We start from the raw sequence: 65,833 nt of genomic DNA on the forward strand, positions 1-65,833 counted from the left end.
TTTCCCACCGTCCTCCCGTATTAGTATTTTCCCGTAAATTTCCTGTTTTATAATATAATAATTTTAAAAAAGGATCATTGTGCCTCTACAAACTGAATTGTCACTAGCCTCGCGAGAACTGCCCCTTGCTGCAGCCTGGGTGGCAGTTCTCGCGAGGTTAGTGGCAACAACAGGAGCAAACTCGGAACAACAAATCAGAGATGGATGGATGTAATGAGAGAGAAGACATTTCTGCCAGAAAAGCTAAGACTTCATGTAAATATATCTAAAAATGGGAGCCAGAGACCCACATGAGTGAAAATGACAAATTAAAGGAAAAATGTTTCACTTGAAGACAATCAATTTCTATATAAACTGAAAATAATTTAAATAAATAAATGGGCTTTAATTCCGCTTTGTGTTTTCATTTAGGCTCTATCATAGGAACTGCATACATAGGAAGTACACAGCATTTCAGTGTCAATAAAGAGCATATAATTGTAGTTAGGGTTACCAACTCCCTGTAAAATAAATAAGGGACACTTCATCGGCAGGGCCGGCCAACCCGATTGCCTTCAATTGCGTGGTGAATTTTTTTAGCCCCTTTTTTTGTGACTGAAACTATTTGACTCAAACCTGAATTGAATTACAGTAAATGCATATTTTTGAATGCCATGAACACATGGGAAAAAAAATATTATCCAGCAATTCACTTTAATACAAAATGACAAAATGAACTGAATAAAATATCTATCTTTCTTAGACAGAAACCTGTCCTGCTTGACTTAAAATTGTATAAATCAATATAAAACAATAGAAAGAAAGCAGAACATCCATTCTGTAATAGTGTACATGTTTTTACTGCAATAACAAAAGTGCAAACAGAAAGTCTGTAGAAAACTTGTAAACATATCTGTGCCTCAAAGCAGGGGTGCAGATCCGATGTCAGGGTTGGGGGGGACACCAACGTGATTTTAATTTTTAATTTTTTGCCAAAAAAAAAAAAAGCTCAGAGGCACCAGGAGTCAGCGACAGTAAACGTGTTTATGACAGATAAGACTACACAAATACACCCATCCTAACAGGTACAGTATATGATAATCCATTGATTCACCAATTGATTATTGAAAAGGCTTCGTTGAAAACTGACGCATACGACCGGGAGGAGGCAGGAAAACAGCGGAGAAGTGAGCCACATGTTGGCTACGGGCAGGTACGAATGTAAACAGAACGTTGACAAAAAGTCATTGTCGAGCCCGTCAAAAATTTTAAAAATATTAATTCAGACTAAAAAAAAATAAAAAATTATGGAGTAGCAATACTTTCATTCTGTACACCTCAAAACGCACCGTGGATGTATTATTTTTTTAGAAATATATTTTTAATAAATATTCTACATATTTAACCTATAATTCTGAAAATACATTTGTTCAATTTTTAAAAATTTAGGGTATTTTTATTGGGGGGGGACAATTCATGTTTTTCAGAAATTGGGGGGGGACATGTCCCCCCCGTCCCCCCCGTCCCCCCCGGGATCTGCACCCATGCCTCAAAGGCCATGACTGTAGGCTACAGTTGTAGTAAAACAGACAAAAATAACTTGTTAACTCAACAGCTCAATACCATTTTCCATTGGCATTTTACTATTTTTTGACTCCCACAGTAATACGGGACAAAGTGCGTCCCTTTTCAGCTCAATATGAGACGTGTACTTTAGTTTATAAATAGCCTACGGGACGATTGGCAACCCTGATTGTAGTTTGTAAGTGATTGGCAGGTCGAAATTTTAAACATCTTGTAAACCTGTCTTAAAATTTAATACTGAACCTCGGTTGGGCTGGTTGGACAGCGGGTGGGCGGAAAAAGTCCCTTATTTTTAAATCCCAAACTTGACAGGTATGCATGCCTCATGCCCATTCGATTCCAACCGACATTGACTTCAAATCCCACAATTCGCCGGTTTACAAGCCCGCCGCGCTCAATGACGCGCTTGAATTACAACCAATCATTTTCTTTTAAGTTTTTGATTGACGCAAAATCCGAGCGCTGCTATTGGTTTCCATGCGGTTTCCAGGAAGTGAACGCCGCGGCTGTAATCACCTCCCACATGTGATCGCCGGATCTCGCACCACGCGCAGCGTGTGCAGGAGAAGAAACCGGCCGGGAAAGCAACGTCATTCCCCCCAACTGCCGACTCGACGCATCGCAGGAGATAGAGAGCGGAGTGGAGCGGCGTTGTCCGAGGCAGGTAATGTAACGCTTAATTTTCGAGCGTACCGGTATTTATCCCTTTCCCGAAAAGCTCGGGAGTTGGTTTCCATGTGGTTTCCAGAGGGGGGGGAAATGTAGGTCGCGTGGGGTAGGAACAGGGTGGGCGCTAGGGCCTGGTGGCCTCGCGGGGCCCCGCTGTCCTCCGCGGTCTGTCGTGAGGGACGCAGCCGGACTGGAGGCCCCGCTCTCCGGCCGCGCTGCCAACGCTGCTCCGGGCCAGCAGCAGCGGGGAGGTACACAGCTGACTAAGACTAGACATGTCACCTTAACGAGGCTGTGCTGTTTTCTAAGCAGCTCCCGACATGTTTCACTGATAATACTTTTATATTTTTTTGTTGTTTTATTTTTTTTAGGTGCCGAAGCGATTACAGCAGAAAGATGGCGGACGACCCGAGCGCGGCGGACAGGAACGTGGAGATCTGGAAGATCAAGAAGCTGATCAAAAGTTTGGAAGCTGCCCGCGGGTGAGTGGTTGGTACCTGCCTGTGTTCCCCCCGGGCTGGCCGGGCCAGGGTCTGTGGTTGCGGCTCACGGCGTGCATGTGGACCGCAGCTGGAGCCCCGAGACCCGGGCCGACTTTGGGAGTGGTTAGCACGGCTAACGGAGCTCCCCGGGGCCGGCTGCTCAGCGCTCACTGCTGCCGCGTTTGGACGTGTCAGGGCTCGTTTTCTTTATATCAGTGTTTGTTTTTGCTGTTGTTGTCCCAGTTTGATCTAGAAGCACAAAGTGAAGCTTGAATTAGGGTTACGCGTTAAATCGACGCAGAGCCTACGCCGTAGGTTTTACGGCGTAGGGTACGCGGCGACGCGCACCGTACGCCGTAAGTCTCTGCGTCGATTTAACGCGGGACCATAAATCAGCCCTTAGAAGCGATGTTGCTGGTGCAACCTGCTAACAGACGTCACCTCCTGCAAGAGGCCGCCATGGGTGTCTGACAAAAAATATGAAGAAAAGAAGCCCCATTAGTGTACAGTGAGACCCTGTAGGACACTATAAACACTTAAAAACATTGTTTATAGCAGGGTTTAGCGTGTAGCTTCAAAGACAAAGCCAGTGTGACAGAAAAGGGTCCTGCATGTTGGTGCCTCATGGCAACCATTAAGGGTTTTAGGGTTGAGATTGACGTGATCAACATAGGGAGGTGAAAACCATTGCACACCAGACCAGATCTGACTTGGCGGGGTCTGTTTTGGGGGGCTCAGAACTTGTCAGATTGTGATTAGAAATCAGCATTGTAGCTGCACCGGCTTGTTGCTTGCTCTGCGACAGCTTGTCATGTAGTATTGCGCAGAATCTGCTGTCCTGTGCTCCAACGCCTGCTATGTCAAGCAGTTGAGTCTTTGCCCAACATTCATGCAGTCATAGCTACCTGGCTGTGTGCATTTGTATCCAGTGTCAGGCGTTACTTTTTGGCTTTCTTTTTAATAGGTCGTAAATGGAAAGCCACGTGAATCCCAGTCCTTGGCTTCAAGGGCAGATATTATGTGGTTTCACTGAAAGGCTATCCTGAGTTCCCCCCCAACATTTCAGACCTTGTAAAGATTATATTTTTTTCAAGAAAAAAGTTCACTGTTTTACAAAATAATATCAGATATATAATAAGAAGTCGCCATGGAGGAGGAAAGAAAAAATGACAAAAAATATTTTGATTACAACTTCTGGTAGAAGTTGTAATCAACGTACATTGAAGTTCCTCTTGTTGCTGAATCCTGTCAGTCATTCATTCTTTTTGTATTTAGCTGCATATTTTGTAACTGTATCAAATTAACAAACCATTGTCTCTTGTCAGACATGCCATTTCATAATATATTGCCTGTATGTGGGTGGTGGTTCAAACGCTAACATTTTTTCTTTTTTCTTCATAGTAATGGCACCAGTATGATCTCATTGATCATCCCTCCAAAGGACCAGATATCAAGAGTGGCCAAGATGTTGGCTGATGAGTTCGGAACCGCTTCCAACATTAAGAGTCGAGTTAACAGGCTGTCTGTACTTGGTGCTATCACCTCTGTACAGCAAAGACTAAAACTTTACAACAAGGGTATGTATTGAAATTAAAATCATGTAAATGTTCTCTGGGATTGTGCCTCTTAACTTTGCATCAAATAGAAAAATGAAATTGGTGTGGACAGCTTTTTATACCATCTGTCTTTTTTTATTTTTGTTTGACTGTGTATTAAAATGTAGTTTTTATTTTTTCCTCTTTCTTCGCCTTTGCCAGTGCCACCCAATGGTTTAGTTGTGTATTGTGGCACCATTGTGACAGAGGAAGGCAAGGAGAAGAAAGTCAACATTGACTTTGAGCCTTTTAAACCAATCAACACCTCTCTGTACCTCTGTGACAACAAGTTTCATACCGAGGTGAGGGATTTTTTTTTTTTGCTGTCCCGTCGATCCATTTTTCCTTTTAAAGTCCTGGATGTAAACGTGGTTTTTGTTTTCATTTTCTTATTTTCCATCCTTCGTTCACTACTTGCAAACAGGCATTGACAGCTCTACTCTCTGATGACAGCAAGTTTGGCTTTATTGTGATTGATGGTAGTGGGGCACTCTTTGGCACGCTTCAAGGCAACACCAGGGAGGTGCTGCACAAGTTCACTGTGGACCTACCCAAGAAGCATGGTACGGGCCTACAGGGACCAACACTACACTACATTTTTGATATCTTCATCTACATGGCAAGCATGCTCTTGTTTTACAATAGCAGTTGCTTAAATGTTACTCTGTTTTAGTTTGAGGCTTTTTAATATCCCATTACACATATTAGATTGTGTCTGCTGTTTTTTCCTCATTCAGGCAGAGGAGGACAATCTGCACTCCGCTTTGCTCGTTTGAGAATGGAGAAGAGACACAACTATGTGAGAAAAGTAGCTGAGACCGCTGTCCAGCTCTTTGTTTCCAATGACAAAGTTAATGTAGCGGGAATGGTCTTGGCTGGCTCTGCTGATTTCAAGACTGAACTCAGCCAGTCTGACATGTTTGACCCAGTAAGTTTATGCCAGTTCTCATAAAATGTGATACTTACAAACATACTTTTATAATCTATTATGTAATTAACTTAATAAACATTGTGAAAGTAACTTTTACTCTGTGTAACTATTGTCATTGTGCGGAATAAATACAAAAACTGACCTGTTTAAAAACATTTTCAAGCGTAAATATATTTACTCAATCCTTACTAGTTTTACTATTAATGGAATTTTAAAGAGGCAAATGTGCATTGGTTTTATAATGGTAGTTATTTTGCATCCCCAAACACCCCTCTACCCACCCTCCTTCTCCGTCTCCCATCCACACAAAAAAGTTATTTTGACCATAGTTTAATCTCCTTTCTCTGTTTCATAACACCACGTTATAACCAATATCAGAAATCTGCACAGAGATACTGATCATATGCTGATATTTAATGAAAAAGGTTATGGCAGCCTAAAAGCAGTATTGTTAAGTAACTTTTCCATATATTAAGTGGGAACCAAATTACTTTTGTTTTTTTATGGGGGGTCCATTTTTTATTTATTTTTTTATTCTCAAAGTATTAGTTTTGCAATAATGTCTTACAATTCTGAAGGCTCCTGTGAAATCTTATGCATGCATACCGATATCCCTAAGGTTTACTGATGTGCATATGTTTTTGTTTTCACCCTTCTCTCCTCACAGAGATTACAGGCCAAGGTTCTGAAGCTGGTAGACATCTCGTACGGAGGAGAGAATGGTTTCAACCAGGCTATCGAGCTCTCCGCTGAGGTTCTTTCAAATGTCAAATTTATCCAAGAGAAAAAGCTCATAGGTGAGGCAAATTCTTAGTTGTGTTTTAAGGTGTTATGATGAAGAGAGAACAATTTGTTGCAGGACAAACTTTTTTTAATGATTGTTTCTTCATAGGGAGGTACTTTGATGAGATCAGTCAAGATACAGGAAAATATTGTTTTGGAGTGGAGGACACACTCAAAGCTCTGGAAATGGGAGCAGTGGAGATCCTTATAGTCTATGAGAACTTGGACACCATGCGTTACGTTCTACGTGTGCATGGAGCAGAGAGCAATGGCTTAGAGAATGGTACAGCAATGTGATATTTCCATCACTTTTAAACAAGGCAATCCTTTAAATTGATTTTTATTAGTTTTTTTTTTGACTTGGATGTTACCGCCTTCATTTTCAGATGAGAAAACTCTGTACTTGACGCCAGAGCAAGAGAAAGACAAGTCTCACTTCACAGACAAGGAAGTGAGTATCATGAAAAGACGAAATATCCCAAAGTCTGTCCTATTGCCCACAATTCCAGGCCTTTCTGACTCTGTTTGTTCTTCTAGACGGGGCAGGAACATGAGCTTATCGAGAGCATGCCTCTGTTGGAGTGGTTTGCAAACAACTACAAGAAATTTGGAGCGACGCTTGAAATAGTAACAGACAAAAGCCAGGAAGGGTCCCAGTTTGTCAAAGGCTTTGGAGGCATTGGGGGTGAGAACAGTGTTTGCAGTGGGATTGATGACATTAAAATTGTGTATTCGAAATGAAGAGGTATGCCAAGAGTTATTTCACCACAGGTAGATGGGCAGATGTACTGACATTGCTGAAGATTAAGGTTTGACTCTCCCGAGTATTCACATTTAGACAGTATATACCTGGGGACAAAAGAAGAAATGGGAACGGATCTTGTGCTATTAGTTTTATTTATTTTTTTTACATTTTTTTTTATTTTTTTTTATTACTCATGGGAACAGAAAATTAGCATCTTGAAATCCTCCTGTGCAAAAATTGTATTCTGGAGGATAAGTCAGGGGAAACGCTTGAGTTTTGAATGTTGTTTTTGACTTAATTGTCCAAAGTGTATGTCTCTTGTATTGTCTAAGAAGGTAACATTTTAAAGGAGGGATGCTACATTTTATTGAGCATTCTTACTTCTATTGGTAAATATGACTTTAATAGTTTGTTTCTTTTTTAACTCAGGCTTTCTGTGAAAGTCGGGAATCTGAAATGAAATGACTAGGCTTTAACTCTCAAGGGCAACATTCTGAGACGTTCCTTGATCTGAATTGCTCAAGAAGTACAGAAAAGGATGACAGGACTATGCAAGCTGTTCTCACACATAATCGGCAGCCCTGAATTTTTCCAGACATGTGTAGAAGGGGCTACACGCTCAAACACAATGTCCTCAACATTTGATCCTGACTCAGTACAAAAAATAATCAGCCAGCTTTTAAGAAGTCCAGTAAATTGGCAAATGGGCCCATGTCTGAATAGTTAGTCTGTAGAGAACAGCTGCTTCCTCTAATCTTTTCTACTAAAATGTAGGTTATGTTGCAGTTGTTCATCGATATTGAGGACCCATTAACATATGTGGTACTGATATCAACACAATTGGTCTCCAGGGAGCGACATCTGCCATTTTTGACATGTGGTAAACCACACTTGATTCCAGCATCATACTTTTTGCATCATTTAGCTACTGAACACTGTAATTTTCATCTCTGCGTTTGTGTCGGGAATCTTCTAAATGCAAATGTATAAATCTTAAGTCTGGATCCAACTCCACAGATTGTCTGGACATTCTCTGGTGTTCATGTGTAAAAATAGATTTTGATACTAATACTTGTTCTTATGGGGATTGGGTTATCCTAATTCAAATTCTCCCCATGGTGCTGCCAAACATGTCAAAGTTGTCTGGCAATCATTATGTGAGCTAATTACTTTTTGTTTTGTTCCACAGGTATCTTGCGGTACAGGGTGGATTTCCAGGGCATGGAATACCAAGGAGAGGACGATGAGTTCTTTGATTTGGATGACTACTAGGTAGTCTTGGACTGAAATTGGGAGAAAAATGAAAAGAAAGGAGTGAACGAAGAAATAAGGAAAGAAAAATGCCACCTCTCTTGCAGCAAGTGAGAGGGGCAACTGTGTTGACCATATTACGACAGACACATCTTCCAATTTACCTGTTGCATACACAAACTTGCAAATACATCTGTACACACAACAAATACATCATACAGGCTGAAGAGGAGTGAGATTTTCTTTCATCCAGAGAGGGAGAAAGCCCTTCCTGAATAAATCCCTGCCTTAGAGTGCTGGTTCCTTCCCCTAGTTGGATTGGACTCGACTCATTTTGGTTAATTTTTTTTTTCTCCTCCCCTCCATTTTGAATGAACACAATGGCAAGTTTCCAGATTCCTTGCCGCCCCTAACTTGGTCTGAAGATGAACTTTGGACTAGCTCCTCACATATAGAAAAATATATTTTCCTTTCTTGCCTCGTATCCCTACCCTCTCTCTCCCCTCTATGCTCTGTTTTTTTTTTGGTTTTTTTTTTTCCCCATTTCATTTTTTTACTGGTAACTGCTGCTGTTGCATTTTATGAGAGTGGGGGATTTTTTTTACCTGGGTTTCTGTAGAGAAAGGGGGACAAAGTATTAAATTTGAACTGCTGAAAACCATTGCTACCTCCTCATCTGCTGTCGTCTCAGTCCTGTCTCGTGTCTGACCAATTACTGAAGAGGTCCAGTTCATTTCTCTGGTGTCCTGTTATCAAATGAGGTTGTCCTTTTGTGAGTAAAAGTATGTGACGTTTTTTATCAGGTGGATAAAAATTGAGTTCTCAAGTTGCATCCAGCAGAAATAACTAATTGACGTTACTTAAATTGCAGTCCCATAGTCCGTTGATATACAATGATCTGTTCGGATACTATTTTTAAATACCATTACAGCCAAATTCTATGCATAACAAGATGACATGTTTAAAAATTTCTGACATTTTGCATTAAGAAGTTTTTATTGCTTAAATTTTATCCTCGCAATTTTGCAGATAAAATATTTCCAAAGCAAAAAAGAAAGACGTTACTTTTTCTTTGTTTGGGGATTAAAATGTGCAAGGCCGTGATTTATTTTATCTTTTCTTCCTTTTGAATTATTTAAAGATTTGTCAATGATGAACTTTGCAAAAGTACACCAAATCTCAAATTGTTCCAGTTACATGCTCAGTTCAAATGTGATTCCAGTAACGATAGAACTTGTTATGACATTTCATTGATCCTTTTGTACTTGCTTTTCTGAAACGTAAAATTAAAAAAAAAATGCATTTAGGGAAGGAAAAAGAAAAAAAAAAAATATATATATATATATAAAAAAGAATTCTTGAGCGCATTCTTATGTGCTGATAATGGACATAAATCATATTTCATTCAAATACAGTTTATTGCCAACATTACTTTTTCCAGTTTCTAAGTTGAAATAAGGTAAAACAATTTAGTTTATCTTGTTGACGTGGAGATTTATTATAAGTTTGGTTTGTTTAGTTTACCAAGTGAAACATGATACTGGTCAATTAATGCCGCCCTAGCTTTTACTTTGTAAAAATGTTGCAAGTTTCAAATGAGTATTAGGTTTTTTCACTTTTGGTTATTCCTGTGTATATCAATTTTAAATATGATCGCTCATGCTCGATTACGATTTTTTTCCAGATAACAAAGAGACAACCACATTGCACCTTAAAATTCCACACATTCTCTTTTTATTTCAAGACTTTTAATTAAATCAAATTCCAATTACTATTTTCCTATTGGCCAACGTCCTGCAGCATTTCATAACAATCGCTATGCGGGTGATTGATTTCGTCTAGGTGTATTCCTCCTCAGGATAGCAACAGCATCTTCATCCATTTTCCTTTTTGTTTGGGGGAGTCACCGGGGAAAGCCTTGGTAGCACGGTAAGCCAATCAATAAAAAGTCTAGCACTCAGGCCACGCCCCCTTAGATAAAGTCCGTCCAATCAGCGCGCTCCTTATTTGCATGTGACGCTGCCCTGGCAGAGCTGCGTGGTGTGTGTCGGAGTGAATGACGTCTCTGGAGCTGCGGGCCGCCGACGCAGGGCTGGGTTTCCATTTTCATTGCGAGTTTCAGGGGGGAATCGTTAACATGGAGCCGGAGATGGAGGACAAAACGGTGGAACTGATGGTAAGATGTGATTCGGGATGGCAAACTTGAGTGAATCCGAGCGGGGGTCGGTGTTAGCTTATGTATTTTTTTTTTTTTTTTTTTTTTTTTTTTAATTTGGATGAGCGGCGTTTTCGATTCGACGACGGGGGAATGAGCTGAAGCTGGAGCTGGAGCTGGTCGGGGGGGAGTTTTTGTTGAAGAATGGGTCAGCAAACCGGGTTGCTTCATTAGCAGGAGGTATATATGATTACCCTGGGGGTATTGGAACCGATTATTGTTATTAATATTGATAAAACAGTCATTAGTCCAGTCGTCGGGCCGGGGATTGTTTTAGGGGATCGCTCACTGCGGTGACGCTGCGCAACTTTAAACAGGGCCCCGTGCTGATACTAAAGGCTTGATTTATGGTTCCGCGTTACACCGTCAACCCTACGGTGCGCGTCGCCGCGTACACTACGCCGTAGCCTCTGCGTCGATTTAACACACAAGCTTTAGCTGCACATCCTGCTAACTGGCTAAGAGGCGAACAAACCACCAAATATTACCGCTAACATCCTATTATATCACGTATATCTTGAATACATGGCATACACGGGGGGGACGGGCAGTCAAACCCCATCCCTCGGTACAATGAAAGCTCAAAAAGGAGCCGCTTCTGTGTTTATATTTGTGAAGTGCGTAGAAGGAAGTGTTTCCATTCACAGCCTAGCTCTTTAGCCCTAGCTGGTGAACATATCTAGATATTTATATACCCAGAAACACGGGCCAGACTGCCTCACTAAACTTATATAAAGTATAAGGACGCGAACTCTTGTTTTCTGTGTGTGTGGTCATGTTTAATCAATGAGTAATGTTTTATTCTTACATTGAAAACTGTCTCCATAGGAAAGCCAGCGAGGCTAAGCTTAGCTTCCTCGAGCTAACATTAACATTTCTGGTGGTTTTTACCTGTCAGGTAATTTACCATAGGTTTATTTCAAAGGAGCTTGCACATCAAAAGCTTTTTTTTTTCTTTTTTAGAAGGTTTGGCTTTTACAGATCGTAAATAAAACTAATCTCTATTTCTCACAGTTCCAGCTTTAGACTTACACATTGGCCATAGATATTAATATGGTGTTATTTGGTAGAAATCTAACCATACCTGTCAAGTTTTGGATTTAAAAATAAGGGACATTTTCCTCCAACCAGCCCAACCAAGCTCCAGTATCACATTTTAAGACAGGTTTACAAGATATTTAAAATATCTACCTGTCAATCACTTACAAACTTCAATTATGTCCTCTTTATGTACCTTTGTTGACACTGAAATGCTGTGGACATCCCTATGTTTGTATTCCTACAATAGAGCCTTAATGAAAACACAAAGGGGAATTAAAGCACATTTATTTATTTTAAATATTTTCAGTTTATATACAAATTGATTGTCTTCAAGTGAAACATTTTCTTTTAAATTGTCATTTTCACTCATGTGGGTCTCTGGCTCCCATTTTTAGATATATTTACATGAATTCTTCGCTTTTCTGGCAGAAATGTCTTCTCTCTTGTTACATCCATCCAACTGAATTGTTGTTCCAAGTTTGTTCCTGTTGTCACAGTTCTCGCAAGGTTAGTGACAATTAAGTTTGGAGAGGCACAATAATCCTTTTTAAAAATTATTTTATTATAAAACGGGAAATTTAAGGGGAAATACTAATACGGGGAGGACGGCGGGAAAGAGGGGTAAAATACGGTAGTTTCCTGGCCAAAACAGGAGACTTGACACTAGGTATGGATCTAACCAGTGCATTGAAAGAGCTTATCGTTCATGTTATGATTGTTGTCATTCTCAAACAGTATGTCATTGAATAGCCATGGATGGCTGTTCACTGATGATGCTTGAGAAGATGCAAATGCATCATCTCGTGCCTTCACAATATCTACTGTTAGTAGATTCTGCACTTTCTTCTTTGTTTACAGCTGAGTAAAGATTGCTCATCTAATTGAAGAAATTGAATCTGCTTTTACCGGCAGAAAATGAGCTTTCACTACACTTGAACTTGTCTGTTGAGGTTGTGTCCTTGTCCTTAGTTTTTTGTTTATTTATTACTTTTTTTTAAATATTTATTTAATTTTGTCTGTTATTCACTAACCCCTCATTAGAGTAGGGATGGCAGAACAGTAGGTGTTGGTTTCGGTCGAAACAAGTGTATCAATAATTGACCATTAATCCCGTTGCCCCTCCCTCTCCTCTACCTATCCCCACCCAGTTCATGTCTAATAATGCTTTTGTGTGTATGTTTATTAGTTTGTATCTTGTGTGTGAAGGAGTGTGTGTTTCTGCGGTCACTGTGCCAATGTGTGTAGCTCTAATATACTGGTTTTTCCCCTCACTATCCCCCTACTTCCTCCCCTCTTCTACTTCTCCTCACCTTTTGATGGTTACACCCACCCCCCCTCAATTTTAAACCCAACCTTATTATTTATCCATTAATTTTGTGTTCTTGCACCAAATCACTCTTCATGTTTCCCATTTCCCATCAACTCCACACCACTTCTGTCCATCAACTATTCATTCACTCACCTTTCTTCCCCCTTCAACTCCCCTCATCACCATCCCTCTTCTTTCTTTCTTTCTTTTTTTAATTTTACTTCCCGTCTCTCGCTCTTCCTCCCTCACCCTGTCCACTTCCTTCTCCTCTTCCCTTTCTCCCTTCCTCTCTCTCTTTCACACAGTGCTCTGTGCCTCGCTCTCTCTGGCTGGGCTGCTCCTCGGTGGCTGAGAGTTTGTGTGCACTCAGGTGCCTGCAGAGCATCCCCTCCACCCGGGCTCACAACCAGGTTCTGCCTCTCTCCTCTTAATTCTGCTGCTCCTCCTCCTCTCCCTTCCTCCCTTGTCATCTCATCACCCTTCACTTTTCTTTGCCCATTCCATACAACTCCTTATACCACCTTGGTGCAGAAGACGTCCACTCATCCCCACCTCACCCTCCTACCTCCTCACCTTTTGTTGTCTTTTCCTCCCCGTCTTTCAATTCTTTGGGTTCTTCTCTGGTGCATCCTTTGAGTTCTTTCTTCAACGAACTGAATTCGGCTGTATGAACTATAACTTCTTTTAAATTGTGTCAAAGAGATAGCAGTACTTTGAATACCAAAAAATTAAAATGCATCACCGGGCGTAGTTTCGAAGAAGGCCGGACACTTTTGCAGTGGGATACATATGTGAAAAATTCAGACTACCTCTTGTGGATGGAGGAAGGATGCACGGGCTACCAGAGAATAACCACGAATTGAGGAGTAACGTTCTCTCCCCTTCTGCCTGGAGGTGTGAGGGCCGCGGTGGGGAGGGTCTTCCTTCAAGCTCTGAGAGGCTACATGCTTGCTTGCCTGCCTGCCTGGCCAGACCTGGTCTGTCTGTTTTTAGTTCTTCTCTTCCACTGCTCTGCATGACTGTCAAAACCAGCAAAAGCAATCTGGCTCTGTCCTGTCTGCTTTGATCGTGGTATTGGACCATTTGTTTGTGCGGTTGTATTCATAGCAACCATCAAGTTGTTCTGTTGGTTTTACTTTACCTCCATATGTAACAGCACTACAGTTCATTAATAAATGCAGAAACAAGTTTCCAATTCAGTAATCAAAAAGTTCAAGAGATCTTGGGTTTTCCAAAGAAAAAAATAAATATATTTGCAGCTTTTTAAACTGTCAAAGAGTTTCCACCTGCTGGACAACCACTAACAGTTTAACTTTTAGGTCTAAAATAGTTTGTTTTTTCTTTTCTTTTTTCTTATATCAACATAGTTGTTAAAAGGCTAACTATTGCTTGTTCAGCCCTAACACAGGGGCATAATTGCAAATACTTTTTAAACTGTTGTGTTGCATTTCAGTGAATTAAGTTTGTAATTATGTCACAAAACGCATTTAAATATAGTGGTGCACAGCAAAGTATGCATTACACCCTTTCAGATCTACCTTTAATCTGACGGAGCTCTGGTGTTCTGTTTATCTTTCTTTTTTTTTTTTTTAGTTTCCAAGAGTTTCATAGTTCAAAGATATGCAAATTTGATGAAAATGTTCCTCTGACTGAACCACTGTTCATAACGATAAACAAATATAAACAGTTCAAAATGTCCTTAGTCACAGAAACAATGGCAAGGCCATAAAGTATATGTAATTTGTTTTTGGTGTTCCATGAATGTTATGAACATTATAAGTTCATGGGTTGTTGTGTTTCTCTAGCTGTAACAGAATGTGCAAGTGACATGCATTCATTATTTACTCTTAACGTCATATCAGTCTGTCACTCTTTGTGAATGATCTGGGAGTAATCCTGTAAAGAAAAAGCTCTTCCAACATGTCTGCTGTCCACTTGCATGTCATCAAGAGACTAAAGACAAGGTAGAAATGGCAGAGCTCTGGTTAACCTTGCATTTTTCTCCCCTCCTGTGTATGCTCTATGGTTGCAATGTGTTTCATTACAGTCATGCCTGTGCTGGTGCCAGTGACATACCCACAATTTTGCACTTTAATTTCCTGTCCAGACTACTTAGCCCACATCAGAGATAAGCAAGCAAATGGATTCTTTTTGTTGAGGTCCTGTTGAGTTTTTTTAGTCCATATGTGTGTGTATGCACGGCTGTTTGTGCGGGCACTCCTCAGAAATCTTGATGGTTACCTTTCCTTGGCTGTTATTGTAGCACTTTTCGTCAAATGTTCTCCGCGCTGTTGCTCTGGCTCTTAAATTGCCTTTTTTAAGACTTAAGTAAGATTGTATCACTAACCTAGACCTCCTTTTTGTTTTGTTCCTTTTTTTGTAGAATACGTCAGGGATGGAGTCACAGAACCTTGTAGACGACCTGTCACCAAAGAAGACTACAGTTCTCAAGGTGTGTATTTTATACTGCATGAAGAAAGATATATAAGTCACATGAACTTCAATGGAAAGTCTGACCATGTTGTCTTAGAACCATTAAGTGGCTGAAGTGAATTCTTTTTTTATTGTTATAAAATGAAACATGTTGTGTTTTTTGGTGATACCACATTCCCTTAAATAAAAAATCAGTATTCAGTCCATAGAACGTTCTGAAGTTAAATCAGCCATAGATCTATAACTGGAACCTAGGGTGTACAGAGATTTGTTAGGGACCTAAACCATGTGAATCCAAAGAGTTTTGAGTTAGAGCAGGATATATGTTGGCAGCAGAAACGCCATTAATGTTAGCACTAGGAGCAGTCAACTTGCATCAGAATAAATTGCTATTTTAAGTCATTAATATAGTGTGGTTAGAGTCCCTTCATGTACAGTCTTTTAATTAATTTTATTATTAACACTTCCAATCAAAATTACCTCCGACTGTACAGACCCTAGCCGCACCATTGCTTAGTTGGAATTACATTTTTCAGTGTTGTCAGAGGCTTAAGACGGTTATTTATTCTGATGTAGGTTTATTGCTGAGTGCCAACATCATTTGCCATTTTTGCAGCAAACGTATATTCTGTTTGATATGTACCAACTTGATGGATGCCAAATAAATCTGTTACCCCTCAATCGACTGTACCATCAAATGTGATTTCCCTTTTCAGAAATTTCGTTAACATTAAATATTTCAAAATACTGCCAGCCTCGGACAAACAAGCCCTGAGTAAATCTGTGTGATTCTGATCTTTACAGCTTAGTAATGGTCCTGTCGTGGGCTCTCGCAAACGTCCGTCAGAAGGGAACTATGAAAAGGAGAAGGAACACTGCATCGCCCTGTTTGACCAGTGGTCAGAGGCCGACCAGGTGGAGTTCGTCGAACGTCTGATATCCCGTATGTGCCACTACCAGCACGGCCACATCAACTCCTACCTCAAACCCATGCTGCAGAGGGACTTCATCACTGCGTTGCCAGGTACACATATGGAGACATGTGAATGCAGCTTTGGATTCTTATAGTAGTAGTTTAGAGCATGATTGAATGTGGTTTGGCAACAAGACTTTTTTTTCTCTTCAGGTTTTTTTTTCATGAATGAAAGTATCACCTTAATTCTTTGTTTTATGATTTATTCAACTTCAAGATTTCCGCTTTTTCTAATGATAATTTAAGTTGGATTACCGTCTTCATTCAACACAACAGAATAGTTTCTCTTTAAAACATTATAACATAAGAAATACCAGTAAAATCACAGATAATCTTTGATAAATAATAAATAAGATGTATGCCTCAGGCAGACAGAGAAACCAAATGAAGTCCTCTTGATATTGATGCACACAATTAACTCTTTGTCTCCCACCCTTTAGCCCAAGGCTTGGATCACATAGCAGAGAACATATTGTCTTTCCTGGATGCGCGCTCGCTGTGCTCAGCGGAGTTGGTGTGTAAAGAGTGGCAGAGGGTCATCTCTGAGGGTATGCTGTGGAAGAAGCTTATTGAACGTATGGTCCGAACTGACCCACTTTGGAAAGGCTTGTCCGAAAGACACCAGTGGTGAGAATGAATCTACACTGAAGACGGGGCTTTATTATTATTACTGAAAACATTTCTACAGGATACAAAGCAGTTTACCTTTTTTTTATTTCCTTTTTTCTTCTCTCAGGGAGAAATATCTGTTCAAGAATCGCACATCAGAAGTCCCACCTAACTCCTACTATCACTCCCTTTATCCTAAGATTATCCAAGACATAGAGGTGAGATAAAGAGATGAATGTTATTTTTGATCAAAAAATGCTATTCTTTCAAAAGTGTCATTTTGGTTTTTACAACAAACACAGTAGTTAATTATTGTCCATCAGTTGGATAAGGCTGTAAGACCACTTACAAATAACTGTAGCAGCTAGAAAGCTTATTCTCAGGTGGAAAGCATTCAAGAAAGTTCTCATCCTCCCAGTGGTGGATATTTGAACTTGTCAACCTCAAGGTCAGAGGAGGCAATGCTCTGGGAAATGAATAATACAAAACAAAAAGTCCCAGTTAGCATGTTAAGTATTCAAGGTTGTGTCAGTACAATTGGAAGAAGTCAAAACAAGTATGACTTGTTCTCCTGGCAGTTCCCCAGGAGAACGATTCATGGCACCACATCTTAAACCTGAACAAACCACAAGACTTGGAGAACAGCGTTCTTTGGACAAATACGACCAAAAGTTGAGTCTGAGCCGTGATGCATGCTGCCATGGTTTGTATGATACAAATGAATAATATGAGGACTAATGTCTCATACCAACCGTGAAGCCGAGTGCTTGAAGGATTATGATTTGGACTTGTTTTGCAGCCAAAAGAACAATAATAGTCTAAATTGGACAAGCAACAAGACAGTAATTCCAGGGACATCAGAAAATCAACAACATGAGGTTTGAAAAAGAAAAGAAAAAATGTGTTGCAATAGCTCAGTCAAAGTCCAGACCTCAACTTTCACTGAACTGAAGAAATGTAAAATCGGGCCAAAATTCATCCACAATGACATGAGACACTGATGATGTCATGCAGAAAATGAACTATTACGACTAATGGTGCTTCTAAAGCTATTCAATTACAGGGAGGGCTTTGTTTGTCACTCGCTGCTTCTGCATTCTGGTTTTACTTTTTGTTCTGTAAATAAGGGCAGTGGGTAATGGGTCATATGGGGCTCTTCATCTCAACTTTTATTTACCTAGTCCGTGACCTTTTGAATGTCCTGATAAAATCTTGTTCCATCACTGTATGCTTTATATCCTATATTAGGATGTAGTACCTTATGGTCTATATTAGTAATTATCCATCTAAGCTATTGCCTCTCTTTTAGTGTTGGACTATCTGTTTTTAACAATTATCTTTTTTTTTTTTTTGTCCTCCCACAGACTATTGAAGCAAATTGGCGATGTGGCAGACACAACTTGCAGAGGATTCAGTGTCGCTCAGAAAACAGTAAAGGGGTTTACTGTCTCCAGTACGATGACGACAAAATCATTAGTGGCCTTAGGGACAACTCCATCAAGGTATGCTGTCATAAGTTTTACACATAGCGGTCAGTTTGGGTAGTAAAACTTGTGTTTGTTTGTTTATTTATTTTCCAACTTCTCTGGTTCAAAGACAGCTCAAAAGAATGTGTAGCGCACTAAATCAATAGGCATTTTATTGTGAGGTATAATTGCCTTTACTCATTTTAGCCACTAGTGTCTTGGGAGATGCTGCTGTAAGCAAGTCCTTGGAATTACTGTCAGACGTCTTCTGGTTTATGACATAAAAGTCAAGGACTGGTTTTGTTTCATGTTGTATAGTGTTTTTCTCAAATGTAAGTATATCCAAATTGTTTTAGTTGTCTCTAACTGTTTCTTACATTTGCTTTTGGGATGTAGTAGTATATCCTACTTGCCTAAGATTACATGTTGAAATAATTAACATTTATCTACTTTGCATCTTTAACCACCATTAAAAGAGTGCTGAAACTTGTGAAAAGGACAATGGTTGTTGTACTTCAGCCTGTGTTTGTGTATTTATAAATGAAATGTTCTTCTAGCTCACAATAGTGCATCATTTAAATGTATGTGGCACTAGGTCTGAAGAGCAGACATTAAGACGGAGCACAAATGAATTATTGGATAAAAGGGATCAGCTCCAGAGACACAATGTGTTCTTTTTATCTGTCTGGCCTTCAAGCAAACATGATGATAAAAAGAAGGGATGGATGGTAGGAAGAGAAGAACAGATGTGCGTTATTGGCAGTGGGATGGCTTGTGAACACCCAGTAAGATCTGAATGAGTGTGACGTTCGCATAGAGCTCAGCACAGCAGCAGGGAAATGGGGCATGAAAAGTGCATGAACATTACTGTGAGAACAAGGCATTCTTGGTATGACCTAAAGCTGAATCCTTTAAAAAACAAATAATAATTCTACCACGTTCTCCATCATCCTCTAAAACCTGCCTCTGCTGTCCTCATCTTTTCCATTTTCTCTGCTTTGCTTCTTAGATCTGGGATAAGCAGACTCTGGAATGTCTGAAGATACTGACCGGTCACACGGGCTCAGTATTATGTCTCCAGTATGATGAGAGGGTCATTGTCACTGGGTCCTCTGACTCAACTGTCAGGTATGGCACACATCTCACTGCAGAGGGGGAACACGGTGTATTTTGGCATAGGACCGAAAGCTGATTCAGCAGAATTAAGAAAGTAAACGTTCCTCTCTAGTGTCACTTACACAACAGAAATGTCTAGGGAAGGATTTGCATTTGCAGTACAATCACTCAGTCAACAAATATTTATTTATTTGAGCTTTTTATATGAATAAATGCTGAGAAATAAACGTAACACACATCAAAATTTAAAGCTTAAAAAAAATTAAAAATAATTTCACAATGCTTCTAAGAATTAAAAAACAACTAGCAATGTCTGTCGCAGCACAAATGTCAGGAGGAAACATGTTGCAAAGTCTCAGAGCAGCTAATATATAAAGGCATGATCACCTCCCTGTTTGTATCTTGACCTTGACACATCTTAAATATGTTGATTGAATAACTGTAGTGAGCTGTTATATGTAGAGATTTCAAATCCGGGCCACATGAGCCGTGGTCAGGTCATCGTAAGATCAAGGAGCAGCAGCACAGCAGGGTTTCCGGCATCTACAGATGAGGCAATGTCATTCTGAACTTACAGCAGAGCCGACGCGGTGCTATGGCGAGCTCTAAAACCATATTGAAATTTGTTCGTGACAGAGTTCTCGTGTAAAAATGTTTGTAGTTGAAAATAAAGAACATCCTTTTCCAGAATTATAGAAAGGACAGATAAGACAGAGGTTGTAAATGAAACGTTATGGAGGAATCATGGTGGGGCTTTTTAAGGAGGGACGGCAGCATGTTTACAGGCAACTGGGGTGGAACACAAGCTTAAGTGGGATTTAACAAAAGTTAGCAAAATCTGAGATCTCCCTCATAAGCTTATCGGGTAAGAGAGCTAAAACATGTGCCACACTGCCTTTGATCAAGTTTGACGTCTTATTTTTAATATGTTCAGATTTTGAATATGGAAAAACAAGAGAGGAGGCCGCACACTTTTGCTCCTTAGTGCAGATTTATTTAGCACATCAATACGTCGTAACGTTTCGAGCGCATTTTGCTCTTCTTCAGACAGATTTTCAATATGGACTAACTCTATAAAGCGTAGTTAACATTGACACGAGGGACCAAAAGCAAGAGAACAGCGCGATTATTTAATTTCTGGCTATATATTTTTTTGATCGTGGAATGAAAATACAGCTTTTCTATAGTCCAATTAATTATTACAGAGAAGTTGTTTATCAACTTGTAAGTCACTAGAACTGGTTACGTGACATGTACAACTTTTTGAGATGCCATGGATACATTTTCCAACCGAGCAGGACCGGGCAGTCTGTAAAGATGACTTGTTTTTTGTTATCATATGAAACAACACGAGGCGTGAGAATTAGGTGAATTTGCTGCCTGTAAGTGAGAGATAAGAGAACTAAACGAGTGTTGGATCAGTGATGCTCAAAAAGCATTCTGCTGTCTGTGTCGCTGCAATTGGCCCGGTTCATTACCCAGGATCATCCAGTCTATCCTGTGACACGTCAACCACAAAATAAATTTCAACATCATTTAATGTGGACTCAACTAATGTACTCTGTTCTCGAAAAGAAAAACTATTCCTCTCCATATGGACCACTTTAATTTTTTTTATATTCATAAGTAATTTACAGTGTTTCTTGTACCACTTACTGTGGATCATCATTTGCCATTAAACTGGTTTACCGATAAGTACTTTAGTCAAGAAGGAAAAAAAAAACAATACAATGGTGAGGTCAAGTCGATCCCAGCTTTGCTTTTAAATGTATGTCTGCGTGTAAATATTTTTAGTTGGGAGCACCATTGCTAGTTGTGGGACCCCGTTATAATGGTGAACTAAACTGTGAAAGCTGGAGGTCCAGTATTGGCTTTAGGGATGTTCAATTGGCTGCAGTTTATCTCCCAGCTCTCCTTGCAAATGGATTCGGAGGAAAAAAACAAGCGTCCGTGAAAACAGAGTCTATTTTAGAGCCAGAGTTTGGTTTTTGTCCGTTCTGAGCCACTGTAGTAATACAGCTGAGCCGTGTGATAGATGGTGACCTACAGCATCTTTGAATGTACTGCAAATTACTTGTTCTAAAACTAATGTAATAATAAACTACATTTATATAGCACTTTTCTTAAAATGTTACAAAGTGCTTCACAAAGCACAGTTCAGTTAAATTCCACTTTAAATGCTCCCAAAAAATTATAATTAAACTCCAAATTATTCCAATTAATATTAAGTCATTAAAAATAACAAGAGCAATAATTGCCTTGGTAAGAAACCAACAGATTGCATAAAGCTTTCCTTTGATACACTCCCCTGTCCCGAGCCAGCACCAGGTAACTCCCCTCCATGCTGCCCGCTTTAGCGCTGAAAATTGTGTGAAAGAAGCTAATTTAACACAAGGAGTAGAAATTCTACACGAGTCTGGCTGGATTTGAGTTCTGATATTTTCCACTTTGTGTATAATATTTATCAGGAATATAAAGACGGTGTGCCGTATTTAAAAAGATAAATGAATAATATCATTCTGCACTAATTATACAGATTCCGTTTTCACTAATAGACGTGTGCTAATGTTACACATTTGGAACACAAACTTCAGAGAACTGAATGCACTGTCAACAAATTACAAGTAGTATTTCCCATCCAGTGGGTTTGTTGTTGGTTATAGTATTGTGCCTGTATGACAGAAAAAAGACATGCACTAGAAAGGGTTAAATTTCACGTGTCATCAATTGAAGACAATCAAAGAGGTGGTTTTCAAGTGGCTGAGATTTTATTTTTAGTTACTGGAAGTCGGTTATAATGTTATTCCTCCACATATCCTGCACATATCTAATACAACACGTTTGAACAAAATTTTTCTCCAGCAGCTAAATTAAACAAGTGACAAATATAGGCCTGGGACGATAACAAATTTTGCTGGACGATATATTGTCCCACAAATTGACGATAAACGATATTATTGTCGACATTGTCGAGACCAAAATAAGCACTTATGTAATGTTAATATATCATAATAATGCAAGTACACCCTTTCAAATGTAATAATTAAACCTTTATTTGACATTGGAGAACTTTAAAATATGCAAAACAAATAAAACAAGCAAACGGGGGGTTCGAGTCTTCGTGCCCCCAAGTGCAGACCGTCGGGACGCCCGGTCGCGACGTGCGGGACCCGCCCGGGGACCTCCGCACCCCTCGCAGAAACCGCCACCCCCCAAACAGCAGCAGCGGGGGTGAGAGGCAAAAAGAGAGTGCCGTCTCCATCGAGCACCCCGCTTGCGCGCTGGGCGCGGCTGCCGGTGGACTCAGGATCCGCGCTGACCGCGTACCACTGCACCTGCGAAGGCCGGCGGAGGCGGACTCACGCTCCCATCCACTTGGGGGACCTTGGCGGCGGACGCGTGGGGTGACAGAGCTCCGGCTCATCCCCTCGCTGCGCCGGCGCGCCCGGCAATCACCCGAGCACTTAGCCGCGGGCTGGAGGGAGAGAGACGGCCGGCCACCGCCCCTCTCCTCTCCACCCGCGCTCTCCTTTTTTTTTTTTTTCGCCTACGACCCCAGATCAGACGAGACAACCCGCTGAATTTAAGCATATTACTAAGGGGAAGAAAAGAAACTAACAAGGATTCCCTCAGTAGCGAAGAGGGAAGAGCTCAGCGCCGAATCCCCGTCCGAGCGGCGGGCGTGGGAAATGTGGCGTACGGAAGACCGCTTGCCCGGTGTCGGTCGGGGGCCTGAGTCCTTCTGATCGAGGCTCAGCCCGTGGACGGTGTGAGGCCGGTAACGGCCCCCGTCGCGCCGGGGTCCGGTCTTCTCGGAGTCGGGTTGTTTGGGAATGCAGCCCAAAGCGGGTGGTAAACTCCATCTAAGGCTAAATACCGGCACGAGACCGATAGTCGACAAGTACCTTAAGGGAAAGTTGAAAAAAACTTTGAAGAGAGTTCAAGAGGGCGTGAAACCGTTAAGAGGTAAATGGGTGGGGTCCGCGCAGTCTGCCCGGGGGATTCAACTCGGGGGATTCAACCCGAGGCTCCGCCTCCCCCCACAGATACAAAGAGTCTAAATGATTGACAAGATGGTTCACTCCGTTCATTTTTTTCCGCTAAGGAACAAACGCGCCCAGGTGCTAAGATCGATGCACAGAGTGAGCCCTCTTGTCATCCAGTGTGTTTGGAGACGAAGAAAACAAATATGCGTGCATATGGCCATTTATCGAGGCCGGAAAAATTATCGAGTCCATTTTCATTTATCGTGCGATTAATTGATTTATTGATTATCGTCCCAGGCCTAGACAAATACACTGTACACCGGCTGTAAGCTGGTAATGTGATTAATAAATACAACTGCAGCAACATTGTCTATAGCATGACATGTTTGACTACATCTGTAGAGCAAAAGTTCTTAAGAGACAACAGAGTCTTGGTATCAGAAATGCATTGCATGACTTCAATCCAGTTGTATTAAACAAAAACATTTCCTGTTTGTTTCTTAGTGGTATCAAACAGTTGAAGTGCAGTTAATTTAAAAAATGTCATTAAGAGATTTTGGCTTATTTCTATGAAGTGTCTATTTAGCCATTACTATTTAAAACGTGTTCTGACTTTTAAAATGATCCAAAATCTGGCCGTACATTTCACATATTTATTCTAACAATTTGTTTTACATTCATTTATGTCTGCCCTCTTGTTGGCCGGCCCTTTAACATCTACTTCCCACTATAACTGTCTGGCAATAACTACACGATACATGCAAGTTAAAGACAAAAAAGCCCATTGCTTTTATTAATTTCTAGATTTGCTATTAGGTGCTGTAACTGGAGGCAGTGGTATATTTTTTATTGCAGATATTGAAACTGGCTAGAGTGCATATATATATATATATATATATATATATATATATATATATATATATATATATATATATATATATATATAATTTATATATTGACACTTGCTTAGTTGAAGCACACAGAAGCTTAAGATTAATTCTCTTATTACTTGGCACTTCAGGAATACTCCCTGGGAGGTATCCAAGGAAAATATGACTTCAGTTCCTTAGCAACAGCTTGATGGCCACTTTGTTTGTAGCCTTGGTTCTCAGTTTTTCCAGTGTTTTGTCTCTGACTCTCCCCGTAGTGCCGTTCAGCAACAACCACCTCTCTTTACACACGTGTGAAATTTGAATTTCTCTCCATTGTTGAACCAATAAACATGATTCTCTCTCTCACGATTCCAGTTGTTTTCGTTTGCTCCTGTTGCATGCTTTTTCCATCTCCATCTCTCTTTCCACCATTCTTCCTGTTCATCCATCTCATTTTTCTTTCCAACTGACCCCTTCCTTCCATTGTTTTTTCTTTTTTCCCCTCACCTATTTGTCATTTCTTCCCACTTTGTCTCACACACCTTTCCCTCCCGTCTAATGTTCCTGTTTGGTTGTATCTCCTGTCAGGGTGTGGGAGGTGACAACGGGTGAGGTACTCAACACACTGATCCACCACAACGAGGCAGTTCTTCACCTGCGTTTTGCGAATGGTCTGATGGTCACCTGTTCCAAGGACCGTTCAATTGCAGTCTGGGACATGGCCTCGCCTACTGACATCAGCCTACGCCGTGTCCTCGTGGGACACCGGGCTGCTGTCAATGTGGTTGACTTTGACGACAAATATATTGTGTCCGCCTCAGGAGACCGCACTATTAAGGTGAGCTGATGAAGTGTTTTCTTAAGAAACATATTTTTTCTTCCTTTTTTAATCAACAAATTAGTCATACAGTACAGACCCAAAGTGTGGACACATTTCCCCATTTGTTTGAATGAGAAGGTGTGTCCAAACTTTTGGTCTGTACTAGGGCTGTTCGATTCATCGATTTTAAATCGTAATCGCGATTATGTAATTAGAACGATGTTAAAAGGTGAAACTCGTAAAATCGATTTTTCCCTTTTTTTTTTTTTTTAAATTTTTTTTTTTTTTTTTTTTTTTTAATTGGAAATATAACTTACTGTATGTTTGCAAGTGCTGATTTGCTGATTTTTTTTTTTTTTTTTCCCAGAGATAAAACTTTATATTTTATTATATTTTTTAAAACTTTTTTTCAACTTATTTTACAGAGTTTTGCACTTTATTCATTCATTTTGGGGCAAATGTTCAATAAAAAAACAGCATATTTGAAATCATTTCTTTGCCTTTTGTCAATTCACAAAATAATCGTAATCGGATTTTGAGAGAAAAAAATCGAGATTTTATTTTTGGGCAAAATCGAACAGCCCTAGTCTGTACTGTATTTTTCTTTATGTTCTCCATATTTTACATTTTATAACTGCAAAACCTCTTAATGGAATCATAGTTTCTTCACATCTATCCATTTTGCCCTCTATAGGTATGGAGCACCAGCACATGTGAGTTTGTGCGCACTCTAAATGGTCACAAGAGGGGAATTGCCTGTCTACAGTATCGAGATCGTCTGGTAGTCAGCGGGTCTTCTGACAACACAATCCGGTATGTGACAACACCACCATGTCCATAAGCTCTGGCTGTTTTGATATCCCATCCTAAGTTGTTGTTTTTTGGGGGGGAGGGGGTTGTCTTTTTAATATTTTTATGGCTAATGAATTGCACACAAAACAGACGTACAAAAGGTGGCGGAAGTCTGGAACCGTAACGACACTAAAACCACACTAGTGTTGACTTAAAAACGTAACTTGGAATATTGTTGCAAATATTCATCCACCATCCATTAATTTCCGCTCAAGGGGAAGCAGCTTGAGAGAAGATGCCCCGACCCCTAGCCACATCCTCATCTCTTCCAGGGGAACACCATGTAAGCAGAGAGACATAATCTCCTCCCAGGAAGGTGTCCAGGGGCATCTTGACCTGAACAACCTCCACTGGCTCCACTCAAAGTGGAGGAGCAGCAACTCCACTCTGAGTCCCTCCCGAATGATTAAGTGAGAGTCCAGCCACCCGGCAGAGGAAACTTATTTCAGCCACTTGAATCTGTGATCTCATTTTTCAGCCGAAACCCACAGATTGTTACCATAAGTGAGGGTTAGCGTGTAGATGGCCCAGTAAAAAGAGAGCCTTGCCTTCTGGTTCAAGTCTCTCATCACCACTACAGACGGGTGGACTGAGTTCACATTACCGCAGACACTAGACAAATCCACGTGTCCCATTCTTCTTTCACTTGTGAACAAGACCTGAAGATGCTTGAAGTTCTTCACTTGAGGCCGGGCGTCCCACCGTTTTCTGACACGGCCGCCGGTTTGGAGGTGCTGATCTCTTTCCCACGGCTTCACGCTCTGCTGTGAACCGCTCCACTGAGAACTGCAGATCACGGCTCGATGAAGCCAACATGACCACATCATCCACAGAACTGAACTGAACCCCCTTCCCCCCTTGGCTGAGTCTAGAAATTCTGTTGTTGAAAATCTTAATTGGTGGCAAAGGGCAGCCCTGATGAAGTCCAGCTACCACCCAAAAGGAATCAGACTTCATTCACCAACTTCACTGTGGATGTTTGTGGATTTCTCCATGAGCATCAAGAATGGTTTTAGAAGGCGACCTGAAACATCGCCTCCAGTCGTCATGGGTCAAAGTTGCCATGTTAACACAGGGTTTCCGCGGGGTGTTAAAAAGTATTAAAAAGTGATAAATGAAAATTGCCAAATTTAAGGCCATTAAAAGTGTTAAATTCACTGTCAAAGCTATTTTTTTTTTTTAAAATTGGTATTATTTTTTACCTTTTACATTTTAAGCAGTCTATTTTATTGTCATTCACAAAGTGAAATAAATGTGAAACATCTGGTCAACATCAATGAGTCTATAAATCTGTTCTGTATAGTGTTCTATAGTTCAAAATCTGTATTAATGTTAAAATGTCCGTGATTAACACTTAATGTTGTGACAGTTTTTTTTTTTTAAATCTGAAGGTAGTGAAAAAGGTATTAAATTTAACATAAGGATTGCTGTATAAACCCTGTAACAGTAACACTCTAAAACTGACTGCATTTGTAAATATCACAAGGGCCCTTTGTTGCAGGATGTTAATAAAAGCTTCTTTTTGTGCAGGTTATGGGACATCGAATGTGGAGCATGTTTGCGAGTGCTAGAAGGTCATGAGGAGTTGGTGCGCTGCATCCGCTTTGACAACAAAAGGATCGTCAGTGGTGCTTATGACGGGTGAGTCTTGTAAACAAAGAATATTGTAGAGAGACTGGGTTTGTTTTGACGTTCTTTTGTACTGTGTTCTATTGCAGCAAGATAAAGGTGTGGGACCTGCAGGCCGCACTGGACCCACGGGCCCCTGCCAGCACATTATGTCTGCGCACTCTAGTGGTAGGTTGCACTGGTTGAGCGGGCTTTTAGCAGCTGCTGGAGCTTTAACTGCAGTTTCTATGTCATTTACAAGCTTCACAAGTGTTCACTATGTTAAAATCCTGCCATAACTTCTCTCTGCAGCCCCAGAGCCATTTTTGAATGTTATTTATTTCTTTAACGTGACCAGCGAGGTGCTAGTTCATACATTCCACCAAAACTAATGCAGGGTGGAGTTGAGTTTGTGACAGACTTTAATAATTTATTTGGCAGTTTTTCTTGGGTGGGGATGTTGTCTTTTTTTTTTTATACAGCTGTGGACACTGACATTCTGTTTTAGATTCAGAATGAATTCACAGTCATAGTTTTGATCACTCACTGTTTAAGCAGGAATTACTTGCTGGTTGCTCTCGCTCTATCATTTTTCATGTGTAGAACATGTTTTCTAGCTGTATACACAACATATTGCCCGTTAACACCTTTTTCCCCATTTTTATTTTCAGGAGCACTCTGGCCGCGTGTTCCGCCTTCAGTTTGACGAGTTTCAGATCATCAGCAGTTCTCACGATGACACCATTTTGATCTGGGACTTCCTGAACGTCTCACCCAATGGCCAGTCAGAAGGACGGTCTCCTTCCCGCACCTACACTTACATTTCTAGATAGCAGGTACCCAGATACAGTTGAAAGCTGCTATTAAAGGAGACATATTATGACTCAAAGAAATTAAGCTTTGTGTGTTTGAGTGAATATATTTCTGTGACTGAAGTCTCTGCCAAACTGTAACATAATCTCGTCCCTTCATTTGGGGTCCCCTAAATCTGAAAAGCTAGAGAGCGGTACCATCACAGCTCCAGGCCAGATTGAATTAACCAACTAACTCCATCTTTGTCTTCTTCCAACCTTATATTACACAGTATCTCCTATACCCCTCTTGGTGGTAGCGCACAGCTGTAACAGTGTTTCCTTTAAAGCGAGCCACACCCTGCAAAAGAGGGAAGTGAAGTATTTGGGTGACTCCACCCCACAAAAAGTGACTTGGTTGAAAAGGATGCCTTTGTAGTGTCCCCGTGGCGTATTTACTGAAAAATGTCTTACGTTTTAAGGAGGGAATAAAGGGCATAGTATGTCTCCTTTTGAAAACAGTCGAAACCTTACTGCATTGTAATTGAACACACTGCTGTGACCACAGCTGTATGACTGAAACCTGCTTTTATTTTTGTCCCCCCCAGGTGGCACTATGTAACACACCCCTTCTTGGAGGAAACCCAGGGCTGATTGGCTGATGGGTGCATCTGTCATGCAAAAGGAGCCCATCTTTTTTCCTTCCACCTTGTCATCTCTCTGTCCATCTCCCACTCAGCCCACTTCACCCCTCTGCCCGTTCTGACAGACTTTAAGCTTGTGCAACATTGCCTGCTAGTACAGTGACATACATACAGGTCAACACTGATGAAGATCCATTACTACAGAACCCACTCGACTTTCCCAAGAAGATCACCTTCTGCTACTAATTTATGTTTTGTAAAGTACACTAATGACAGTATTAATGTAGACTATATAAGCCACAAGCTCCCTTTTTGTCCCCCTTGATGCAAACTTAGAGCAGCTTCTGCGCCTCAGTTTTAAACCCCCCTGCCAAAAAGGTTTCCACCGATATGGAATCACTTACAGATCTATATTTATATATACATGCATATATATATATAATACATATATTACAGACACGCACATACACAACGGGGCAGTTGGACAGAGGATGACTGGAGCTGTGATGCGGGAGACAAAGACTCTTAACTCAGCTCCAGGAAAGAAGGGAAGGATGGGACATGGAGGGAGTGAATGAGGGAGAAAATTGTTGGGGATCCCTGTTCCCTCTCACTCCTCCTCGCTCCTCCCTGTCTCTCTCTCTTCTCCCCCCACCCCTTTGGTCTTTTCCTTGATACCCAACCCCCCAAATGCACCATTGCTTGGAATATGGGGTCGCGCACACTCAAAAGTTTGTGTATGTGGACTGAAATGGCAGAACAAAGCAGAAGCATCAAACATGCATGTGAGGTTGCCTTGGATACAGCATCCCGGTACATCTCTGCTTTTTTTCTCTTTAAATCTTAATTTCTTACTGTTTTTTTTTCTTTTTTTTTTTACTGTTATTTTCTAATTTTATTTGAGTATTTTGGTTTTTAGTACAAAAATCATACTAAGCGTAGTCTTTTCTCCTCTCTCTCATCGTCTTTCCTCCTCCTTTCTTCATTCTTCGACCTGTGTTCATCTGTCCCTTTCACGCCATCTTTCTCTCCCATCATCTACGTGCTTGCTTTGGTTATGAGAGAAGCTGGAATTCAAGAGCTCAATTTTAGCTGTAAACGGAGTTGTCTTGTCAAAAATTGTGTTGTATATTAAAATGATTTTTTAAAGAAGATAATGACCTTATTGTGAATAAAGTACTTGACAGTGGTGGAGTGTTGAGCCAACTGTAACATGAGCGAGTGTCTCGTCTGTTTTGTCTCTTTATGTAAGTGTGAGTGGATTTGTGTAATGCTGTCTCTGCGATGTGTGCAAGCAGATATGCAGTCAATGGATGATGAACTAAAAAGTAAATATATGTAGTTTTATGATGAAAAAAATGTTCTAAAGAACTAATGGAATGTGATATAAAGATGTTTAAATGCTGCAGCAGAAAATGACGCATGTGTCATGTGACAAAGATCCTCAAAAGGATTAATCCAAATGGATACTCGCATTCAAGTAGTTGGTACTGCTGCCTCTTACTTTTTTTTTTGGGGGGGGGGGGGGATTACACAATCAGTTTCCTGAAGTTATTCTCAACACAGAACTGCTAACTTTTGTGTGAGTACTATGTTTGTCAATATCTCAATTTACACAGCTTGTGACTTTATGTTTCAGTCATCAGATGTTAATGGATTAAATCCAAATTCTAGAGCCAATCATTTGGCGCCAATTTATTTTTTTTTTACGTAAAACGAGACCACTCCCCTTCTACTCAAGTCACAAAGTGTTCTAATTGTTCATAAAATGTAAACAGACACAAAGTGTGGTTGCCATGCCCAAGTCAGTCAGTGTAGTCTGTAGTGTGTGTATCTTATACTGTTTAACTCCTTGATACAGACTTGTATCAAGTGGAGGCTGAATTGTGGAATACGGCGGGTGTTCCGAGTACGGCCACTAGATGGGAGTATAAACTTACCTTTCATTCCCAGGGAAATGTTTTTGAAGCTTTGCATTTGACTGAACTGCCAAGTTTGGAGTCTAAACAACCTGTTACAGAGGATTGCGTTTCCAATCTCGGAAACAGTCATTCATACAGGGAATATGTATCACTGAAATGATGATGGTGGGCGAAAGAACAAAGCTGTTTGTGGTTTGCTTGAATTTTACTTATGTACTTGTCCAATTCTGTAATATTTATTCTCCATGAGAAGCAGAGGAGGTGGCTGCCTAAGGGGGGTTGGTTTTCTACATTTCTGAGTTTATGTCTATAGTAGAATGCTTTAAATTCTGGGAATAAGTTATGTGGGATAGATTTGTGTTTGGTGGAGCACCATTAATATATGATGTGTGCATGTGTTGGATATGGGTGTGTGTGCTTCCTCTGGGTCTGTGGGATTTTGGCCCATAATTCCTGCAGCTCTCAGGTCACAGCTCCGTTCTCACGCACATATTTGGCATTCCTTCCCCGACATGATTACCATACACCTTCCACTCCGGGTTTGGCTACGCGGAATATTTCCATCATTCCCGAGTGGAACTGAAGCAACGTTCCAGAAATGAACAACTCACCCCAGCACTGCCACCCCCTGCTTGCTTGTCTTTATCCCATTCCCATATTCCCTCCCGCTTTACCGTCTGCTCCTTATACAAGGCCCTTCCAGTACAGATTCATGCTGCCTTGCAACGGGAATCCTCTGGTACAACCTTTATTTTCCGCCCTGAGTCAGCTGTTTGCGTCTGCCGGCATGATTGGGTCATTTGGCAGGGACATCTCATCACTGACCTCCTGCTCGGATGTGGAAGGAAAAGGCGGAAAGAGGGGAGAAGGCCAGGAGAGATGATGTTGAGAAGTAGCTCTGAAACTTTATCTCACTACTGCATGTTTGACCCCCACTGACCTGTCGGATCCTTCACGCTGCAAATTAACAGCAAACATTTTCAGCTTGGAAATTACCTCTGACACCTGATCTCCGCACAAGCACTATCAAATAATTTCTGTGTGAGACTGTTATGTATTAACTTTGTCCTTTCGAAGCAATTTGTCTCAATTGTTGTGCATATTAACAAAACCCGTGAAGACGAGTTTACGTACACTGCGACCTTCAAGTGTCTAACTTGTAGCTCATACGATAAGTCGTAGTTAGATTTGATTCATTGAGTCCCACACCTGTTTGCAGGAACAAAAGCTCATTCCATCGTCTGTCGTTCTCTACTACGTCTCCTTGGTATTAGCTCAAAAAAACCTTGATGTATCTTTTAGCAGCTTGCTGATTTGTGAGCCAGTTTAGGGTGAAAAAACATAATTATCATTAGCAATTTCTTTTGTTGCATTTGAAATGCTCTTTTTGTTAAAATATTAACTTTAAACCGATCGATGTTTGTTGGTGCTGGACACCGAGACTAATTTACAGGAGAGCCCAGAACCACTCAAATAAACTCGTGTCAATAGAGGAATATATATGTTTTGGTGTATAAACTAAATCAAATCATCAAATGGCCCAGTCCAATGTTATACCTTTTAGATTGCTTGTTTTGCTTCTTCCATCTGTCCAAAACTAACATAAAAATTGATTTACAGTTATGTGAAGGAAAGCAACCATACCATCACAATTCAGCAGCTGGAACCAGCCAACCTTTTGAGCGGTTTGCTGATTAAATCACTTGAACTTGTATGACTTCCCCTTTTGTGTCGTGTAACTTATTGAACGAAACAACCAGCTGATCGCAGGGAAAACATCTGTGAACCTGAATCAGGTGAAGAAAGAGTTCAGAGTCTGGGAGACACAGCAAAATGTTTCTGTAGAGTTTACTGAGTCAAGAAAGACTGCTGCACACAGAGCTGAAATAAATAAATGAAATAATTTTATCGTAATAATTATAGTAACCATCATAGTAAGATTGCTTATTTAGGGTTTCTGTCTTCTTTTATATATATAATATACATACAGTATATATATACCTTTCAATAAATTGTTCCCTTTAATATTTTTCTCCTGTGTGTATGCATGAGACTTTGGTTTGTTCCACTGAATGTTCTGGTAGCAGCACTCTGTATCCACGGTATCGCCCATGAGCATCATCCCCTGGGTCGTTTCTATAGCAATGCTATTAGAGAAGGCACCCTCCCAACTGGGCTTGCCCCTGCACTCTTCACCCTCTGCACCTCAAAGCTGGGGGGTGGAGTGTCCTCTGGGAAGGCACGGCATGAGGAGAAACCATAAAGATGGTCTCCGGTTGTCTTTGGTTGCCATTAGTTTGGTTTGCGGTGATCAGTCGGCTGATTTTGGTGCAGCTTAGTTTTTATACATTCCAGTTCTTAAAGCTTCAGTCCCTGCGATGAGTTGTCACGGGTTCGGGCAGGGACCGCGCAGTCCCTTTTCAGGGTCCCTTGTGATCCAGCTTCACCCACACATAAACACATACACGCACAACATACATTTCCTTGTCGTCCTCCTGTTTCAGACATGCATTTATTCAGTGTCATTCACTCTAATATTGCCTCATTCATCCAACCGTCTCACAGGTTCCCACCAATTTAGCAGTGAGACAGATAAGTGCGTCACATGTCGACAGTCCTTGAAATGTCCATTGGATCTGTGCAGGTCAATCTAGCGCTCTCTGTCCACGTCATCATTTTCCTGTATTCAGCTTCCTTCTTTCCCTTCGTATGCAGGCTAAGCACCCACCCTCTTGTTCCGTCAGTCTTTCCCATCCGTGTTCTCTATCGTCCAGTTTTAATCCCATGCTTGACACTGTCCAAGTGGTCCAGAACAAGAGAAGTGAAGGCCTTGTGGTTTCTGTGGCTGCGAAATCAAGGCCTTTGTAAGATATGGGACTCTGGCTGGCCTTCAAGTTGTCTCTCGCTATTTCTGGCCTGTGAATGGAAGCAGTTGGTCCAGTTAAGGAACAAAAACTGAGAGAAATGATCACTAACTAGGAGCTCGTAGTGGTAAATCAGGGTGCGTAAAACTAAACCCCTTGAATGATTCATCAAGCTTCTGGTCAATATTTGTCCCAACAAAGGCAGATGTTCAGTCATGCGTGACGTAGGAGATGACTGGGTTAGCCATTGGCAGGGCTCAGGTCAAGGCTTCGGACAACAAGACAGTGGGTGCCAGCGTTAGCCACTACTAGCGGGGCCCAGCAGCACGCACCCTCTTTCCCCGCTTGCTGATGGTGGTGAAGCGGAAGGGGGTGGTGAGGTCAGGCTGCTCTCCAGGCGGGAAGCGTTTCATGAAGTGTACATCCTGCTGGTTGGCGCGCGTGTTTTGGCCACGGCGAGGACGGCCTCTTTTAGTGAAGCCAACATACCAGTCATAGCGCGCAGACATCAGAGCTGTGTAGTGGTTTTCCAGAACCTTTTCCACAAAGACGCAGTCAGCGCTTCGGTTACTGGCCTTCTGAGAAAGCAGAGAAACACAAACACAAACACACAAAGAGAGGGTGGTCAGGAAATTGGAAACGATGTTATTGATTATTGTGCCCCTTGGAAAAGAAACGAGCTCTCACCTTTCCAACCAGCTTGCCCCGCCGGTTCATGCACAGGTAGAAGTTGGTCTCTTTGCCCCGGATTCTCACCTGGCTACCAAAGGTATCTGCCTCCACTACAAGCTGGGCTTGTGAAGGGACAGACAGGGGGGCAGACAGACATTAGAGCCACAGGTAACGTAGAGAAATACAATATTTATTCTTTCTTATTTATTTTTTTTATTTTACAAATCATGTTTATGGGATTTTACAAACTTTGTACAACACAAAAGACACAGATATTCTAATTTTAGTCCTTTTTAATGGTTCTTGTTTGACTGAGATCTCTCATGACGGCATAAAACTAGCATCCAACCTTTCCCTGCCAAACACTGTCACACTACGAGCTCAGATTACCAGGCAGCATTAAATTGAAACCAGGCTTTTAAAGGAGATAAGGCTTTACAGCTGAGTCACAGTTTGGGGATTCATAGTTGCTATTAACCACGCTGATAAATCACAGACAGATGTAAATGTCACTGGCAGGACAGATGGTCGACAGATAAGGCTGATCACACACACGGATGAGAGGACGCTGGCCACAAATGGGCTTTGTTTAAAAAAACTAAAAGAAGAGAAAAAAAAATAACCAACAGAAGAGGGAGCTTGGTGATTGAGCGTTGAGGGAAAACTTAGACTGAGTGCCTGTGATACTGTTGTTTAAAGGTGTGTGTGTGTGCACCTGATGTGTTTGTGTGTGTGACTATGTGTGCAGGTGCATGATGCACATTCATCCTTTCCAGGCACTGCTGCTTCACTAACTACACTCCTTTGGAGAGTGCTTGTGCCTGTTTAAAAATAAATCCCTAAAACGGTTCCTACATGACCTTAGTCAACAAAGGGGTCAGGAGAAATCAATACCTCCCTCCCTTTTGCCCTCTTCATCTCTCTTCCCCCAACTCGCTTCTCATCTCCCTTCTGCTTCTACATTTCACGTTTATACCTTTATGCATTGCATTGTTTTTCTTTTCTTTTTTTTAATCACTCAGCTCTTGATCACTAAGGATAATTTGTTGTTGCAACTCTTGATCCGTTTTGGGTAGGTCATCTTCGAAATGGTATTTGTTGAATAAATTAATAATTTAAAGGAAAAAGAAGAAGGAAAATGGACTGTAATTTTGGTCAGTGGGAGCAACTTGACATGGTCCTAAATGGAAAAGATCTGCCATGTGAGCCACTGCTGGGCCATGCTCAGAAATATGAAGCTTTAAGGCTTGGCTTTCATCTCCCCATTGATTCGGTAAGGTTTAAGAATGGGTAGGTTGTCTTTACACACTGAGGAAAGGGAGGATGTGGGGGATGGACAGAGAGTGTTGGAGGATGGATGGAGGGAGAGAGAGGAAGCCTGTTGTTTTAAATCCAGAGGACACAACAAGCGGGATGAAAAATCAATGGAGGGATCGATGAAGGAGATGAGTTTCCACCATTCCGTCCGACGGTCTACCTGCCAGACTTCTTCCTCTAACTCACACTTTTTTTTTCGCTCACCAACACCTTCTCTCTCTGTCCTTCTCTCTTTTGTGAATCATTGAGTCAGCAGCCAGTCGATGAGTTCTTTGTACTCCCAAGACAAGCTCCACTGCCCTTCTGCCAAAGCCTGGGGAGGCCTGTGTGTGTGCTTTTGTGAGCGTGCCTGCACGGTTGCATTCTGTCTCCATTCATGCATGCACTTGGTCAACCTTTAAGTCTTTGTACTTGTAGCCGTTAGATCGTGTGAGGGTGTACGCATTGAGAATTTAGGTGTTAGTCTGGTTCCCACTGTGCATGAGTTTGTGTGTGTCTTACCATATTTGTCTCCATCTTCTCCTCTGGCGCTGATCCTGCGTCCCAGCACCTGGACATGCTTGCCACTGGTGCGGCTGTACAGCTGGTAGACTCGGTGGTGTCTCCGGCTCATGGTGTCTCGCACCTGTGTCTGATTCTCCACATGCACGCTGAAGTTGACTCCATCCACACCGAGCACCTGCTGGAACACCCACAAACACATACCGAGTTTGGAAACACTGCCCATAAAACCAATATTCAACCTGTGTTTTATGCTGCTCGGCCACTCATCGTCATGCACGGCGGATTCTCACCTGCAATGGATTGCACATCACAAGCAACATCTGGATACATCTGGAAAAAGTAGAAACATATGAGTTTAGAAATATTGAATGTTGGAATAGTCAGGGATGACACCATCGTTTCCATCTCTTTCTTCTCTGCTGTTCTCTCTATCCAACATCTCATTTCCTTTTTTTTTTTTGTGATTATTCACACAGCTGGCCGGGTGGCTGGCACAGCAACTTTTGACGTACAGACAGGCAGATGTCCAGGGATCGACAGACGGATAACACCTGGAGCAGTGTTTATAGTAATGCTCCCAGCCTTCCGTCCAAACCCACTTTCTGACCTGTCTGCTACTTTTGCCACACCAAAATCTGGCCTGCAAATGACCTGATTGGGCCGTAGCGAAATGGCAAACATGCCGAGACAAGTAGAACATGCTTTGGTTGGGACATCTAAGGAAATGGGCTGGCTCATTTGGCTCCTGTGTGTATGTAGACAGCTGGGCTGGACTACAGGTGTACAGTCGGCTGTGATGTGGCCTTTGAAGGCAGCGGACACTGGTTACATTTAGAAATGCTATAAATAAGTGAGAAAGGGAGCTACTGAGACAAGTGGAAAGATGATTCATTTTTTTTGGTGATGTAGCATCCAGAATTAATAGGTATTTCCTTAAAGAGATTTTTTATGTATCATTTCCTAATAGTTGTTGATTTAGTTGAACTTTGAGATACATTTTTGGAAGAAACAGCTGGTTATAGTTACAATTAAAATTCTTCTCACTCCATCACATTGCTTAATTGAGGTGTCGACCTTGACCTTGGATGTATCACATGTTATTTACTGCTTTAGTAAGGGAGTGATTGTGTTGCAAAATATATTTTGGCAGTCCTTGAACAGCTCTGAATTAGTGGCTGAACACTTGATGAAGTTCAGAACCAAGTGTGTGGGCTGAAAAGCAATTCTATGAATTTTGTCTTTCCCCACCTCATCGTTTGCTATCTTTCTGCATGCCTCTTCTGTTTCTTTCTCTGACTTGCGGTCCTCCCTATTGCTCCTCTAACTTATCTCTCCCTCCCTGTCTCACTGTCCACTCTACCTTTCTCCTATCGTTCTCTGTCTCCAATCTTCCTTTATGTTTAGGGTTAGCGAGGCAACTCCCCCACACTGTCATGGGCATGCACACAGATGTGCAGACGTGTGCAGGGCGAATGTGTGTATACACAAGGAGCATGCAGCTGACAGCTGGGCCCAAGCAAAGGCATGCTGAGAGAGGGAGATAGCAAGAAGAACAGAAAGGTAGGCTGAAAGGTATGAGATGGCAGAGCAACAGAGGGTGATGTTAGAATAAACAGAGGGAAACACATGTTACACATGTCACCGCCCTCTGACTTATAGACTCGTGTTTCCTTTTCTTTTTACTCCTCCGTCCCAACATTTCTCTACCATCGCTGGTGTGTTGGCCCCTGAGTCGTCCTAATAGATGCAGACAACCTGGGAAATGCAGCAAAGCGTTGGCCCTCACTTTTTGCCTGCACAGCCAAAAAAACCCGAGCGCCTGTGCATTGTGAGGACTCTCAGCTGTTAAAACACCACGGCTGCACTGCCGCCGAGGACGCTGTAGGAAAAGTGCCTCAGTGCTGGATTCTCCCGCTCCCACAAAAACCACAGACACTCCGTATTATGCCAGCCACAGAGAGAAAGAGAAGGAGAGAGGAAAGAGGGAGACAGGATCAGCCAGTGGTGGGGGGAGGGATGAGAAAATGAGAGAATAAGAGAGCACAGAGCAAAAAGTCGGGGAGAGTAAAGGTAGAAGGAGGTATGGAGAGAGGGAAAGCCCGGTGCGCCTGGGCCGGCTGCCAAAACAAGCAACCGTCTGACATCATAAACCTGCGTCCCAGCAGATCAACCAAATGGAGGCTGTGGTTAGACAGGCAGGCCTGCGCACCGTGGACCGGGCACCAGTGTGGAGTGAGAGTGGTCGACCTGTGGGACTCAGCAGAGAGCAGCGGTTTCAGCTGTGTGTAGCGGCGGTTAAAGTGGTAGGCCAAAGCTGGAGCAGTGGGCTTCGGCACTATGCAAAAGTTTCAAATGTTCTCCAGCAGGCCTCGCTTTAAAACACTGCTTAGTGTAGAGAGCATTAACAGGGCCAGCCGTGCAGCAGAGCTTAGAAACCCAAAGGGCCTAGACATGGAAATGTGGCTTGAGGTGAACAGTAGTAACAGGTTGTTGTTGTTCAGTTTTTCCCTGGGATTGACCACTTTATGAGGAAGTTGGTAGTGCAGCACACAAAGGCAGAAAAAAGCGCCTGCAGTAATGCTGATAGGTGAAATGGAAATGAATGGGAGGGATGATTGGCTCCGGGAGACCTGAAGTAAAACCAGCAGACTAAACAGTGAGAGTGCTCCTCTTCAGATGCTGCCAGGGGCGCCATCATTCAACAGTTATTAATTCATACTTTTTATCTCAGCGAGTATCTGTGGAAAATGTGGGGTATGGGCAAGACAGGAAGACAGATGTATGCAGTTAGGTGAGTGGAGAGGGGGTGAGGGAGATGAAGAGAGAGAAAAGCAGGGAGACGCAAACAGCAGCACACACCCTGTCCAGGTTGTGTAAGGAATGAGAGGTATCTGGAGATGACTGCCATCTGGGAGAAGTACAGCCGACACAAAGGAAGAAAAATAAATCCCTTGGCTTTTAACAAGACACACCTCAAATGGGCAAACTCAAGCCCACTGAGTCTGTATCCTCCTTGCTTAGATTTGCTCTTGGCACTTTATCATTTTCCTATCCCACTAGATAAAGCCTGTGTTATTTGACTCAACTTCTGAAATATTTTCAATAGGAAAAAAACATTTTCTTGGCTATGAGAACATGGTCTTTTCTAAGCCAGCCTGGCCATCCCTGAAGTAAGTACAGATGCCGATGGAGATGTTTATGGCAGGTTTTATGAGCAAGACGGCCCTGAGTCTGACCTAGTGACCCCGAACTGTTAGCCAATCAAAACAGGGCCTGCCATGGCACGTTTTCTATGGGGACAGATGAAGAGTGATGTAATCATAAGGCACTGCAACCCTCCTCTCCATCTTCCTCATCTGCAGCTCAGACTACATCCAAAACAAACTTTTAAATAGATGAAGAGAAACATAAGATTATTGCATTAAAAAAAAGTGATTTAAGTGACTTACAAGACGGTCAACGTGGAAAGAAGGGGCAACATTGCTTCCCCCCTCCACTATGAAACTTGGCCCAGAGACAGTCTCCTCGCTGGGTCTGAGCCAGGCCGACAGTCCGGAGAGTCCGGGGGATGTTGTGAAGAGTCCAAGAGATAGCGGCCACTCCTGTTGGCATCGGCAGCGGTGTGATCCCGGTGTCCCCGGTGTGGGCAGAGGTGGGACCACTGGGGGAACTGACCGCCTGGCAACCTTTAACAGCTGTTGATGGGGATGATGGGGGGGCTTAGAAGGCTGGCGCTGCGCGTGCCCGGCAGGGAGAGAAACAGGTGAAAGCGCGCTCACGCGTCACAGATACCCAACACGGATCGAGCTGGATGATGGACCTGGATGATGGACCTGGATGATGGACCTGGATGACCTGGATGACCCCCTGGAGGGATGCTTCGCCGCGCGGACAGATGCGGCACGTGCGTAAATCCAGTGCGTAAAAATGTTTGAGCGCAAACAGCGAGGGTTTCTGTTCTCGGTGAGGATGGGAGAGCAGTGTTTGACCCTGACAAAAGCAGCAGGTAATTCAGTCCCAGCAGTGCGTGGTCAGAAGCTGTTGACGGTGGGCTACCTGGGCTGGCTGATGGAGGAGACGGAGACCTGCAGGAGAAGGGGGCTCTGCGGGCGCAGGGGAACGCACGACGGCCTCGGTCATGTCTGCGTCCCCGCGCTGCTGGCTCTGCGGGCGGGCAGCTCAGCTCACACCGGACAGAAAAACAGAGCGATGCGCTCCCGAAGCGGTCCAGCTCAGAGGGATATACTCAGGGTCCTGAATGAGAACAGGAGGGGATACTGAAGGGGGAAGAAAGACGAGGGTGGGAGGGGTGGCTGCTGGAGAGGATGGGAACAGCTGTGACTGGGTGGCGGACTCAGCCACCCGCGACACGGCGAGGAAATGACAGCCGCACTTTGCACCTGATTTTCCGGACTTCCCCGCTCTGCTTAACCGCTGGTGACCGCCTGGCTGCAGCAGTCCTCCCTGCGCCCTCTCGACACAATACCTGCCAAAACACAGCACGATGACATCACCTCCAAAATGTTTGAAGGGGGAAAATGCAATCCGATCTTTTTATTTATTTTTTTAAACGTAGAAAGTTTAGGCAGTTTCTCTGAAGGGGGGAGAAAACACCAAAGTCTCTTCGTTCCGAGAAAAACGAACTCCGCGGTGCAGGAGGAGTGGAGTGGAGCTCGCCAGTTTGTGAAGAAATAAAAGTTAAGGCAAAACGTGTTTACTCAAATTCACGCTGACAGGTCGACTCCCAGAGCAGAACCTGCGCCGTTCCGCTCCCCCATATATCTGCCTCCCAGTTTTATTCAGACACCAGAGGAGAAAACGCAAGGGAGAACGCAAAAAAGAACCCAGCCGTGCGCTTTTATCCACTTCACTGGTATTATGCAGATCCTTCTGCCTTTCAAAAAATTCCAAGGTTTCTTTTCATAAAAAAAGCTCTTCTTGAGGGGGGCTGCACAGGAGAGGCGCGTCGGCAGGCACAAACCTCACTCCAAGAAAAACCAGAACAAGATTTTAACAGACGCGGATCAATCCTCCCTCCCGCCTCTCCTCCCTCCTTCCACCTCCTTGCCCCTCTCTACCCCCTCTCTCTCTCTCTATTTCTCTCTTTCTCTCTCTCTCCCTCTCTCTTTCTCTCTCTCTTTCTCTCACTCTTACACACACGCACACACACACGAGCACGCACACTTATTGGATCAAAATGGGATTAGTCGGTCGTTATGCGATGCAGACCAAACGCACAACTACAAAACTATCCGTTTTAACAAGTGTTCAGGTCAACGTGAAAACATCTGGTAATGAAGTGAGATAATTTCACTTGTTTACAATGCAAACCAACTTGTTTCAGTAATTTCATGGAGTCAGGCACTTTTTTTGTGGTCTCTTGTCTGCGTTATTCTGCCTTGTTTCAGTCAGTGTTTGTGGTAATTCCTGAAACAAGTAAAATGCACTGGAAACAATGAGAATGATGTCATGGTACCGGGAGAAATTCACGTTCCAGAAAGAAAAGAAAAGAAAAAAAAATGAAAGTGCATTTCAGAACAAATGGGTTCTTGAGAATGTCTACCCGAAAGGAAAACTGAGGAGAAAAAAAAACGGTTTCAAATATTCATATCATCATTACGCAAACACCTGGCCGAGTGAAGTGAACATTTGTGTCAGAACAAAAGTGGATCTCTATACTCTCCATTATATCTCCTAAAAATAACCTCACCCCTGCAGCCTCGGTGGCCCCGGAATCAGGGTTGAAGGTGGAAAGCGGAGGGCAGTGCTCTCCCTGTCTTTCTCTCCCTATCACACGCACACACACACACGCACACACACACATACGCCTTTCCCAGTCGCCGCGCTTTCAAGTGATGTATTTTGACTCCCCATTTCATAACTTTTAAGTTAAACCTTAAGAGGGAAAAATGAAAAGGAGAATGGGAGACAGTCGGGAGGGCGGTATGTTAGCGCGGACACGGATCCAAAACGAACATTTCTCAGGGATTTCGGCAGCAACGCCCGCTCTGCGCTCCCAAAACTCCCTCTCACCGCCGCACAACCGCAGACGGTCAGCCAAGCCAACACAACACTACTGCCATACCTTTCATTCACACGCACGACACACAGGCACGCGCAGAGGCACAGAGAAAGAATAGGGAGTACATTTTTTCCATGTGTGTGTGTGTGTGTGTGTGTGTGTGTGTGTGTGTGTGTGTGTGTGTGTGTGTGTGTGTGTGTGTGTGTGTGTGTGTGTGTGTGTGTGTGTGTGTGTGTGTGTGTATTAGAGGTGGGAGGGTGTTGGCCTCATACATTAGGGACAGTTATCTTGGCTCTGAGTTTAGGCTTATTCTTTTCAACATTGTACTTTCAAATCTTTCTGTCTCTCTCTCTCACACACACACACACACACACACACACACACACACACACACACACACACACACACACACACAGACACACACGCAGACTTCTGCAACTGGACAAAGTTGAGTGTGGCTGGGTAGGGGCAATGTGGTTGAATGGCTTTCCAGTCATGCTCCGTAGACAAACCCCTGGCCTCCTTTCCCACTACTGGCTCCCTCCATCTTTGCACCTGTGTCTGGGCGCTTTTTTCCCCGCTCACCACAATGCTGCAAGGGACACAAGTGTAAATGTTGCGGAGAAGGATTTGAACCACATTCTGGTGATGAGGTATGGGCCTGTCTGGTACTCTTAAGCCCAGATGGAAGAGTTCAGAACGGGGACTGCAGCACATCTTGGGAGAAGAAACAGCAGGCGGCGGAGCTCGGCTCTGCTCTCACACACAAGATAAGGAAACTTTAAGGTTCTCGGGAGCAGAACAGTCGTAGTAAATAATACATTTTCCAAGGGTTGTTGATTCAGAAAATAAGATTGAGTGGAGATGATGTTTTTTTTAGGTTAACTGATATTTGGCTCAGGAGCATTAACTCACACTGAGTCTGAAAAAGAATAAACAAGAGACTGTAAGAACATTCACCAAAAGGGCATACATTTACAACATTTTCTTAATTAAGCATGCAAAGCATCAGCCACGGATGTCACCTTCAATAAAAACTTCAAAATAACAAAGTTAAGAAAAGCTCGTCCAAAACCAACTGGGCCTATTCTCCTTTCTCTCCTTCCATCACATCACTCTCTTTCCCATTCATTCTCTGTCCGCCCTATCTGTCTCTTTAATCTCTGCGGCTGTTTTTTATCTGCTCCCTCTGTCCCTCCCTCTGTTTGCAGCCAGCATATTGATTGCTCAAGTCTTTGCCTCTGCAGCTCCTGCCTATTGATCCTGAGCTAAGGCGCACGCGCACACACACACACAAACTTGTGTGCACAAACATCTTAACATGCACAGATGTCGCCTTCTCATTTCTCCATCTCCCCAAAACAATCTTACTTTCATGCAGACCAACTTTGTCAGACAAATAACTCATGTATTCACATGTGCATTCATTTACATGTGCACAAACGCTTCAAAGCAACACACACCACGACACTGTATATTTTTTGCATATACTCTGGTGTGTTGAATAGACTTGGCATTGATGGACGTCATGCCTTTGTGCTCCTTTCTTGATTCATTAAAGTGAATTAGACTCACGTGTGTGTGTGTGTGTGTGTGTGTGTGTGTGTGTGTGTGTGTGTGTGTGTGTGTGTGTGTGTGTGTGTGTGTGTGTGTGTGTGTGTGTGTGTGTGTGTGTGTGTGTGTGTGTGTGTGTGTGTGTGTGTGTGTGTGTAGTCTTGTATCTGCTGTAGGTCCAGGCCTAGCTCTCTCACTCTTTCTCTCTGTATTTCTTTCTCTTTCACTGGGCCTCCGGGCTTCTTCATCTTGGGAGTCGGGTCAATATGACCATTCTGTCTAGCAATTAACATCGATCAGCACTGGTCAATACCATCAGCACCCAGACAAAGACCCAGGGTGCATTGCGTGTGCCCGCCCTTTCTCTATCACAGTCCAACAAATCCCCAAACAGCACTCTCATTATATGAGGGCATTACGGCCTGACCCCGAGGTCATCATGCACGACTCTGTGTTATGGGTGACTGGAGTACAACCTACAGCGAAGCGAAGAGCATTCTGAGCCGCCGTCCAGTTGTTGACTCATTAAAGCATTTGCGCATGCATGTGCCGAGGTCTGGGTAACATGTCAAGTTTAGATATGGCTTGGTATGAACGGAGTCAAATTCAAGTTGGCAGAAAAGGGCCAAATCAACCCCCTGCTATGCGCTTTCAAGTGTTTGACACTTTGAAAAACTTCAACCACCTAAATGCAATCCATCATTCTGTTAACACAGTGTTCAGATTTGGAATTTTTAGATATATCAAGTGTGGTGGATTGCGTCCAATTATCTTTGTCTAGAAGTTCTGGGCTGTATATGTTTGGATGGGAGTGAAGACCGGGGGAGCCACGGCTGTGTACATGTGGGATCTCTGGTGGGAGAGTGAGGCTTGTGGCTTTGATTAATACCTGCAGACATGGACCCTAAACTTCACATCAGATGTTGAGATGTCAGCCTAACATTGGTTTCTGGGATAGATATCACTACTCCGTTAATCACGGGCCAAGTTTAAACTGTTCCCCAATGTGTAAATGTATGAGACACTTAATAAAGGCCCTTTGATGACAGGGGGGCCCATTCAAAGTAAAGGAATGTGTACAGTGTGCCGGGCTTTGAAATGAGAACCTGTTCGCCACTTGTCCGCGTCTGCGAGATGAGAGAATCGACAGCTGCAACTAAGTGAGAGCAGGAATTAATTAGTGGAGCGCGATAGTGAGCCGAGGTTGAGATGAAGAGAAAAGCCAAATATTGTTTTCATTAGCTGCGATGTTGGTGGTGCACAGCTTGCTCCCTTCTCTTGCTTAGCAAGATTAATCTAGTGAATATGAACGTTTATTCTGCTCCATCCCAAAATCCACTGCAGCTGTTGTCTCTATACATAGTCCAGCTGAAGTAACTGGAATAACTTTACTTTGACACTTTCAAGTTGCAGGATTTGAGGCTGCTTTGGACACGTGTCAGGGTAATTATTCAAGCAATCTCGCTCGTCTTTGTTGGGCCAAATCCTGGTTTGACAGAGTGAAATGTGTTCCACGTAATTCAGGATTTTCCCCCACTTTTCTTACAGTATACATATGCACAAATTCAAAATGTAATTCATTCAGTAACGTCAGGAGTATAATGTCATTGTTGTGGATGAGGGTTACAAAAGTACTTAATAATACAAAACATATGCTCTTTTAATATTAATCAAGAACACAATACTTTTCCTAACATCCAAAAATATCTGCAACTGAGCCGCAACAGTGTTTCTTTGTCTCTGTGCCATCTGGCAATATTACTCGTTGAAGTTTGGACGTTTTGCATCGATGAATTGGTATGTTAAAATCATAAAGACATCAAACTTGGAATGCACCATCCTTATGCACCTGGTTCATAAATCAATATCATCAGGAGCTCATGACAGAGCCTCCTGGCCGGGGCCAACTATTCGGGACTTTCTGAACATGTCGCTGGAACTAAAGCAGAGACAGACATGTATATAATCAACAACAGAGGGCAATCTGCATATCATATTTGATATTTAGATGTACAGAAGGATTCTACAGCTCTACAGGATAAAAAGAGGAAAAACCTGCAAGATGCAGATTATGAGCAGGTGTGGCCCTGCGCCATCTGGCGCTGATTGGCGGAGGCCGTTTTGTGCCATCTGAGAGCCCGTAAGTTAATTGCTTTTGACCAATGAGGTTGTACATAAATATGCAATGCTCAGTGACTGGGTGAATGTTTGTTTGTTTGTGGTCCTTTTGGTTGTGTGTGTGGTTGAGTGAATGTGCCGTGACCCCCAGTGACAGGCTGTGCACAGCTGAGCGTGTGGGATTTGTGGCTGTAGTGTGAATGGTTACCGAGTATACGCAAAGTTTGTGTCAACAAGGACATGCACGAAGCTCTGTTTGCGTGTGTTTTTTTTGTATGTCTGTATGTTTGAGAGTTTTCCTGTGCTCTCCATGCGCTCTGATGTGAATTGCAGCTGTGGTTTGTGTTGGACGCTGATCCGGCATGTTGTTTTTTTTTCTTCCTGTTTCATGTTCAGGCGCTCAGAGATGGAATCCATGAGCATGGTAACCTTCACTCCTGTCATCTTCTCTGTTCATCTCCTCCACACTCCTCCCTTCTTGTCCTCCTCCTCACCAGTAAGTTCGCTCTTCCAACCTCCTCTCCCCTTTGTGAAGCTTCTGCTCCTTCTCACTGCGGCCGGTTCTCCCGTTCCGTTTTATTTTATTTTTACACCTTTCCTGCCCCTTTAGCCTTGCCACCGGGCAGAGGAGGAACTGTAATGTTTATGAAACCCTTTAATGTGCTATGTAATTACCCTTGCAACACCTCCCATCATTACTCATGCCAATAAAGCACCACCGAACTGACATGTCAGAGTGAGAGATCCAAAACAGAAAGTGGGGGGACAGAACACAAACTTTCCATCATTCATCCCTTTTCTCCATTAATCTTTTTCTTGTCTTTCCTCAGTGTACGTTTGTTCATTTTTGTTTTGTTGTTTCTTTCATTCTTTCCATTCACACCTCCTTCCTCTCCCTCTGCATCCCCTTTTTAAATGGCTACTGCCAGAGGCCCAGGTGGTGGTCAATTACTGCACAACTCCTCTTAGAATAACAAAAAGCATCCTTAAACTCACTGCTCTGCGCCTATTTCAGGAAGACTTTTCTGTATTTTGGAAACTCAGTGAATGGGCGAGAAGCGGAGCGAATTATAAAAAATAACACTTACTGTACGAGCGTAAATGAGGATGCATTAAACAGGCGGGCAGCTGCCGGGACAGACGTGAGTGATGCATTCCTAAACCAAATTGTTGTGCGAATTATGAAAATATTAGTTTATGCTGAAAACCTCCATATGCATTTAGCACATTCTCATACAGCAGACCCTCCCTTCTCAGAGCACCCACCCATGCCCCAGACACAATACCTCCCACTTAGACAGCTGGGGTCCTTGCTCTTCTTGTGTTAGCACTTATGCTAAGATCCCTAGCTTTTCCCTACTTACACAGAGAATTCAAAGCCTTAATGTCAGGCTCTTACTGCTACATGCTTGGCCCATCGTCTTTCCATTTGCAGCCATAGCCCCTATTCCTCCTCTGCCCTGGCAAAATCCTCATTTGTAAGACAAATATTATAACAAATTAAGCAACAAAACAATGGGTGGGTGCCTGCCTGACGTCAGCCTGCATTTCATTAGCAATTGCTAGGCTAACAGGTTCCATATGGAGGAGCCTGCAGGGTAGCCCCCTGCTGCCCAGTCCCAGCCCAGCCCAGCCCAGCATGGCCCAGCTTGACTCGGTTGCCACAGCGTGCCCCCACCCTCACTTTGAGTCAAGCCCCAGTTCGGACCCCATCTGGGGCCCCGCCATTATGTCATTTTTAATTTGGACTTGTCACACATCACCTGACACATACCCCCGTCATGCTTTAACCTTTTGTCCGGCTGGAGCGAAATAGCACTCCGGAGGATTTCTCCTTCTCCTTTTCTCTCCCACTTTGCCTGTTGTTTTATTCTCCCTTTTCTTCTCATTCTTCCTCTCCGCTCTCACCCTGTTCCCCACTCACTCACACTCTCCCTGTTGGCTTCTGTCACTCTCTCCCTCGCTCTATCCAACCTTTCCCTCTGTGTAAACCCACCTGCTTTTCCCCTCTACCCTGTGTCATTCAGACCTAAGTTTCAGGTGCTTGCGTGCATGTTTTTGTATTAGAATCAGCTAAAACTACCAAGAGAGATTCAGATATGATTATGATCACATCTCCGCTCAGCCTTTTTCTTTCTCCCCGAGACCTCTGACCGAAGGACAGGGGCGTGCGAAGTGACACTCAGAAGGGAAGTAACACATTGTGGAGTGAGATGTGGCAGGAATCTGGGGGGAGACCGGTGTGCCGGGCAGACCTGTGGACCTCTGGATAGCAGCAGAACTGTGGCGATGTCTCCGGTGATGGAAATATGGAATGTGATGGATCTTTGGAATTTGATGGAGGAGGAAGGAGAAAGACGTAGATGAAGAAAGAAGCCCAGAGGAAAAAAAACCATTAAAGGAGACATGCAGATAAGAAAAGATTAATGATAATATGCAAAAGTTCATGCATTGGCTTTGTAGTTTTTCAGGTGTTGCATGTGTCATGTGTGCATGTGTGTGCAGGTACAAGTGAGTACTGCCCGTCTGTATGAACCCTTCCCTGTGTTGACTGTGTCACAAGTGTCTGGTAGGTGTCCCTCATCACTGCTCTGTTCGATGCGTTTTTATTACAAATATATCAAACTGAAGTTAACAGTGTACTTTATGATACGGATACAATTTTGTCTTTTCAGTCCGAAAGTCTAACTTAGATTAATGTTTACGTAAATTACAGTTATAGTGAATTCGTTTTTAAAGCTCTATTTTTGTATAATTCAAGTCATATTTCTCCATTTCTCCCACACTGAAAACATTTAATGAATCACATAGCAGCAGCTGGTAGCCAAGCATATGGTTGAATTATTGTCTTTTGCTCAGTGGCTTGTATTCAGCTTGGTTATAAGGAACTATGTTCTGACAAGGAAAAATAAGAGAGAAACAAATTTTTAATACAGCCAAATATCTGGATTCGTATTACTTTTTATTAGCATAGCCATAAAAATATTTGCACACATCCATGCAGAAGAAACTTTACCAATACAGCTGCTTCCACAAATGGACACAGTAAACTGAATACTTTAATCTGTATGAAATGCATGACCTTTCTGTTTCTCAGATATGAACCTAAGTGAACATGTGTGGAAGATTTTGGTGCATTATCTATTTTGATAGCTAATCTATCTTGTCCAAAAACTCATTTGATGGAATAGCATACAACTGAATAAAATGTAGGTACTTGAACCTTCTTTACAAAAGACATAGGGTCTTCTCTCGTCAGTTTTATAAAACTTTCCTTACCAATCTGTACATTTAACATGCCGTTCTCTTACTTTCTGACTGAGCGAAAGATTTTTATGTAAGCATGCAACCTCTCTTTCCTTTGTCCCGAAACCAGAGATTGTTGGCAAAAAAAATTCAATTAAAAGTTAAAAACTACATACATTGGGTAAAATGTTTAAAACTAAAATGACATTCTCAAGGCCTCGTCGTTGTCTGGTGAAGTCATCATATACGCAGTTCTGACATGCATGCAGATCAAAGCAAATGGGAAAGTTCCTTTCCTTGCAGTTGTTTGAATCGGCTTCGGCATCGACAGTTAAAAGTTCAGACTTTTTCTTCGAAAACAGAACAGATGACGGTATTCAAATCATTCATTTGTAAGGTGGATGTATTTGCTGTCTTGCTGTCAGAATTTTTATTTAACCTCCTTCACAACTCACTCTTCTGTTGACTCTTTTTTGTCGCTCAGAAAACGTCTCATTGTTGCTCTGATTGAATGTAGCGCTGACTAACTGCATGTAAATGCAACTGTTGGGGCTTATGGATCGTTTTGAGATCATCTTTCTAGATGTGGGTCTGATGTATCAAGTGACTAGAAAAGTGCCAAAACAAAAGAAAAACATTTCGACAAAGATCTTACAACTGATTAGGTTAATTGGCAACAGGTTGGTTACATGATGGGGTAGAAAAAGACGTTATGTTATGCTCACCCAGCCCAAATGATTAATAGCATCTCACTACCACATCTGATCTTTCTGTTTACGTTCAATATGGTCTGCCTGTCCTTGTTGACTTTTCCTTATCCACATGGTTGCTGTGATAACCTACGCACATAGAACAGATGCAAGAAGAAAATCTGGAGGATTGTAACTGGCTTTGCTAATGTTGCAAAGTGTTGTGTGTAGCTACGATGCAAATGTTCTACATGTTACAAGAAAGAGCCTGAGTCTGAGGACACTGGTTGGCAAATGGAGAGCTGACACTAGTTAACGGGAGAATCCGCAGTTGCTTCCTTAACTCTGGTAGATGTAGTTATTATTTGCATTCTGCTACAAATGACAAAAAGACTATTTTAAATCCTATTTGAGCAACCGGATCATTCAGATTGAGACGTTTCTGTGCGAATCCAATTGAAATTGCAAGTAAAACCTCCTCTGCATGTAGGTTGAATCTTATAGCGAGGGAAAAACACACACATCTGTGCTAAAAATTTGTTTTGGACCGGCAGTGTATATTTAGTCTTAGAGAGAAAGACATGCCACCATTCAGGCAACATCTTTTTCAGGGAAGGACTTGCATCTTTAAGCAAGACCATGCGAAAGTGCATACTGCATCATTATAGAAGCGTGGCTTCATAGTAGGCTTAAATAAGTCTGGCTGCTGAAATGGCCTGCCGACAGTCCATCTGAAAATATTTGGGACATCATGAAACAGAATCACAAACATGACAAATAAGACCCTGAACTGTTTCCTGGTTCAAATCCACTTCTAACCAGAATAGGAAAAATATTTTATGCTCAAAACTCCACAAACTGGTCCTATGAGTTCCCAGGCGTGTGTGTGTGTGTGTGTGTGTGTGTATATATATATATATATATATATATATATATATATATATATATATATATATATATATATATATACACACACATTATTGTTAAAACAAGAAGGAATGCTACACAGTAATAAATGTTTTTTACATGTTACTGCCATCAAATTTAAAACAACCTAATTTTTTCTTAAGATTATACATTTCCTCACATCAATCATTAGATTGTTTTCTGTTTTAAAGTCTGAGTAAATTAGGTGTTTAAGAGATTTGCCAATTATTGCATTCTATTCTTGTTTACATTTTATGCAGCATCCCAACTATTCTGGCATGTGGAATTACACGTGTTAAATTATTTCTTTATGAAAATACATGAGAATGTGACCGTAATAGTTGAGACAAAAAGACTTTGGTAGATGTTTTTTTTTTCAGCTTTAAGCATCACAAGTATTTGTAGTTATATTCTCAATGTCTGTGGCACAACTCTGGGGTCGAGGCTCATAGTGAATAAGTGAAGTGTTTCACCTTCATTTCCATTCTGCAGTGAAACAGAGACGTAGCTCTCCAGCTCTGCTCTCAACCAATAACTGTCACATTATGCGAGCTGCACTTTCAGCACACAGCTAAAATCACAATACTCGCACATTCAAAGCAGTGTGGCTGGCTTATAAAATGACAGTGGTGGAGTGGTAAATGCCAGAGTGACAACATCAGACGTTTGTTTAGTGAGTTTGGAGTGTCTGGTTGCACAGTGTGCTCAGTAGCAGAGTGTTTTCAGTGGCTATGTTTTGGATCTGTGAGTGTTTGTGTGTGTATATATGCGTGTTTGAAAGTATGGTTTGTTCATGAGTGCCGTGCATAATGTATATTTCTATGCACACATCCGTGTTTGCATATCAAGTCAGTGGTTTGTGTGTCCAGTTGCATTTTGGGTAGCTATGTGCGAGAGTTTGTGTGTGCGTTGGCTCTCTGTGGGGTTGTCGGTTTTTCATGCTAGTTGGAAGTTTATGATCAGTATTTTCCGGCTTGCATGACTTAGCGTGTGAAAATCCATTCACACCCAACACAAACACACACATGCACACGTGTGCATACACATAAACACACACACACACACACACACACACACACACACGTCAATGGTGTGGATCTTGATGATATTCCATGTTGTGTCCTTTACTGTATGGTAGTCTTGGTAGCGGTGTAGGGGGAGTCAGGGAGAGTATGTGTGTAACTGTGGGTATTTGTAAGCGCAGCTGCATGTCGGTGTGTGTGGAATGAGTGTAAAAGACATCAGACACCACCTTTAAAAGGCTTAATCAATGGCAGATGAAATTCTTGTTGTTTTTCTCACCGCAGCACTGTCTGCTCCAATAGAAACAAGGTACAGAATGTGCAGGGAGACTGATGGGGACGACTGAGGTTGGAAACCTCACTTACACTCACAGCTACTATATACCTACTCAGTAACACTCACATACACATAATCACAAGGCTTACGAAAAAAAAAAGAAGAAAAAAAAGTTTCACATTAGTCTCAACCTGCTTGCATTTTGCTCTGGCACATGAAATATGCATATTACAAATAAACTGCAAACTCTGGTAACACATACACTACATCCACATGCACTCACTCACATGCAAACTTGCCAAAGTCCTTTCTGTGCTCCAGCTGGGGACCCAGCTGCAGTGATGTCATTGCTTGCTGCCACTTTGCTGATTGTGACTCTTATTGAAAGCAGAGCACTTTGATTCAGCTTCAAGAGTAGTCATCATGCACGGGGGTGCACGCAACTCTCCAAGCACACATACCCGCACAGAGCTCATACCATCAACATATTCAGAGCGTGCTGGCACATACGCGGACACATAAAGTGCTCTAAGTTCGGATCATAGTTGCCACATCACTTTTGCAGCACTTTTCCAAAGTAGATCAACAGATTTAATGTGTGAGAGATGAGGGGGTAAGAAGTTCCTGACAAAGGGAGAGATAAAGAGAAAGAAGAGCAGAGGCATAAGAGAGACGGCATCGCACAGCTTCTATAAGCAATTCCAAAACACATTAATCTCCCTCTCACATGCAACTTTATGCCTGCAAACAGGTACCACACAAGATGCTGAACCACTAACCTCATGCACGTGTGCAGATATAGCTACAGACACATGAAACAAATAGTCTTTGACAGGAACTGTTACTTTTTTTTAAAAGGCTATCAAGATTTGATATAAAACATCATTCTCCTCTTAACCTCCCCATCAGAAAAACATGCTCACACACTGACACAATCAGTAACACAGTTCTGTGGAAGTTCTGCCAGTGTAAAAAGCTGCAAACATATGAGAACAGGCCTGAACAGTTTCCCCATATTATGATCCATCTGGACCTGGCCCAGCATTCCCCCTGCCCCCCACCCCCCCGCGCTGGTCATTGCTCTGTGTCCTCACTGCCAGTGGCACAACTTCAAGTTCTCAGCCCTCTGTCAGCTCCTCCACAAGACCTCTTTACCTATTCATGTCCCTGGACCTCATTCGTTTTTAGCCTTTTTCTAAACTTTTTTTTTTTTTTTGCTGTGTCCCCTTTACTCTCCCCCTCGCCCCCATCCCCTCCTCCACCTCTCGTCTGCCTTGTATACACTCGTCTGTTGGCATGTCCTCTGTCTTTCCAGCCTTTGAAGGCTTTTCAGGCTGCTAATAAAAGACAGGTCCCCACCACAACAAAAGGGCTCAGCGCTGCCTTTGAATAAACAGTTTATTTCGCTTTTTTTTCTTCTTTTTTTTCTCTCTCCCATCATGCACCCCCTCTACCCCCAGCCCCCACTCCACCCCCTTGAATGTTTTTTTTTTCACTTTTGGCTAAGGGTGAAATATGTGCACTTGTTACGTTTTTTTTTTCTTCTTCATTTCTTTTTTTCCATGCAATCTCAACGCTCTGGAACAGATTAACAGAAGGCAGGGCAGGGAGCGACAGGGATGAAAAAGAGCAGGAAAGTACAGGTAACCGCGGCAGCCTTGGCCTACAGGCCAGATAGAAACAGCTTGTGTACAGTAATTGTGTGTATCTGTCAGTCTGTGGGTCAGCGTGGTTGTCCATATCCTTGTGGTGATTTAGACCAAGCTGCATTATGGGACACAAGCTCACCTCCCATTTCAACATCTTATCTGTGCACAGCAGCACACTCCTCCAAACACCTGTAGTCCACACTCTGAGGTAAACTCCCTAAACCACATTAGGCCTGTGTACACTGGCAACACCTGGCTTTTCCCAGTGGGATTCAAGTAAACATCACGTTGAAGAGAGACCTGTTCTGTTGGATAAACTGAAACGACCCGGCTTTGAATCGGAGCATAATCCACCACATCCAGGGGAATCACGTCAAAGTAAAGTTGACAATTTGTCCTGTTTACATGTGTAGAAATATTTCTCTGGCTAGAAAGGACTTGTTTGGCATATTAGGAAAAGGAGTATTTTCCCCCACCGAATGTAAATAAGTTCTCAGTTTGTTGGATCTGGACCCAATGCGGCTCTGCTTGTTGGAAAGACACTCCGCTACTGAACGAAGCCTTGACATCTGGGCCAAGAGCAGGCTGGGCAGGGCAGAGCGCTCGCTCCAGCAGACCTGGACAAACATAAATACGCCTCAAAATATTTGAAATGCTTGAGGTGAACCTTAATTCGTCTCATCAGACACTTAAACAACCTCAGCGTGGATGAAAATCACCTGGAAGATAAGTTTTATTTAGCACTTTTAATTTAGGTTTTCAAGAGTTTGGAGTAAATTCAGTCTCCCTCTTGCCCGGGTTTGTTTCCCTACTTGTTACAGCCCAACCCACACAAGCCACAGCCAGACTGTAACACAACCAAAATCTGCACTGGACCAAACCACAGCTCACTACTCCACATCCACCAGCAAACTCCCTCCCACCCTTTCAACCTGTAGCTCTCTTTGGCTCATTCTTTTCTTGTTCGTCCACCACTCCTCCCTATGTCCTGCTCTGTTGTTCACCTACCTTTTGCCTTCCTACTCCCTGCTCTGCTTCTTCTTCTTCTTTTTTTTTCTGGTTCTAGTTGGCTGTGTTGCTGCAGCCCCAGAGCTCAAAGTAAATAAATGGTCATTTTTCGGCCTCTTTCTCTCGGAAAAAGAATAACAGCAAGACAAGCATGTGTGTGAAGGTTTGTGTCAAGTGTGTAAGCGTGTGTGTGTGTGTTTGCGCGCGCATTCATGTGCCAATGTGTACATAACTCTGTATGTATGTGTGTATGAGGCAGCAAACCACAGGCTTATTGGAGCTATTAGAGAGCTGGCTGAGCGGCACAGCATAGCAGCACCAGATGGGCAACTAGAATTTGTCTCACAACACACACACACACACACACACACACTCTGTATGAATGTACATGAACACACTTTACACACAGACACATGGAGTATATTCATGCTGACAGATTGACAGAAGGAATATTAATACCTACAATACACACAAGCGCATAAACAGACTTTGAAATGTATGCAAACAAATTGATTACACACGCATGCACTTGCACACAGCTGGCATCCACAGCTGCCACACACACGCCCGGTGATGCTCCCGACGAATGATGGACGGTGTGAGAGCGAGGACGGATGACACAAAAGAGCATCCCTTCATCTCTGTCACTCATTTAATCCCTCTCTCCTCTCATCCATTACGTCACTCTACTTCTCGCCAGCTGCCCTCCAACCCTCACCCCGCCGCGTGCGTCAGTCGCTAGCTCTTTCCCCATCTCTGTTTTCCCACTTATGTCTCTAAGATCCATCTGTCGTTGTCTCCTCCCACTATTCCCACTTTTCCACGTTTGGTACTATATTTGAAAAGATAAACATCCAAGTAGTGTATATGGAGGTTGGTGCCTTGGTTGCCTGGTTCCCTGGTAACTCTTCTGTGTGGAGTTCCCATGTTCTCTCTTGCATGTGTGGGTTTCAGGGTACCCCGAGTTCTTCCTACAATCCAAAAACATGTATGTGAGGTTTATTGGTGATTCTAAGTTGGCCATAGGAGTGCATTTGATGGCCTGTGTGTGTGTTTTTGTTGCTGTTTTGTGATGGTATGGCAACCTGTACTCCAGCACACGCTCAGATCAGAATCAGAATCAGAAAAGGGTTTATTGCCAAGTTTTCACACGAGGAATTTGTTTTGGGGATTGGTGCAACACAATACAAATATAAAAACAAATATATAAGAGATAAAATAAAATGAAATGTATAAACAATAAAAAGTATAAACAGTAAAAACAGTAAAATGACCCTGAATGGAAATAAGTTTCAGGTATAGGTAATGGATGGGTGGGTCTATACATAAAACAATACCAAGAAAAAGTACCTTTGTGGTGTAACATATTAAAATACATAATGATAATACATAATTAAATTATCGTCTAGGCATCAACAAGTGAGGGGCAGTTAAATACACAATATTCAGCTAATTTTATCTAGAAAGCAAATAATCGAATGAATGTAGAGGCATTTTGGAACTACTCCATCTCATGTATAGGTCTTCTGAAGGAGCCAGAGGTAGGCTACTTGTTTATCACATGCCTTCTGATGTTTCTCACCCACCAACCTTGCTGCCTTTCCTAAAATCCCACCTCCTCCAAGTTATATAGGGTCCATTTCTATTGATTGTGTAATAAGTTATGTTCATCTCCTTCAATATCTCTACGAGTGCCTTAAATGTGGGAATTTTTCAAGTCAGACTTAAAATTCTGAAACGCAACGGTTTTACCATTAAGAAAGTATTTAAAGTTTTAACATATGTCTTAACATTGAAGTCATAACCTTATGAACAGCAATGAACAGGTCTTCCTTGTGCTCCCAAAACTCTTCTGACCAGTCAGGCTCTGGACAAAGAACAACGGACGGTGCCCTGCAGTGTCTGGTATCAGGATGTTAGCAAAAGAGCCTTTGGGCCCCGTGGATTGGGATTGCTTCCCACAGATGTCATCAGTTCACATCAGATTGGTATCTGGAGAGTTTGGAGACTTAATGAATACCTCGGGACTTCCTAAAGAAATGATTGATGGCTCCACGGCTGACCTGCTGTTGGGGAGGCTACTGTAAGGCAATGATTTTTTTTCCATGTTGGGGTGTGACTGGTCTGCAAAAGTTTTTAAGTAAGTACCAAAATAACATTCATGTGAATGCCAACACACAGGTTTTTCCAAGCAGAAAACAACATGCATTGAACCAAGCATGAACTAATCTTTGTCTCATCTCTCACCTGGAAGATGCAGTGACCATCATTTCAAAAAGGAACTTTAAATTTGAATTGCTCACATAATGTGAGTCCTTTTTTAGATTAATTTAAGTCCAGGCCAGTGGAGCATCCGGATCAAGGGCCTACATCCACCTCAAAACTGACCACTAGGGGTAATTATTGAATGTTATTATGAAGAGTCTTTAAGTTGGTTATATTCACAAGAAAAACGCCATCAGAAATATTTGATGTAAGATACTATATATAACATTTATAAAGCCACAAATGTATGGATAATTAGTGCCATAATCTTTTGATTGACAGCTGGCATAGCTAATGACTAGTTGCAATCAATTTAGGTGCTTAGCACTTTTCTGACTTGAGTTCAGATCCGTGAAGATATAACATATCCTTGTTATATTACATTTTAGAGGTACTATGTATTGTTGGATTGTTACTATACTATACTATACTATACTATACTATACTATACTATACTATACTATACTATACCATACCATACCATACTATACTATACTACGAGACTGTATGCCAGGCCTCCTTGCCAGTGATACTGTTTATATACATTTATATGTATCTACCATCTGCCTTATTATTCCGTCTTCTTTACACGTATGATTCTTCAAAGGATGGCAGAATATGCAGTCCAGTTCTGGTTGCCAACTAAAATTTCTTAGGAATAATGAAATCAAGAGCAATCTGATTACATGCGTGAACCGAAAAGTTCAAATAGTGAAGAAAATCCTATTTATGCAAGGTGGACTAATGGGCTAAGTTAATACAGTGGTCAGAGCTTTAAAGTACCATATATACCAGAATAAATTGTTGCAATGCATGTATTATTGGTAATGCAAATAGCGTGTATGTAGAAAAATCATTGCATATCTCAGAAATACAAACATTTCTCTTATTTATAACTTTTTTTTGCCTTTACGTGTTAATGCCCTCAACTTTCCAGTCCATTTTGTTCACTCGACAGCATCTTTGTTAGAATCCTATTTCTCTTTTCTCTTTGAATTTATTCCCTCATGTCTTTTCCACTGAAAAGATGGAGCTAAAACCGTTTCTAGTTCAATTTCAGTGTTTATAATCCTACAAACTACAGTAGCTCGTAGTTATTTTCTTCCCTGAAGTCCCAGCAGTGTGTCTGGTTATTTATTTAAAAAAAAAATGTTTTCATTTTCCCTACAACTTTCCCTTTTATATCTCCATCTTGGCCAACAGGAATCTACTATTAGCTCCAGTGTTACACCAACAGTTCTTTCATTTGTCATCCATCAGGCCCGTGGCAGCTATTGGAACATTGCAGTTGTGCTTCCCGTGGCGTGGATGCGGCTGGCGGGCACGTTCTTGGGGTTGCAGTAAAACAAGCGTCTAATGACACCCCCTGTAACCACAGCAAAGGGGGGCTGCACGTCACCAGTGCTAAAGCAGGAAATGCTTTGGTTGGCCACAGGGTAATTGGGACTGTCCCATGTAATTTGGGCAGAGAGGCAGGCAAGTTTGGCCAGAACTCCTGCACTTGTCTCTCCCTGGATGTTGGTCAACCACACCGCACCACATAAAAGATAAAGCGCTGCAGAGATGGAAGAGATATGGTAGCGATAAGAGTAGACTTAAGGAAATTAGAAGTAGTTGTAGAGAATGAATACTGAGGGAAAATGGAAACAAATCATTGCATGGAAAGCAGTAGGAAATTGCAGTGATTGACGGTTTGGATTAACAGTTTGTGTGTGCGCTTCTGCTTGGATACGTGTTTATATGTTTAAAAGAATGTCACAGCAGGAGCAGAGAAAGAGAAGAGTGGCGTGTGTTTGGTGGACATTATTTTTCCCTAGGCAGGTTCTCCTACGCTGAGGCAGATGGAAAATAGGAAAGGGGAGCAGGGGGAAATTCAGCTTAGTCAGGTCTTCTGGTCCAGCAGTGTACTCATCGCAGTGTCTGTGCGTGTTTGTGTGTGTGTGTGTTTTCTCTGTCTGTCAGGTCCTCTTTACAAGCTGCACTCACTTTAAGTGCTACAGACAGCTTGAAGACTGAAGAGTTCTCTGTGTGCTGGCCTGAAACCACCAGTGTGTTTGTGCACACACTCTCGTATTTGCTGAGTGTGATTTTCTGTTTTGATGTTAGCTGATTCAAATATGAAGGTTTGCCGGTTTGTGTGGAGTATGTGTTAATATGGATGTGGATATTTATCAGGTGTTTTGGTCTGTGTGTGTGTGTGTGTGTGCTCATGTGTTGAGGTTAAACCTCTTCAAATACAGAACTTTACGCTGGAGTGTGTGTAACGTCTCCTTTTGTGTTTGTGATGGCTGCTGTGTTATACCTGTCTGTCTCTGCAGATTTTTTCGTATTAGTAGATTTAGACGGCTTGTTCCGCATGTTGTCTGCATGTGTGCGCTCTGTCTGCGTTTACTTCCCTCGCCAATGTGTGCTTGCGTGCACAAGCAGAAATATGTCTGCTTACAGCGTAGGTTTGAATGTGTGTGAGTGTGCATATAGATATGTGCAAGAATGTGTGTGCGTTTCAGGCTTTGGGGTCACCGGCAGGTCTTCATCTCCCCCGACCAGACCAGACAATGAGGAGGGAAGCGGCTTGTTGTGGAGCAGACGGCAGCGGTGCGCTGTGTAGCGGTCTCCAATCTGGGACATGGCCTTGGGCTGCAACTAAATGAAAAATGAAACAGTGCAGCAGTGGGGCCTTAAGTGTTTGTAAATCTGAGACTGACTAAATTGTGCTAAACATAAAAACACACACAGAGAAGGCTCTCAATAGATCCCCAGCAGAAGAGCACCCCTTGACCTGCTTCCGTGGTCTGATTCTGGCCCAGTTCAGACCCAATCAGGTACACACAACAAAGGCAAAGACTCCACTGCCTTCCCTTTATTTACCTTTGCTTTGTTTTCCTAATTATTCATAGTTAGCAACTTTCAAACAGAATTCAGGGTTGCAACTGAATACAATTTTAACATCTCTAAACAACATACAGTATTTAGCAAGTGTTGTTGTTCTTTGCCCCAGAGTCTTGCGTAACAGTAATATGTTTAACAAAGTACAGATGCTGAATTAGCCTGAAGGCATCTACGTTACAGAGGAACAAAGACAAGGAGACAGACTTTTTTTTTTAAATGTCCCGTCCTTTGATTTACCCATAAATCACACAACCTGGTATTATCAGTGCACGAGGCCGGCTGAGCCCGAGAACCACTTTGACCTTTTTCTTGGGATATATCTGACCTATTAAGTTGGTATCGGGTTTTCTTTGTGACATTTGCGCTCTGGTCTCCACATGTGGTGGGATTTGAAGTTATACAGGAATAAGCTTAAATGAAAACATCAGGGAGGCAGCGAGGAGGAGGTGTAAAATGTGATGAAACAGGAGATGAGGAGAGACACAATGGGAGAGATACACAGAGTGAGAGTCAAAATGGGGTGAGATGAGAGAAAGATGATCCTGTCATAAACAGAGGGGGTATGAGGTGCACAAGAGGCCAATAGAATTTTAAGCCTTTTGTGCAGAAGTTGAGGTTAGGAGTTGTTTCGATTCAGGAAGGACTCTCCAAAACAGTTCCAGTATTCCTGCACCAGCAGCAGAAAACGCCAAACCTCTGCACAGCTGGGAAAGTCCACTCTGACTCATTTGTGGATTTCATTCAAGGCCTACGCATCCACTGATGGAGAAATTCTGCTGCAGTTCAAATAAGATTGGAATAGTGAAACACGACACCTTGCAGCTTGTTCTCTCCTCTCCCTGGCAGTAAGAACTATCTGGAAATATTAGCTGATAATTACCTGTCATACTTTTACACTGGTATGTGTGAAGTTCTATATGTTAGGTCTGTCATGAGCTCATCTCGCCCATCATCAGCTGGGATAGACTCCAGCACTGTGATGCTGCGCAGGTACAGAAAATCATTTAATAGGAGGTATAATAGTGTTAGGTCTTTTCACTTTCTTCCAGAAAATTTAAACTTGCCTGTTCAAATTACTGGTCTCTCATTTTTATTGAACTTCACACCAGGTTTACACACAGTGATACTGTGGTGTTTGGCAACTAAATCAAAACTAATGTTAATAGATGATAATCGAAGTGAAGCCGATCAGATATTAGAGGTTAAACTCCTTTAGATAAAGAGTTGGCCTATTCCTCTAATCTATTTTGAGGGCAGTGATGTTAGACACTGATCATATTACTCTAATATCTGAAGTGGATTTCCATTAATTAAGTCAACTCAGAGTCTTTATGAGCTCAGAGTGATGGCACAGTCAAATAAGCAGTAAAAAAGTGAGTTTCTCTAAGAGGTTGTGTTATTTTCTTTATAAATGAAGTAGCCTTTAGATGTATTATTTTAATTCCCTGCAGGAAATCCCGACATTGTTCATTTCTGTGCATTTATGCGGATGCTTCTGTGAGTTCCCATCCATCCATCCATATACTCATGTCTATACACTCGTCTATCCCTCCTGCTCCCTCATTCTCTGTCCCTTTCCTCTTTCATCTCAGGCCAGACGTAGCCAACTGTAGCCAATTAGCATTTTTTCTCCCTCTCCTTTTCTCTTTCTCCCCCCTTCTCGTCTGTTTTTGCCCTCTCTTCTCTCCTCTCTCTGTTTGTTGTGTAAATTAGATTTAGGGGCTCTAGACAGATTTCGTACTGTTTGAGTTCTCTCTTTCTTCTCTTTTCTCTCTCTCGCTTAACATGAATAAACCTGCTGGCAATTAAACATTTATGGAACTGGCATGCCCCCATTTATCCCATCTCACTCTGTCTTTTCCTCTCCCCCGCCCTTTCTCTCTATCTATTCACCTCTAACCTGCTTTTATCTCGCTCTGTCACTCTGTCTTTCTTCTTGCATTTCACTCTGACACTCACATTGTCTCCTGCCTCCTCACCTTTCAACACCTGCCATGCAGGTCGTGAAGTCCTTTAGTTATAGTCCTCCACATCTCCTTCTCTCTCTGGGTGGAATAGGGGACTGATTAGTAAGAACACATTCAGATTTTCCTTCCATGTGTTGTGCCAGTGAAACGCCCGTGTGCCCGCAGCATTTGGGCCCACTGTGCCAGGGAATAAGTGGTGTATGAGTGTGTTTGTGTGTATCTGAAGGTAAGTGTGAGCATGTATGACAGTGTGTGCCGTACGGTTCAGGGAAACCAGGGTTAAAAAGCAACAGGGTGCAATACAATAAGCAGTACTCGCACAACTTAATTGAGAACTATGTAACTGGTTGTGTAATGCGTGTGGTGGTGGTGTTTATGATGGAGGATGTGCACATGCTGACTACTTACAAATCACAGATGTTTGTGTACCAACAGTGCCTCATCAAGGTGTGTGTACATGCATGTGAGTTTGTGTAAGCTGTGTGTTTTCAGTTGTGGGAACTCTAATGCTGCTCTTGCAGCCCAGATGTGTTGCATGGTGCTATGAAACCTGAACCCCCCCCAACACGAACTATAGCAGCCCCCCACCCCCACCCTCCACCCCCCTTTCCTTGTCCTCCAAACCCGCCCAGAACTCTGCGTTGAGACACATGTGGAAACAATTCAGTCAATGCCCTGAGCAGGGTAGCCCTCACACACACACAAACAAACGTATGCACACGCTCCACTCCCACATACACACACACACACACAAGATACACATTCATTTCATGCTCACCCCTTACATATACTATGCGCAGACATATGCACACCCTGCATACGCTCACATGTTACTCTCATCTGTCCCCTGTTGAGGTGCTCATTGCTTGGCATTTGACAGTGTGTTAACTCTGCTGTGATCCTAAACTGCTATCAGGTTGTCTACACTCAATCAGTAAGTCATGAGTATCCCCTGGATTTCTCAGGGTTTATGGAAGAGGTGAGCAGAGGGATATGCTTTCAGAACAACATGTGCAGAAGGAGATTTTAAGGATCGTTGTAACATCGTAATGGTAGCTACTTACCTGTTAGCATCTGATGATGTAGGACAATTTGTATTCACCTGACAAAGAAAAACATCCTCTTCCTATTTCAAGGTTTCGATTATCAGAACATAATAATTATATAAATAAATAAATCTGGCCCTTTTCATGGCAAAATTATATTTTGAAAAGTACTATGTAACTATAACTATAATTGTTATCCTAATTTAAATTCTTATTCCACAAAAAACAATATTCTAGGGTGACATGAATTTAACGCCTTTGGATTATTCGGAGCGAAGTGGATTGGTCACATAATATCTGTGATGTCATAATACCTTTTGTGATGTCATATTTGGAGAATTCTGTCAGTTCAGTTCTCTCAGAATACAGAAACTTTCTCACCTGATGTTTTTACTGTGTAGGTAGCAAGGATCCACTTTGTGAAAATGATAAACTGAATTTATATCAATGGAATTTGCCAACTGTCAACAGCCAAACTGCACCAGCAAATGGCACTAATCAATTAGCTTAGGTGACAATTGTTACTTAAATGTTAACATTAACTATCTTTCAGATATTTTATTGGCTATATTAACTCCTATGCTGTAATTTAAAAAAACAACAACAAACAAACTTGGAAGTTGGACTTCAGAAAACCAGAAATACTGTACATGTACAGTATTATTTAATGCCATTCTCTTCTATTCAGTATCTACTTCCTTCTTCCTATTCCGGTTGTCTTTGGCCAAAAAGGCAGAGGTACAATCAGCAGAAGACACCTGTCCATCACAGAGCAACATATAGAGAAACAACCACACCTGCTCACACCCATAGGGTCAATTTGGAATCACAACGGAGCCTAACGTGCATGTTTTTGGACTGTGGAGGAAAGTCAAAAGCAACCGAAACCAGCACAGGGAGAACATGCAAACTCCCCACAGAAGGACCCCAGCTGGGATTCAAACCAGGAACCCAAAGTGAGGTAACAGTGATAACCATCAAGCCATCATGCTACCCATGTTTCATTTGAACATTTTTACGACTGTAATCACAAGAGTCATAGTAACGTCATTTCTCTAGCAAAGATCTAACACTTGATTAGTCACAGCAACACAATCTGTTGCAATCCCACATAACTTTCTGTAAATGTGAAAAAAGACAGAATGAAATGATTTGCAAATCTCACAACCACATATCTGAGTCACAATAGAACGTGGAAAACATCTCAAGTATCTGGGAACTGAAGAGCCCAGTTGATGGAGTTTTGGGAAAGAAATGTTGTCCCATCCTTGTCTGAAGAAGGATTCATGCTGCTCATTGATCCGAGGTCAAACTTGTTGTATTTTCTTTTCGAGTTGCTCCAAATGTCCTCATCTGGTGAGGGTCTGGACTGCAGGTGGACCAGTTCAGCACCTGGTCTCTTCTGCTATGAAGCCATAAAATCTATACACCATACAGTTTTACTATTGTCTTGCTGAGAGATACTAGGCCTTCTGTGAGAAAGATGTTGTCTTAATGGGAACATATGTTGCCTCTAAAACCTACACATCTCAGCAGTGATGTTTCCTTTCCAGATGTGCAAGCTGCTCATTCAGTAGACACTAATGCACCCCCAAACCATCAGAGATGCAGGCTTTTGAACTGAGCGCTGGTAATAAGCTGGATGATCCCTCTCCTACTTAGCTTGGAGGATAGTTTCCACAGTTTCCTCAAAGAATTTCAAATTTTGGTTCTTGTGACCACAGGACAATTTTCTAGTTTGCCTCAGTTCGTTTTAAATGTGTCGGCCCAGAGGAGATGGTGATCATGTTTACATGGGGCTTATTCTTTGCATGATAAGACTGTAACCTGCATTTGTGGATCGCACAGTGAACTTTGGTTTAAGATTGTGATTTCCATAAATTCTTCTGAGCCCATGCAATGGTTTCTATTTTTGATCTTGTCCTTAAGACGCAGATCTTTTGGTGATATCTTAAGCTACTGACCCGGAAAAAAACATACGCAGAAGACATAAGAGTTCTATTTTCAACAAACACAGGGTGAAATAAAAGATATTATCCAAACCATTTGTTTACAAACCATTCTCAAAGGTCAGGAAATGATCATGGATAATTTAAAGCAGAGATTAAATGGATGGATGGTGTCCACCTATGTTTACCTTATGTTACACTTTCAAGGCTGCGTGAGTCACAATAATGGGAAAAATCTGATCTTTCAGCTTTGAAGTCAGATGAAAATGTACACATCAGATGCATATCAGGCATATTTCCACATATGAATGACGACCAAAAGTTATCTGAGAATATCTAAAACCATGCACTTTTTTAAATACTTAAACATCCATGTGCCTTATTCAAGCTGTACTACATGGAAGATCAAAAAAAAGTTACTGAGCTGTTGTCAATTGACCTAATTTGTTGCCAGATGTTCCCCCTGGTGCTTAATTTTTGCACCACTTACTTCTCCAGTTTTTGTTGCTCACGTGCAACTCTTTTGAGACATACTGATGCAAATTCAAAATGAGCTCATATGTTTCAAAACATGGTACAGGTGCTAACTTTCAACATTTGAAATGTTTTCTGTGCTTTATTGTGAATAAAACATGAGTTTAAGAGATTTGTAGATCATCACATCATCTTATTTACACCTTCCAGTGTCCCAACTCCTTTGTTATTGGAGTTGCCGATAGTTGATCAAATACACACATCCATCAGTCATATTATACATGAAAAAAAGAAAATTATACATGAAAAAGCAAACTGATTGATGCAAAGTTATTATATGAGTATATAGTTATTATATTACAAAATAGCCATATATTTCAGTGACAGTGAAATATCGTTTGTGACAAAAATGAAAATCTCCTACATTCACCATATGATCCTTTTTTTTCCACCATCCATCCATCCATCCATCCATCCATCCATCCATCCATCCATCCATCCATCCATCCATCCATCCATCCATCCACCCACCCATCCATCCATCCATCCATCCATCCATCCATCCATCCATCCATCCATCCATCCATCCATCCATCCATCCATCCATCCATCCATCCATCCATCCATCCATCCATCCATCCATCCATCCATCCATCCATCCATCCTCCTCTGACTCCTCCAGGGGAATTCCAAGGTCT

At 42.2% G+C, this 65,833-nt stretch overlaps 3 protein-coding genes across 6 annotated transcripts; 2 read left to right on the top strand and 1 right to left on the bottom strand.

Annotated features, from left to right (window-relative positions):
- The first annotated feature begins 2,093 nt into the window (after positions 1 to 2,093).
- On the top strand, positions 2,094 to 8,681 carry etf1a (eukaryotic translation termination factor 1a). 2 transcript variants are annotated; one of them, XM_061725243.1, is made up of 11 exons: positions 2,094 to 2,227; positions 2,604 to 2,714; positions 4,116 to 4,291; positions 4,472 to 4,611; positions 4,734 to 4,872; positions 5,047 to 5,237; positions 5,908 to 6,037; positions 6,133 to 6,306; positions 6,410 to 6,474; positions 6,561 to 6,708; positions 7,958 to 8,681. In XM_061725243.1, the coding sequence occupies exons 2-11, from the start codon at positions 2,629 to 2,631 to the stop codon at positions 8,038 to 8,040; spliced, it is 1,332 nt and encodes a 443-aa protein (XP_061581227.1). In that variant the 5' UTR covers positions 2,094 to 2,227; positions 2,604 to 2,628; the 3' UTR covers positions 8,041 to 8,681. The 2 variants fall into 2 exon arrangements, with proteins under 2 accessions (XP_061581227.1, XP_061581228.1); XM_061725244.1 differs by having other exon boundaries at positions 2,094 to 2,223.
- A 1,382-nt stretch (positions 8,682 to 10,063) lies between these two features.
- fbxw11a (F-box and WD repeat domain containing 11a) lies at positions 10,064 to 29,971 on the top strand. 2 transcript variants are annotated; one of them, XM_061725245.1, is made up of 13 exons: positions 10,064 to 10,195; positions 14,968 to 15,036; positions 15,822 to 16,041; positions 16,431 to 16,617; positions 16,727 to 16,817; positions 17,964 to 18,101; positions 19,075 to 19,193; positions 24,628 to 24,877; positions 25,554 to 25,672; positions 27,242 to 27,352; positions 27,430 to 27,508; positions 27,991 to 28,155; positions 28,719 to 29,971. In XM_061725245.1, the coding sequence occupies exons 1-12, from the start codon at positions 10,076 to 10,078 to the stop codon at positions 28,150 to 28,152; spliced, it is 1,665 nt and encodes a 554-aa protein (XP_061581229.1). In that variant the 5' UTR covers positions 10,064 to 10,075; the 3' UTR covers positions 28,153 to 28,155; positions 28,719 to 29,971. The 2 variants fall into 2 exon arrangements, with proteins under 2 accessions (XP_061581229.1, XP_061581230.1); XM_061725246.1 differs by lacking the exon at positions 10,064 to 10,195 and adding an exon at positions 10,311 to 10,414.
- A 2,551-nt stretch (positions 29,972 to 32,522) lies between these two features.
- On the bottom strand, positions 32,523 to 41,013 carry fgf18a (fibroblast growth factor 18a). Of its 2 annotated transcripts, none has more exons than XM_061725248.1 (5): positions 39,483 to 41,013; positions 36,324 to 36,363; positions 36,031 to 36,208; positions 34,228 to 34,334; positions 32,523 to 34,118 (listed from the first exon to the last, which is right to left on the bottom strand). In XM_061725248.1, exons 1-5 carry the CDS (start codon positions 39,512 to 39,514, stop codon positions 33,849 to 33,851), a joined length of 627 nt encoding a protein of 208 aa, XP_061581232.1. In that variant the 5' UTR covers positions 39,515 to 41,013; the 3' UTR covers positions 32,523 to 33,848. The 2 variants fall into 2 exon arrangements, with proteins under 2 accessions (XP_061581232.1, XP_061581231.1); XM_061725247.1 differs by having other exon boundaries at positions 36,031 to 36,211.
- Between the last annotated feature and the right edge of the window lie 24,820 nt (positions 41,014 to 65,833).

This window comes from Cololabis saira, chromosome 7 (genome assembly GCF_033807715.1).
Source record: "Cololabis saira isolate AMF1-May2022 chromosome 7, fColSai1.1, whole genome shotgun sequence".
In the NCBI taxonomy this organism is placed as follows: domain Eukaryota; kingdom Metazoa; phylum Chordata; class Actinopteri; order Beloniformes; family Belonidae; genus Cololabis; species Cololabis saira.

Coding starts and splice junctions, on each gene's coding strand:
- etf1a (XM_061725243.1), top strand. CDS start 2,629: ATGGCGGACGACCCGAGCGCGGCGGACAGGAACGTGGAGATCTGGAAG. Junction 4,292..4,471: donor ACTAAAACTTTACAACAAGG/GTATGTATTGAA, acceptor CGCCTTTGCCAG/TGCCACCCAATGGTTTAGTT. Junction 4,873..5,046: donor GGACCTACCCAAGAAGCATG/GTACGGGCCTAC, acceptor TTCCTCATTCAG/GCAGAGGAGGACAATCTGCA.
- fgf18a (XM_061725247.1), bottom strand. CDS start 39,514: ATGTTGCCCCTTCTTTCCACGTTGACCGTCTT. Junction 36,212..36,323: donor TGATGTGCAATCCATTGCAG/GTGAGAATCCGC, acceptor TGGGTGTTCCAG/CAGGTGCTCGGTGTGGATGG. Junction 34,119..34,227: donor GGGGCAAGCTGGTTGGAAAG/GTGAGAGCTCGT, acceptor CTGCTTTCTCAG/AAGGCCAGTAACCGAAGCGC.
- fbxw11a (XM_061725245.1), top strand. CDS start 10,076: ATGACGTCTCTGGAGCTGCGGGCCGCCGACGCAGGGCTGGGTTTCCAT. Junction 16,818..17,963: donor AGATTATCCAAGACATAGAG/GTGAGATAAAGA, acceptor GTCCTCCCACAG/ACTATTGAAGCAAATTGGCG. Junction 19,194..24,627: donor TCCTCTGACTCAACTGTCAG/GTATGGCACACA, acceptor ATCTCCTGTCAG/GGTGTGGGAGGTGACAACGG.